The 72,089-nt window shown below is 37.4% G+C and overlaps 2 protein-coding genes, 1 long non-coding RNA gene and 1 pseudogene across 6 annotated transcripts; 2 read left to right on the plus strand and 2 right to left on the minus strand.

Moving 5' to 3' along the window:
* Positions 1–6,442: 6,442 nt before the first annotated feature.
* Positions 6,443–16,606, minus strand: LOC107819493 (inositol diphosphatase DSP3-like; annotated as a pseudogene).
* A 1,313-nt stretch (positions 16,607–17,919) lies between these two features.
* LOC107819498 (phosphoinositide phospholipase C 2-like) lies at positions 17,920–24,106 on the minus strand. Of its 2 annotated transcripts, none has more exons than XM_016645607.2 (9): positions 23,635–24,106; positions 22,422–22,618; positions 21,361–21,496; positions 21,057–21,287; positions 20,724–20,959; positions 20,122–20,239; positions 18,805–18,957; positions 18,622–18,708; positions 17,920–18,404 (listed from the first exon to the last, which is right to left on the minus strand). In XM_016645607.2, the coding sequence occupies exons 1-9, from the start codon at positions 23,950–23,952 to the stop codon at positions 18,111–18,113; spliced, it is 1,770 nt and encodes a 589-aa protein (XP_016501093.1). In that variant the 5' UTR covers positions 23,953–24,106; the 3' UTR covers positions 17,920–18,110. The 2 variants fall into 2 exon arrangements, with proteins under 2 accessions (XP_016501093.1, NP_001312978.1); NM_001326049.1 differs by having other exon boundaries at positions 20,724–20,956; positions 23,635–24,007.
* A 3,856-nt stretch (positions 24,107–27,962) lies between these two features.
* On the plus strand, positions 27,963–44,719 carry LOC107819497 (uncharacterized). 3 transcript variants are annotated; one of them, XR_012697893.1, is made up of 4 exons: positions 27,963–28,142; positions 28,540–28,700; positions 31,243–31,318; positions 42,511–44,719. It is a non-coding gene; the product is annotated as an uncharacterized LOC107819497 (long non-coding RNA). The 3 variants fall into 3 exon arrangements; XR_012697892.1 differs by lacking the exon at positions 42,511–44,719 and adding an exon at positions 32,128–34,885; XR_001655726.2 differs by lacking the exon at positions 42,511–44,719 and adding an exon at positions 32,199–34,885.
* A 20,825-nt stretch (positions 44,720–65,544) lies between these two features.
* LOC107819496 (uncharacterized) lies at positions 65,545–68,488 on the plus strand. The gene is made up of 4 exons (XM_016645606.2): positions 65,545–65,993; positions 66,466–66,743; positions 67,865–68,004; positions 68,244–68,488. The coding sequence occupies exons 1-3, from the start codon at positions 65,717–65,719 to the stop codon at positions 67,961–67,963; spliced, it is 654 nt and encodes a 217-aa protein (XP_016501092.1). The 5' UTR covers positions 65,545–65,716; the 3' UTR covers positions 67,964–68,004; positions 68,244–68,488.
* Positions 68,489–72,089: the final 3,601 nt, after the last annotated feature.

Raw genomic sequence — 72,089 nt, forward strand, 5'->3', positions numbered from 1 at the left:
GACCATGCCCCAGAGGTTATACTAGTGTAGCCAGTTGTCCCAGTTCGTCCTGAGATTAGGACAACAGTTTTAGAGGGGGAGCAGCTCAGGCTCGAGAGGTATAAGAAGTACCACCCTCCCACTTTAAACGATTTAGCTTCGGAGGATGCTCAAGGTTTTCTGGAGGAATGTCACCGTATCCTTCGTACTATGACTCAATTTTCAGATATGTTCTTAAGGGAGTATGTTCCTCAGAGTCTTAGAAATACATGGCGCGCAGAGTTTGAGCGGCTGCGCCAGGGTTCTATGACCGTGTCATAGTATGCGGTCTGATTCAATGATTTGGCTAGGCATGCACCAGCCTTAGTTTCTACTGTTCGAGAGCGGGTTCGCAGATTTATTAAGGGTCTCCACCCTAGTAGTATCAGATACAGTATGGTCCGAGAGTTAGAGATAGATATCACATACCAACAGGTGGTGTCAATTGCTAAGAGATTGGAAGGTATGCGAACTCGGGAGAGAGAAGCTAAGAGACCCCGGGATTCTGGCACATATAATAATTCTTGTGCCCCAGTTGCAGCCTGTCATGGTAGAGGTTATGTGAGCCATCCTATTCATTCAGCACTTCCAGCTTCTAGTGGTGTTCCGGCTACTCCCAGACCTCAGGTTCCATATTATGCACCGCCAGTGTCTACTGTACCTCCTGTAGAGGGTGCTTTCAGCGGACAGTCTAGTCGATCAGGCCCGAGCCATTCCCAGCAGCCACGTCCTCCGAGGGATTGTTTTGAGTGTGGTGACACTCGTCATATTATGAGAGATTGCCCCAGATTTAGGAGGGGTGCACCTCCACAGATTTCTCGGGCACCACCTATTCCACAGGGCCCTTAGGCTTCTCAGGCCATGATTACTACACCAGTTATCACTCCACCTGCACAGCCACCTAGAGGTAGATGTCGAACAGGTAGAGGTCGCCCTAGAGGGGGAGGCCAGGCCAGATATTATGCCCTTCCTGCTAGGACAGATGCCGTTGCATACAATTCTATTATCAAAGGTATTATTCTGGTCTGTCATAGAGGTGCATCAGTCTTATTTGATCCAAGCTCCACTTATTCTTATGTGTCATCTTATTTTGCCCCGTATTTGGGCGTATCACGTGATTCCTTGAGTTCTTCTGTTTATGTATCTACACCCGTGGGTGAATCTATTATTGTGGACTGCGTGTATCAGTCATGTTTAATTATTATTAGTGGTTTTTGAGACCAGAGCTAATTTATTATTGCTTAGTATGGTAGATTTCGATATTATTTTGGGCATGGACTGGTTATCTCCCTATCATGCCATTCTTGATTGTTACGCCAAGGCGGTGATATTGGCTATGCCAGGTCTACCACAGCTAAAGTAGAGAAGTACCTCAGATCATGTTCCTAGCAGGGTTGTTTCATTTCTTAAAGCTCAACGAATAGTTGAGAAGGGGTGTGATGCATATCTGGCCTATGTGAGAGATGTTAGTATTGATACTCCTACCGTGGAGTCAGTTCCTATAGTAAGGGATTTTCCTGATGTATTTCCAGCGAACCTCCCGGATATGTCACCCGACAGGGATATTGATTTTGGTATTGATCTGTTATCGGGCACTCAGCCCATTTCCATTCCACCATATCGTATGGCCCCAACAGAGTTGAAAGAATTAAAAGAACAATTACAGGAATTGCTGGATAAGGGCTTCATTCAGCCTAGTGTATCGCCTTGGGGTGCTCCTGTCTTATTTGTAAAGAAAAAGGATGATTCTATGCAGATGTGTATTGATTACCGCCAGCTGAACAAGGTTATAGTGAAGAACAGGTATCCATTGCCACGTATTGATGACCTATTTGATTAGCTTCAGGGTACCAGAGTGTTCTCTAAGATCGACTTGCATTCAGGCTATCATCAGTTGAAGATTCGGGAGCCAGATATCCCGAAGACTGCTTTCAGGACTCGGTACGGTCATTACGAGTTCCTTGTGATGTCTTTTGGGCTGACCAACGCCCCAGCAATATTTATGCACTTAATGAATAGTGTATTTCAGCCCTATCTTGATTCTTTCGTCATTGTGTTTATTGACGACATTCTAGTGTATTCCCGGAGTCGGGAAGATCATGAACAACACCTGAGGACTGTGCTTCAGACTTTGAGAGAAAAGAAGTTATATGCAAAATTTTCAAAGTGTGAATTCTAGCTTGATTCAGTGGGATTTTTGGGCCATATATGTCACGACCCAAAACTAACCCCTGTCGTGATGGTGCCTATCGTGGAACTAGGCAAGCCGACTCATTTCCAAAACAAACGATATTTTCATTTCAAAGATAATTTCAAGGTTATTTAACATAAAACCTCCATTTAAAGAGTTCAAATCAAAGAAAAACAGAAGTGCGGAAAAGAAAATCCCGACATCAGGGTGTCACTAGTCATGAGCATATACTATAATCTGTCTAACAATATGAAGGCTAACTCAGCCCAAAAAATAGCTAAATACAACTAGAGGAAGATAAGAGGGAAAAGAGCAGGGGCTGCGATCGCCAAACAGCTACCTTGCTATCTCCAAGAAAATCTACAACCAGAACACTCAGTAATCGCTACCGTGTCCAGCTATACCTGAATCTGCACACAAGGTGCAGGGAGTAACGTGAGTACGCCAACTCGGTAAGTAACAACAATAAATTAAGACTGAGCAGTAGTGACGAGCAATAAAGCATATAACGTTCATATCAGGAAATCTCAGTAAAATACCACATGCTTTTAAAATCAGGACTTGAATCAAACATCTCGTTTAAACCCAGTTCTAGTAAAAATCATTTAAAGATATTTTTCCAACAGTTTTTCTAACGAAGGATCAATGCAAAGGTGAGCAAAAATGATGAAATCATAAACAGCCCCTCGAGCAAAACATCACTCATATACAGCCCCTCGGGAAAACCTCACAGTCACTCGTGCCACTCGGGCATACCTCACAATCACTCTTGCCACTCGGGCATACCTCACAATCACTCTTGCTACTCGGGCATACCTCACAATCACTCTTGCCTCCCAGTCGCTCAGCACTCGGCACTCGGCACTCGCACTCAGTAGGTACCTGCGCTCACTGGGGGTGTGTACAGACTCCGGAGGGGCTCCTTCAGCCCAAGCGCTATAATCTGCACGGAAAACTCACGTGCGATAATAATAAAGTATGCTGCATGTGGGGAGCCCCGATCCACACTCATCCTCACAAATCAGGCCCTCGGCCTCACTCATTCATAAAGTATGCTGCAGGCGGGCAGCCCCGATCCACACTCATCCTCACAAATCAGGCCCTCGGGCATTTCAGTAAAATAGGGCATTCGGCCCAAAACATTTATATGCATCAAAATAGAGTCATAAAACTGAGTTATGCGATAAACAAATATAAACATGACTGAGTATAGATTTTCAATCAAAAACAGTGAGAGGATGGTAAGAAACAGCCCCTAAGGGTCCAAACAGCATTGGCGCAAGGCCCAAACATGGCATTCAACCCAATTTACAGAAATTCTTTCTAAAACATATAAGTATCAAATGGTTTCAACAAAGTATGCAACTTTACAGTTGCTACGGGACGGACCAAGTCACAAATCCCCAACAGTGCACGCCCACACGTCCGTCACCTAGCATGTGCGTCACTTCAAAATAATAGAATGATACAAAATCCGGGGTTTCATACCCTCAGGACTAGATTTACAATCGTTACTTACCTCAAACCGGTCAAATCTCTACCCCGAAATGCTCTTGCCTCTGGACTCTGCCTCCAAATGCTCCAAATCTATTCACAATCAGTTAATACCATCAATATATGCTAATGGAATGAATTCCACAAGAAAAGCTTCAAAATTAGACCAAAACCCGAAATTGGCTCAAAAATCGCCTATGGGGCCCACGTCTCGGAACCCGACAAAAGTTATAAAATCCGAAAGCCCATTCAACCACGAGTCTACCCATACCAATTTTACCAAAATCCGACCTCAACTCGACCCTCAAATATACAAATCTTAATTCCAAATTTCTAAGTTCCAATCTCTTATTTACACCTCAAAATCATGTAATCTAGTCGGATTATTCGATGATAATTCAATATTATGGAGTAGAAATGATCACAAGGGACTTACCTCAAGTTTTCCTTGAAAATATATCAAAAATGATTTTTACTGGAACTGGGTTTAAACGAGATGTTTGATTCAAATCCTGATTTTAAAAGCATGTGGTATTTTATTGAGAGTTCCTGATATGAACGTTATATGCTTTATTGCGCATCACTACTGCTCAATCTTTATTTATTGTTGTTACTTACTGAGTTAGCGTACTCACGTTACTCCCTGCACCTTGTGTGCAGATTCAGGTATAGCTGGACACGGTAGCGGTTGCCGAGTGTTCTGGTTGTAGATTTTCTTGGAGATAGCAAGGTAGCTGTTTGGCGATCGCAACCCGTGCTCTTCTCCCTCTTATCTTCCTCTAGTTGTATTTAGCTATTTTCCTGGCTCGGTTAGCCTTGATATTGTTTGATAGATTGTAGTATATGCTCATGACTAGTGACACCCCGATGTCGGGCCTTTCTTTTCTGCACTTCTATTTTTCTTTGATTTGAACTCTTTAAATGGAGGTTTTATGTTAAATAACCTTGAAATTATCTTTGAAATGAAAATATCGTTTTGTTTTGGAAATGAGTCGGCTTGCCTAGTTCCACGATAGGCGCCATCATGACAGGGGTTAGTTTTGGGTCGTGACAGATTGGTATCAGAGCCTAGGTTACATAGGTCTCACGAGTTATGAAAGGGTTTAGTAGAGTCTTGCGGATCGGTATGGAGACGCCTGTACTTATATTCAGGAGGCTGCAGAACCTTTAGGAAACTCCACATTCTTGAATTCTTGTCGTGCGAATCTGTTGTTTCTAGTAACTAAACATCTATTGTTTCATTCTCTCACAGATAGTGAGGACTCGTGCTACCGGTCAGGAGGGCCAGCTACCAGTACCACCAGCCAGGGCCGCGAGAGTCCGAGGCCGCGGTACAGGCCGTAGTAGGGGAAGAGGTACAACCCGTACAACAGTTGGGGCAGTACCTACAGATCCACCGGTTGTCTCAGATTAGGACCAAGTTCCAGTTGTTGATGCACCAGTTCAAGCACCACCTGTACCTATTGTGATTCCAGGCCTTCAGGAGGCCCTAGCTCAGATTCTGACAGTGTGTACTGGCCTTGCTCAGGCGGTCTCTATTTTGACGGTCGCAACCACTTCTCAGGCCAGGGGAGGTACTCAGACTCTCGTCGCTCGCATACCCGAGCAGGTTATTCAGGGACTTCAGACACCAGAGGCACCACCAGCCTATCCGGTTGCTGTTGCTCAGGATTATGTGTTTCCTGCTATGCCTAAGGATGATCAGCGTAGGTTGGAGAGGTTTGGGAGACTTCAGCCACCACATTTCAGTGGCACAGAGAGAGAGGACGCTCAGGATTTTTTGGACAAGTGTCAGAGGATACTCCGTACTGCTGGTATTTTGGAGACTTGTGGGGTCTCGTTCACTACCTTTCAGTTTTCTGGGGCTGCACTCAGATGGTGGGAGACTTAAGAGAGGCGTAGGCCTGTTGGTGCAGCACCCCTTACTTGGCAACAGTTCTCCGTGGTCTTTTTAGAGAAGTTCGTGCCTCGATCCCGCAGAGAGGAGCTGCGTAGACAGTTTGAGCGGCTACGCCAGGGTAATATGTCTGTGATGCAGTATGAGATTCGGTTCTCCGAGTTGGCCCGTCATGCTATCTAGTTGGTTCCTACGGACAGAGAGAGGATCATGAGGTTTATTGATGGCCTCACTTATCAGCTACAGTTGCTCATGACCAGGGAGCGAGTTTCAAGTGCTACCTTTGATGAGGTTGTCGACATTGCTTGGCAGATTGAGATGGTTCGCGGTCAGGAGAGGGTTGAGCAGGAGTCCAAGAGGCCTCGTGGTCAGGGTGGATTCAGCGGTGCTCCTTTTGGGGGTCTATTCCAGCACGGTAGAGGTCGTCATTTCAGACAGGCTCAGTCAGCTCGGCCATTTCATCGGAGTGCATCATCTGGCTATGGTTCTCACAGTTCTCATCAGGTCCATTCATCACTTAGTGCCCTTCCAGTTCAGAGTTCGTCCTGTGCTCCACTTGTTCAGGGCGCTTCCATGCCAGGTTCTTCTACTAGTCATCCCGGTGCTAGAGGTTCCCTTCAGTTTTTGCCGCCAGCACCAGGGAGTTATTTTGAGTGTGGGGAGCTTGGGCATATGTGGAGGCAGTGTCCTCGTCGTCATGGAGGTCTATCTCAGCAGAGGAGTCAGCCTCCGACTACAGCCCCAGCTACCTCACCATCCGCCCAGTCAGCTCGGGGTGGAGGTCAGTCAGCTAGGGGTCGCCCTAGAGGGGGAGGCAGATCAGGGGGTGGTCAGGCCTGTTTCTATTCTCTCCCTGCCAGACCAGATGCTATTGCTTCAGATGCTGTGATTACAGGTATTGTCTCAGTTTGCCATAGAGATGCCTCAGTATTATTTGACCCTGGTTCCACGTATTCATATGTTTTCTCGTATTTCACCCATCTTCTGGATATGCCCCATGAGTCCTTAGTTTCATCTGTACATGTATCTACTCCTGTGGGCGATACTATTATTATGGACCGCGTATATCGGTCATGTGTGGTGACTATTGGGGGTCTGGAGACCCGAGTAGATCTATTGTTGCTCAGTATGGTTGACTTTGATGTGATATTGGGTATGTATTGTTCATCTCCATGTCATGATGTTCTAGATTGCCACGCTAAGATGGTGACGTTGGCTATGCCGGGAATTCCGAGGGTTGAGTGGAGCGGTTCTATAGATTCTGTACCAAGTAGGGTGATTTCATATTTGAAGGCTCAGCGCATGGTTGAGAAGGGTTGCCTATCTTATTTGGCTTTTGTGAGGGATGTTAGTACAGAGACTCCTGTCATTTATTCTGTTCCAGTGGTACGTGATTTTCCAGATGTGTTTCCTGCAGACCTACCGGGCATGCCGCCTGACAGGGATATTGACTTTGGTATTGATTTGGTGCCGGGCACTCAGCCCATTTCTATTCCACCGTATCGTATGGCACCGGCGGAGTTGAAGGAATTGAAAGAACAGCTTTAGGAACTCCTTGATAAGGGGTTTATTCGGCCTAGTGTGTCACCTTAGGGTGCACCGGTTCTATTTGTGAAAGGGAAGGATGGTTCCATGAGAATGTGTATTGATTATAGGCAGTTGAACAAGGTCACAGTCAAGAACAAGTATCCTTTGCCTCGTATTGATGATTTATTCGACCAGCTTCAGGGAGCGAGGGTGTTCTCCAAGATTGATTTGAGGTCCGGTTATTACCAGTTGAAGATTCGAAATTCAGATATTCTCAAGACAACTTTCAGAACCCGATATGGCCATTATGAGTTCTTGGTGATGTCTTTAGGGCTGACCAATGCCCCAGCAGCATTCATGCATCTGATAAACAGTGTATTCCAGCCCTATTTAGACTCATTCGTCATTGTATTCATTGACGACATCCTGGTGTACTCTCGTAGCCAGGAAGAGCATGCTCAACATTTGAGGGTTGTATTGCAGAGATTGAGGGAGGAGAATCTTTATGCAAAGTTCTCTAAATGTGAGTTTTGGCTCAGTTCAGTATCATTCTTGGGGCACGTGGTGTCCAGTGAGGTTATTCAGGTGGATCCGAAGAAGATAGAGTCGGTGCAGAGTTGGCCCAGACCGTCCTCAGCCGCGGAGATTAGGAGCTTTCTTGGTTTGGTGGGTTACTACCGTCGCTTTGTGGAGGGATTTTAATCTATTGCATTGCCCTTGACCAAATTGACCCAAAAGGGTACTCCATTCAGGTGGTCGGATGAATGTGAGGAGAGCTTGCAGAAGCTCAAGACTGCTTTGACCACAGCTCCAGTATTAGTTTTGCCATCAGCTTCAGGTTCTTACACCGTGTATTGTGATGCCTCGAGGATAGGCATTGGTTGTATTTTGATGCAGGAGGGTAGGGTGATTACCTATGCCTCGCGCCAGTTGAAGACCCATGAGAAGAACTATCCTATCCATGATCTTGAGTTAGCAGCCATTGTTCACGCCTTGAAGATTTGGCGTCATTATTTGTATGGGGTTCATTGTGAGATCTATACTGATCACCGGAGTCTGCAGTATCTGTTAAAGCATAAGGATGTTAATTTACATCAGTGGAGATGGTTGGAGCTCCTTAAGGACTATGATATCACTATCTTGTACCATCCGGAGAAGGCCAATGTGGTGGCCGATGCTTTGAGTCGTCGGGCAGAGAGTTTGGGGAGTTTAGAATATCTTCCAGCAGCAGAGAGACCTTTGGCATTAGATGTTCAGACCTTGGCAGACCAGCTTGTCAGATTGGATATTTTGGAGCCTAGTCGGGTATTGGCTTGTGTGGTCTCCAGGTCTTCTCTTTATGACCGTATCAGGGAGCGTAAGTATGATGACCTTCACTTGCTCGTTCTTTAGGACAGGGTTCGGAGAGGTGATGCTAGGGATGTGACTATTGGTGATGACGGGGTGCTGAGAATGTAGGGCCGGATATGTGTGCCTAATGTAGGTGGGATTCGAGAACTGATTCTTGAAGAGGCCCACAGCTCGCGGTATTCCATCCATCCGGGTGCCGTGAAGATGTACCAGGATTTGAGGCAGCACTATTGGTGGAGGCGGATGAAGAAGGATATAGTTGGGTTTGTGGCTCAGTGTCTAAACTATCAGCAGGTTAAGTATGAGCATCAGAGACCGGGTGGCTTGCTTCAGAGGTTAGAGATCCCAGAGTGGAAGTGGGAGCGGATCACTATGGACTTTGTAGTTGGGCTCCCACAGACTTCGAGGAAGTTCGACGCTATTTGGGTTATTGTGGATCGGCTGACCAAGTCCGCGCACTTCATTCCATTTGGTACTACTTACTCTTCAGAGCGGTTGGCTGAAATTTACATCCGAGAGATCGTTCGCCTGCATGGTGTCCCAGTTTCCATCATTTCAGATAGGGGTACTCAGTTCACATCGCAGTTTTGGAGGGCCGTGCAGTGAGAGCTGGGTACTCAGGTTGAGTTAAGCACATCTTTTCACCCTCAGATGGACGGGCAATCCGAGCGCACTATTCAGATATTGGAGGACATGTTGCATGCTTGTGTCATTGACTTTGGGGGTTCATGGGACCAGTTTCTGCCACTCGCGGAGTTTGCATATAACAACAGTTATCAGTCGAGTATTCAGATGGCTCCATACGAGGCTTTGTATGGGAGGAGGTGTATATCTCCGGTTGGATGGTTTGAGCCGGGTGAGGCTAGGTTCCTAGGTACAGACTTGGTCCAGGACGCATTAGATAAGGTGAAATTGATTCAGGAGCGGCTTCGCACGACGCAGTCTAGGCAGAAGAGCTACACAGATAGGAAGGTCCGTGATGTGTCTTTTATGGTTGGGGAGAAGGTTTTGCTGAAGGTATCACCCATGAAGGGTGTTATGAGGTTTGGGAAGAGGGACAAGTTGAGCCCCCGGTTTATTGGGCCTTTTGAGGTGTTTCAGAGGATAGGAGAGGTGGCTTATAAGCTTGCCTTGCCACCCAACTTGTCGAGTGTGCATCCAGTATTTCATGTTTCCATGCTCCGGAAGTATATTGGAGATCCGTCCCATGTTTTGGATTTTAGCACGATTCAGTTAGAGGGTGATATGATTATGATGTGGAGCCGGTGGCTATTTTGGATCGGCAGGTTCGAAGGTTGAGGTCAAAGGATATAGCTTCAGTGAAGGTGCAATGGAGAGGTCAGCCTGTGGAGGAGGCCACCTGGGAGACCGAGCGGGAGATGCGGAGCAGATATCCACGCCTATTCGAGACTCCAGGTATGTTTCTAGACCCGTTCGAGGACGAACAGATGTTTACGATCTTGGCCCTCGACCCTGAGCTCGATCGAAGGCCAAGATCGAGGGCCAAGATCGAGGCAGAACCGAGGATGTTTGGGCAGAATTATAAAAATAGGGACTTCGTCCCATTTGCCATTTTTGACAAATTGGAGCTTGGGGAGAGGCGATTTTTGATATATTTTCAAGGAAAACTTGAGGTAAGTCCCTTGTGATCATTTCTACTCCATAATATTGAATTATCATCGAATAATCCGACTAGATTACATGATTTTGAGGTGAAAATCAGAGATTGGAACTTAGAAATTTGGAAATAAGATTTGTAGATTTGAGGGTCGAGTTGAGGTCAGATTTTGGTAAAATTGGTATAGGTAGACTCGTGGTTGAATGGGCTTTTGGATTTTGTAACTTTTGTTGGGTTCCGAGACATGGGCCCCATATGCAATTTTTGATCCGTTAACCATCCGAAACTCACCCGAGGCCCTCGGAACCTCAACCAATATACCAACAAATCCTAAAACATCATACGAACTTAGTCGAATCCTCAAATCACCTAAAAAAATGCTAAAACCATGAATTACACCCCAATTCAAGCCTAATGAACTTTGAAATTTCTAATTTCTACAAACAACTTTGGAACCTATCAAATCATGTCCGATTGACCTCAAATTTTGCACACAAGTCCTAAATGACATAACAGAGGTATTCAAATTTTTAGAATTGGATTCCGACCCCGATATCAAAAAGTCAACCCCCCGGTCAAACTTTTCAAAAATAAAACTTTTGGCATTTCAAGCTAATTCCTCTACGGACTTCCAAATAATATTCCGGACACGCTCCTAAGCCCAAAATCACCATACGGAGCTATTGAAATTATCAAAATTCAAATCTGAGGTGGTTTACATATAGGTCCATATCCGGTCCACTTTTCTAACTTAAAATTTTCAATTATGAGACTAAGTGTTCATTTCACTCCGAGTTCCTTCCGGACTCGAACCAACTAACCTGATATAACATAATATAGCTGAATAACACAAAAAGAAGTAGTAATGGGAAAAACAGGGTTATAACTCTCGAAATGACCGGCCGGGTCATTACAATATAGTTTCGTGCGAGGGGATCAAGGTAGATCCGAAGAAGATTGAAGCAGTGCAAAGTTGGTCCAGACCATCCTCAATTACGTAAATTCGGAGTTTCCTTAGTTTGGTAGGGTATTATCGCCGATTTGTAAAGGGTTTCTCTTCTATTGCTGCATCTATGACCAAATTGACCCAGAAGGGTGCTCCGTTCAGGTGGACCGAGGAATGTGGGGAGAGCTTCCAAAAGCTCAAGACAGCTTTGACTACAGCCCTAGTATTGGTATTACCTACAGGTTCAGGGTCTTATACTGTGTATTGTGACGCATCACGTATTGGTCTCGGCGCAGTGTTGATGCAAGGCGGTAGGGTGATTGCCTACGCGTCCAACCCTTGATGCAAGGTGCAGTGCTGATGCAGTTTGGGTGATTGTGGATAGGTTCACCAAGTCAGCTCATTTCATTCCTGTGATGACTACCCACTCTTCCGAGCAGTTGGCTCGAATCTATATTCGCGAGATTGTCAGACTTCACGGCATACCAGAATCTATCATCTCTGACCGAGGTACACAATTTACCTTACGGTTTTGGAGGCCTATACAGTGAGAGTTGGGTACTCGTGTGGAGTTGAGTACAGTATTTCACCCTCAGACAGACGGGCAGTCCGAATGCATTATTCAGATACTGGAGGATATGCTTCGTGCGTGTGTTATAGATTTTGGGGGTGCTTAGGATCTGTTCTTACCACTTGCGGAGTTTGCTTACAACAACAGTTACCAGTCAAGCATTCAGATGGCTCCGTATGAGGCCTTGTATGGTAGGCGGTGCCGATCTCCAGTGGGTTGGTTCGAACAGGGCGAGGCTAGGCTATTGGGTATAGACTTAGTTCAGGATGCCCTAGAAAAGGTTAAGCTGATTCAGGATCGACTTCGTACAGCCTAATCTAGACAGAAGAGTTATGCGGATCGAAAGGTTCGTGATGTTGCATTCATAGTTGGTGAGCGGGTACTGCTCCGGATTTCGCCTATGAAGTGGGTGATGAGGTTCGGAAAGAAGGGAAAGTTGAGCCCTAGGTATATTGGACCTTTTGACATTCTTGAGAGAGTTGGAGAGGTGGCTTACAGACTTGCACTACCACCTAGCCTCTCTGCAGTTCATCCGGTATTCCATATTTCTATGCTTCGAAAATATCACGGTGATCCGTCTCATGTGTTAGACTTCAGTTCGATTTGGTTGGACAAGGATCTATCTTATATTGAGGAACCAGTGGCTATTTTGGATAGGCAGGTTCGAAAGCTGAGGTCAAAGAACATTGCTTCCGTGAAGGTTCAGTGGAGGGGTCATCCGGTCGAGGAGGCGACTTGGGAGACCGAGCATGATATGCGCAACTTTTATCCACACTTATTCACCAGCTCAGGTACTTTTTCTAACTTCGTTCGAGGACGAATGTTTGTTTTAGAGGTGGAGAATGTGATGACCCAAAATATCATCTTTAAAGTTAATAATTAATTATGTGTTCTAAGATCTCGAAAAGCACTATCTATCATTACTCGACTTGCGTGCGCAGTCCGTAAGATTTTTCGAAAAGTTTTTATGTGAAAAATGGATTAAAATGTGAATTAGAGCTTTAAAACTCAACTAAGTTGACTTTGGTCAACATTTTGAGAAAACGGACTCGGATCAGTATTTTGACAGTTTTGGTAGGTCCGTATCGTGAATTGGGACTTGGGCGTATGTCCGGAATCAAATTCCGAGGTCCCTAGCCCGAGATATGGAACTTTGATGAAAAATTAAAGGTTTTAAAAAGCTTAAGTCAAATAGTGACCGGATGTCGAATTATGTGCATACCACCCCGAAATAGAATTTTGATGATTCCCCCAGCTCCGTATGGTGATTTTGGACTTAGGAGCGTGATCGAAATTTTATTTGGAAGTTCATAGTGAAATTAAGCTTGAATTGGAGCATGATTCGTAATTTTAGCATTGTTTTATGTGATTTGAGGTTTCAAATAAGTTCGTATGATGTTTTAGGACTTTTTGGTATATTTGGTTGAGGTCCCGAGGGCCTCGGGTGTGTTTCGAATGGTTAACGGATCAAAAGTTGGATTTAAAAAAGCTGTTGCAATTTTCTTCTACTGTGAGCCCAGAAATCGACAGCCAGGGTCGAAGCCAGGGATGAGGCTCAGCTCGAGGGCCATGATCGAAGGCAGGATCGAAGGCCCAGCTCGAGGGCCATGATCGAAGGCAGGATCGAAGCCATGATCGAAGGCAGAATCGAAGGCATGATCGAATGCCCAGCTCGAGGGCCTCGATCGAAGGCAAGGCTCGAGGGTTAGGGATCGAGGCCCAGGATCGAGGGCCATAAAGATCGAAGCCATGACCGATACCCAGGATCGATGGCTGCCTCGACAATTTATAAAACAGGGAATTTCGTCCCCAGTTGCCATTTTTGACGAACTTGAGCTTGAGCAGAAGCGATTTTTGGCAGATTTTCAAGGAGAAACATTTGGGTAAGTGATTCTAACTCAGATTTGGTCAATATACACGAATATATCATTGTTTTCACCATTTAATTAGTGTATTGAGATGAAAATTTGGGAAAATTTTAAAAATCTCATAAAAACGAATTTTTGAGATTTCGATGTCGATTCAGAGTCGGATTTGAGTGAAACTGGTATGGTTGGACTCATAATTGAATGGGTTGTCGGATTTTGTAAGTTTCGCCGGATTCCAAGAGGTGGGGCCCACGGGCAATTTTTAGCTACTTTCGGATTTTATTGAAAAATATAGTATTTTCTTATGAAATTGATTCCTATAATTTTTGTTGACTGTATCGAATTAATTATGACTAGATACGAGTCGATCGGAGTCGGAAAATCGAGGAAAAGGCATACTACTTGGTTAAATTGGAGCAAGTCGAGGTAAGTGACTTGTCTAACCTTTTGTGTGGGAAATTTCTCCTAGGATTGGTATTAATTGTAATGTGATGAAAGTCATGTACACGAGGTGACGAGTGTGTACATGGACTAAATGTGAAGGATTATATTTTTAAATTATGTAGATCATTATTGCATAATAATTAAATTATTAAATCTTGTTATATTCTCCATCATTGATTTGATTTATATACTTTAAATTTGCTTGACATTTTTCTGCTGATTGTTTTATCTCTTTAGTTGGAACTTTATTCCTTTTATTCTGTGTATTAATTGAAATTGATTTTATTTAAGTTAAATATTATTAATATAAAGTATTTTGATATTTTTAAATTTGGCATTGAAGCAACGTATTAAAGACTTTGAAATATTATTTTGCTGAATATTTTTGTAAGATTTTTGTACTCATTGTGATGGAGGCGTGAGCTCTTTATTGTGAAAAAATATTGTTGTTGAATTATTTTGGCAAGTTAAATTATTTGAGCACTTGATGTACAAATTGTGATATATTGTGATATTGATACGCATGTGATAGTATAAGGTTTGGGTATTGAAATGCATGCGGTGAGATAAGGGTGGCTTGATACGCGCGGCTAGTAGGGGGAACTACTAGAAGTCATGCGGTGTGATAAGGATGGCTAAAACGTAGGATGCTATTTCGGAAAAATATTTTCTTTAAAATAAATTGTGAAGGCTCCCGCGGTGAGATAAGGAAATGAAATATTGTGAATTTATTTATGATTTGGGACTATGAGGCGGTACCTCGGGAGTGCCCTTGTTGATATTGATTTATGGCCGCAGTTGTCTTTGATTATTTGTTGTGATTTTCTTAAAGTTGAAAGAAAATTCTGTTTTGATTCCACGAGATTTATTTGCCATTATTTTTTGTAATTAAATGGTGACATGATATTTGATTCATTTTCATTGTCATTTTATTTATTATATTGTGAAATATTTTACCATGCCATTTATTATTATTTTTCAGTAGGGCCTGACCTGACCTCGTCACTACTCTACCGAGGTTAGGCTTGGTACTTACTGGGTACCGCTGTGGTGTACTCATACTACGCTTCTGCATATCTTTTTGTGCAGATCCAGGTACTTCTTACCAGCCCAGATATCAGTGAGTACCTATGTACGGAGACTTCGAGGTATATTTGCCAGCGCCCGCAGACTCCGGAGTCCCCTTCTATCTTACTATGTTATCTTCTTTATTTTCTTAGGACTCTGATGTATAGAGACATAGAGAATAAATTCTTAGAAGCTTGTGACTTATTTCTACTGGGTTTTGGGAGTTGTAATTATTTGAATAGTAGTTTATTTATTTCAGATATTTATGATTATTCCGCATTGATAGACTTACCTAGTCTTAGAGACTAGGTGCCATAAATTACTAAGCTAATTATAAATTACAGTAATTATAAATTACTAAGCTAATTATCACTAATATATTTTTAAGTAGTATGATTACCAAGAATACAGTTTCACTTAGTGTAATTTTTAATAAATAGGCTAATCAACCACTAAGATAATTAAGTAAATACTTACCGAGGGACTAACCGACGGCCTCCCTCGCTATTGTGTAATAAAAAATACAAAATAATTATGTATAAGATTATATATTTAAATTACCGATGGAAGTCCATCGGTACTGTAAGAAGAAATATCAAAATATTATGTAAATGCAATAGCGATTGAGTCCGTCGATAACTTTATTTTTATTTTTATTTTTATTTTTAAAATGCACCGAGAGACACCGTCGATACCTAAAAAAATAATTCAAAAATATAAATACAAAATGTTGCGAGAGAGTCCGTCGGTAATTTTTAAAAAAATTAGAAATTAAAAAGTTCAAAAGTACTGAGGGACTCCAACGTAAAGTCCCTCGGATGTTGTCGGTAAGCAACTATTTTTTTAGTATTGATACGCCTCAATTTCAAACAAGTTGGGGTCGGCTATATGAATTCTCACTTCATCAAACCATAGTACAACAACAACTACGCCCCAATTTCAAACAAGTCATGATCGGCTATATGAATCCTCGCTTCATTGAGCCATAGTACCCGTAGATAATTACAATAATAACAATAACAATAATAACAATAAGAACAACAATAACAACAATAATAACAATAACAATAAGAATAATAATAACAATAATAATAATAATAATAATAATAATAATAATAATAATAAAGCCTTATGTGCAAGAAACATCAAAGCTCTCCAAAAATTTAACGTCAGTTTCCCTCCACTTAATGCCAGCAAAATGCTTGTATTCCTCCACCACATCACTCAAACACCACTCTGCAACTTCCTTAAACACCCAACAAGACAACCAGTTCGATGTTTTCCACGTTTGCAGTGAATTAAAACAGGATGATTTCTAACATCAATTATTACTCTTAAAGCCTCCGTTATAATATCACTGCTAATCAGCTCCTTAGTCCCGTCTATTCTGAACTGGAAAAGGTTTATATTGTTTATTCTAAGGAATTCAACATTTGCTTCTGGATATGGTTCTGGACATAAGTATATGATAGAGCGAAGATTGAGTGAATTGAGAAAAGGGAAGTTGATGGGATGAGGAAAACCAGACCTGTAAATGCAGTTATGTTCCACTGCATAAAAGTTTGTAGGTGGCACCAATACATCATCACCATCTTCTTCAAAAACCAAACTCATCTTTTTTTATCACACTAATTAGCGACGGACAAATTCTGTCGCGAAACAGACGCTAATCCTATTTAACAATTACCTGTTAGTTTCGAGCTTTATAAGCCAAGAGGCTATTAGAAACAACATTTCTATTTCCGCGAGGTAGGGTAAGGTACATACACCCCATTATGTGAGATTACACTGTTGTTTGTAGTGTTTATTTAAACTAAGAATACAAACAATTTGAAAGAACCATCACCACTATGTCAACATAATGGTCTTTAACCAGTTTTAAAGAGAGTAATTATAAGATGTTTAGGGTTTCTTTAACTTACTTTCAATCAGTGTGGCATGGAAGTTGCAAAGAGGGGCTAGGGGCAAGGGGGTGTTTGGATGATTTTTTTAAAAAAAAAGAGCAAATCAAGAAAAGAAAGGTATGAATGGTGAGAGTTTCTTTTAACTTCATTCAATAAGAAAGGCGTGGAAGTTGCAAGGAGGAATGTAGGGTATAAAGGGCTTGGGTGGGTTGTTTGGATTGATTGTAGAAAACAGCAATTTAAGAAAAAGTTATGAATTGATGAATAGACTGCTTTGAGAAAGCAATATATAAGTTTGATTTTGGAAAATAGAATTTAAGTTGGTTTATGATTTTGTTAACCAAGAAAGTATATACTAGTAATACTCATATTTATAGTAGTAAAAAACTACTTTAAATGGAAACCAAGGAAAAACCTATTTTCTTTTGATTTTGACAATAAAACCTAGTTAGGTATGAATTAAAAAACAAAACTGAGAACTATCAAATTCTAAACAATTTAGGATTACTAATCTTGGTTTAAATCCAACATATTTTGTCCCAACGAAACCTCTAGAGAATGTAAGTGCAACACAACGCATCATTTTAAATTAAAGGGTGTCGAATTATTCCGTAATAAAACTTAGTGAAGGAGAGAACAAAAGACAACTGAAATTAATAAATGAACATCGTGTATTTGATACCAACTTCGTTACTAGTCTAATACCTATTCTATGCACACATATAAACCAAACTATAGATTTCTAGCGAAAATTTAAATTATAGATTCACATAATAATTGAGCACGCGCAAAAAAGAAACGAAAAAGAGATAAAATCCGTATAATACCGAGTAGACAAAATGAGAAGAATACATATATAGTCAGATAACTTTGTCTAGAATTTAGATAAATGAGAAGAAATTACCTAATAATATTATTTTCTTTATACTGTAATTTGAACCTTGGTTTCCTTGTTTTCACCTATCTATGTTTTACTTGATTGCAGCAATACAAAGTTACAAACCACCACGGCAATGACAACGATTTCCAAAAATTAATTTCACACATATTACCATACATCTATTTACATCTCAGAGCATATGTTGTCAATTACAGAAGTTACAAAGAGACAGACGACTTTCCAAAAAATATTTGCACACATTTTACATATATTTATTTACATCTCACCCCATATATTGACAAAGATACAGAATTCGAAACTGCTCGACTCAGAGTTAGACATATTCGAAACGCATAAGAAGCTTCACAGAGTTGTATTTCTCTCCCTTTCGGTCGTGTAGTGAAACTGCTCGAATACCTTGTCTTAGTTCTGAAACAGGTAAACAAGTTTGGCCAGCAAAATCATCTTTTTCAGACATATCATACTCATGAACTTCGACGCGAAGTAGAGCCAACTCAGGAACTGTTAATGGGAACTCAAACTTTTCATCCCAAGTTGGTATCCAATTGTCCTCAAGAGTCCTTGTTTTCTTCATTACATTATCAGCTGGAACTCCGGCAATTCCTATCTGCATAGAGTTACACACTTATACCATTCAGATTCTCCTTTTCAACATAACTCAACGTTCAATTCATCAGAAAACGTGAAAGGAAACGGTTTCTTCAATCTTGTATACCTTAACTTCCAACTCGAAATGTAGTATTAAGAAAATTATTGCTAAATACCAAAAGATGACAGAATTTAAACAAGTAACAAAAAAATGGTGGTGAAGTATATTCGTCTACCTTTGCATAGAAATCTGGAGGCGAGTATGCATCAAAGTGCGTGTGATTGAAGTCATAATACCACCCTTCACCCATAAATACGGTCACCTGCTTAATTCAGGAAGTCTTGGATTATTTGCATCAACATGATCAAATCATATGTAATCCAACAAAGTCAACTATAAAACTAGATCCCTCAAGTACCTTCAATGTAGTTTTGACTGGCAAATTTGCTTCAGGATCGAAGATCTGATTGTTTGGACCTGCTTTCAATAATATATCTGGTTTCTTAACATATCCACAACCACCATTGGATCTGAACATACCATGCATTAACCAAAGTGATCTTCCATAGCCCTGCCACAAAACTTTTATTTATGCATTCTCCTGGGAAGACTATGATTAAGCAAATTGGAACATATGGTAAATGATAAGCCCAAACAAGTCACTATTCATATGTTGGGGACAGCTAATTGAATCCATCTATATTCCAGAAGATAACAACCCGATGGTTGCAGGAGAAATATAAAGGGGATCCACAGAAAACAATAGCGGAAAGAAGGATCCAGCAATATCAAAGTTTTACATTGAAAAGTTCCACTATTTAACTTGTCGCTATAAATGAGTTTAACTATATTTGCAGAAAAATTCTGTAGAAAGACTAATTTACTAGTAAGATGAAGTTACTGAACACACACTTATGCTGTCTATAAACTTAAGTTCATTACATGTTGAGATAAAAAGTACAACAATATGTTGATATAATTAGATATTGGAAGCATATAAAGCTTTATAGCGAAGATCAAGTGTGGCAGAGTGGAACTTAGTATACAAAACCCACCACTCAAGGAGGTGACTTTTTAGCTATTTCCCTTCTTATTAGTAGGGTGCTTAAAGGGTATCGTGGGACGGGGATTGAACATAGTTACACCAACCTTCTAGCCCTCCCTTAATTACTGCAAAGTTACTCCTCCTCCAAGTTCATTTTCCAGACAAATCATTTAAAATATAATAGATCAGAGGCTTCAATTCAAGCTGCTAAATTATCAGGTTTTGGATACTGGAATCATGGCACATATGCAAGTGACAGCTTCAATAAACTCTAATGTGATGTGTCAGACATCAAATCGATCACAAATCTATACAAGTCCGAGCAGTTATATGCATGCTTGGCGATAAGTAACTGGGTAGTCCTATAGGAATTTATAATTGCTAGGTCCTTCACCTTGAGGAAAAAGAAAAAAAGATTTAACAGTTCACTCATTTCTTCCCATAAATTGTTACATCATGAAAGGAAAGCCACATGTGAATCTTGTGACCTGTTATCAGCAGTAGTCTAACCGAGAAAAGGGTCATTGAGATCAAATTATATTCTTTTTATCTGACGCTGTGGTTTACCAAAATTTAGTCTTTCCTATGGACTTTTCTCAAATTCAGTTAAGGCACAGCTGAAAAGATTAACTTGCATTACGAAGAGCTACCACTTTTGCTTTTATCCCTTTTTTTTAGTTTTGTTCTAACCTGCATATTGAATGCCACCATTTGAGCTCCATGCGTCCATGCAACAAAAGGATTGTAATTGGATGAGTCAAAACGTATGCCCTTTGGGTATATTCTGAGCAAGTTCCGCTGAGTGAACCTGTAACAGACATAAAATAAGACAATTTTATTGAAAAGTTATGCATATATGGTAGACTACATGTGCATGGCATGAATGAATTGGTAGAAAAAGCATACACACTGGCTATTGTAGATCAACTACATGACACGTTATGACAGGTAATTCTGCTATAAGATTCCAGAAGGTTTAAGTATCATTGAACCTACACACCGGTGCATTTTAGGACTACATATCACGATGATCAAATCGTTTCAAGCAATCTTCTCTCGTTTGATCACATACGAAAAGTATAAATTTTTTATTCCGCATATCACAACAAAGAATACATCACTAAAATGATGTACCCCTGATTATGAGAATCCCCACCCCAACATCCACCAAAAAAACCACAAAGGAAACGACAGAAAATTGATGCATACATCCACCAGTCTAGGACATTGACAAAGAACAGGGTTACATAACTTACATTGTAGTTGATTTGATGGATGGAGCAAAATAATACCTGATAATTTCTTTTCCATGAGTAACTACAGCCTTTCCAAGTTCTTGTTCACTCAAGCTAAGTCGTCTTACTTTATCAGGATCAACCCTCAGCCAATCTGACAATCCACCTTTTCCCTTTCCAGCATGAATGGCAATTAAACACTTGTATTCTGGTGCGACATTTTGCTGCGAGTTGGGATCTCCTTCATCACTTTCATCATCTTCCACACCTGCTCCGTCATCAGAATCATCCTGCTTTAAAGAGCGTCAGAATGTGGCGAAAACAAAGTTCGATTTAAGAAGCTGACATACTCAAATAGGTCAAAATAATTAGTAAGGCATTTTATTACACCTTATCATTGTATCTGGCTTTAAGGTCTGAAACTTCCCTTCCCCAAGCTTCTGTATCAGGTGACTCCGTTCCTTTCTTCGAGTCTTTTTCCTTAACTTCCTTCGCCTGAAGGTACTCTTTGGGTGGCTTAGTTGATATCAGAACACGTCTTTTCAGAGATTCTGGGGAGGGAAAGTTTTTCAAACATGAATCGGGAGAAAACAGCATGTCTCCAAATGTTTGAGTGATCATCTAGGATTTTTCCACAAAAGCATCATTAGGATCCATAAAGGAGGTATCATATCCAGAATAGGAACATACACACCTCCGCAACTTTTGCCTGAAGATCTGGGGTTAAATGATCTTCAAGTGTTATCACAACAGGATACTCAGATACAGAAAAAGCATGTTCCTTGATAGACCTCAGACATTTGATGAGCGCAACCGGAGTGGTCAATGTTCTGTATGAAAAAGAGGTGCACTTACAAACTACAAGAAGAATGGAAAGTACAAGCACAATAGAGAGTTCTCAAAAATGAAAGATCATATGTTTTGGTGACTCAAGAATTCATGATAAGTATAGTCCAAGAAGTATGACATGCAATTCAAATTCCAATGCTAGTCCAACAAAAACATACACATAGCAAAGCTTAAGAGCTTTCTCCTTTTCCTTTTGTCCTTTTAAATCTTAAAAGATTGGTTCTTTATACAGGGGACTAATCCGGTTTGTTAAAAATAAGTTAGTAATCATTGACAATTTCCAATGAATTCCAAAGACAAAACTTATGTAATTTGATTACTGTCACAAAAGACAATGAATGTAATAATTTTCTAACAAACATGGAGTTCTCAAGAAAAAGAATACCACACTTCAAGATGTAGTAAGTTTATGGGAAAGTGTAGCAACATGGTAATACCATAATCTGGAATAATAGTGGTATATTTTATGAACCCAAATTGCAAGTTTATTTCAAGGATAGAAAAAGAATTCAGTAATAAACAGAAACAGGATTCCTAAAGCACAAGATTGTTATCACGGGTCATCCAAAGGCTTTAGCCTACTCAAGACATGGACTTCATTATTAGCATATTCATACCCACTAGAGTCAAGTACTTGGAACAGATCATGGTGTGGTAGTAGCAGCAGTCTTGGTTGGTACACGTAGACATGTATGCTAATGAGCAAATGGGTAAAGCTTGTTTTTGGTCTTCAGTTATATATAACAATTAGCAGTTAAAGAGAAATAGTAACTTAATTTGTCATTAAGCCATTTTCATGAAAATATCATAATTTGACAGAATATTTGGCAACTTTTTATTCAACTGGAAGTATGCATATTCTGAATCAACAAAGAAATTAGGATATTCCAGAATCAGGGGACATACCCTCCATGCAGAACTTCCACATCATCTTTGGCGGAATTTGGCCATATATCCAATTCAATTACTCGTACACCTCGGTGCAGGGCTTGTATTATGGGAACATCACTGCAATCACTACTTAGTTGATTCCCAGTTAGATAGGAATTATGTCCTGTGTATATGAAGTAATGAGACAAAGGCTCATTCATATCATGGTGAATCTGAAAAAAGAAAAGAGGAATTTATTACTGAAAAGAATACATCAAATATGCTGATTATGAGATGTAACAAAAAGATACTCCAACTGGATTAGCTGTCTTTTACATTCTGTTACTAAGAACATGTCCATACAAGTAGATTCATTTCCCTAGTAACCAAAAAATAATACAAGGGAGGCTCACTTTTAGTAACAACCTCCACAAGTAAATTAAAAAGCTTTTCATATAGGTCAACAATCAACAGGAGAAGCACCTGATCAAATCCAAATTTAAATACTTCCCATCTAGAATTACAGTAATGTGAGGATTCATCATGAAATTGGCTAGTTTTACCTTGGCTGCCATTGTACGGAAACCCTCCTCCTTTATCCGGGCTTAGGACCGGCAAAGTGAGCAGACTCACATTGGCGGATACCAAAATTAGAGTGCTTTAGTTAATTCTATATGCAAGAATCCTCTTTAGGACCTTATGACTTGCATCATCTAAAAATGTGTTGATAAAGGAAAATTAAAAGAAAAAGTAAAATAACACAGAACACTTGACATTAGGCGTATTCGGTATGATCAAAATGTTTTCTTCGGAAAATATTTTCCGTTAAAAATATTTTACCTTGAAAATTAGTTTTTAGATCAATTTCCAGTGTTTGGTAATAAAAACTAATGCATAAAGGGGGACGACTGGGTAAAAGAACAATATTGTTTTGATGACAATGTTCCGGTCCAGCTTGTGCGCACCTTGACCATCTCATTTGTACCTATTACCTCTCACTTAAGCAAATAGGAAGAAATCATCAGGTGTTTATTGTGTTAGCACTTTTAAATATTAAATGTTGAAAAAAATGTAAAATAAGTCGCAGTAAAATATTTTCCAGAAAAACATTTTCGGCCATATCTGAACACATTATGACGGACAAAATCACAATCACATAACTGAAAATTCCATATACAAGAGTATAATCAGCCGATAAAAACAAAACAAAAATTGAAGGAAATATTAAAATTCTGTAGCAGAATCTTACCCCACGTTTAGGATTAATAGGAGGATTAATATCAGCAAAAAGATACTTAAAAAATGCGTCAAGATGAAGACCTCTCCGATGAAAAATATTAAGGATCTTAAGGTCATGAAGATTATTCATAATACCCTGAGCATCCTCTATACTCGAATTTTCCTCCTTCTGAACCTCAATTAAGAATCGTTGAAGGTTCTCTGCATTCATCACTCCGTTATCGGAATATTTATTGAATAAATTCTTCACATCCGCCGGAGCCTCAGCGGCGACTACCCGGAACCGCCGCCGGAAACAGAAACAGACTCTGTACGTCTGTCTCGACATTGTTTGAAGGAGAAAACGGGAAACGGAAAACGGAGAGGAATGAGTTTTTGACGATAGGAGAAATGCTTTATGTGATTGTGAAGATAAACGGTTTTTTTGCTTAGGAAGATGGGAAGGTATAAAAGTTTTGGTGGTTATTACGCGTATTAAAAAAAAAAATGCATGTTTAAAGGATTAATCAAATATTTTTCGTTGATTTACAGGAGTAGGGTGGGGACCACCAGCAGAGTAGTTTTAATTTTATTGGGCCACGTTGATACTTTGGGATAATATTTTTTGGGGGGATATGATACACGTGTCTCCATGTGGTGAATGTGTAGCTAGCCTCCTTTGGAACCTCCAACTAGACGGAATTTTATGTGGGGGGGGGGTTTGGGGTGGTGATGGGGGTTTCATATTTTTAAACCCGTAATCGTTATAATCTCTGTCACAGTTTTTACTTTTCGGCTAAGCACTTTGTGTGTATTAGGTAAATGTCGGGAGGTTCTTATTTTGATGATATGAATTTGCTAGATTTTTTTGTTCATTCTTACTTTTATGTTGACAAATCATATCCAACATGAAATGAGTAGACTGCACCTGCCTATATATTTTGGAGGGGGGAAGGGTCCAAATTTAGAACACTTAACTATTGACTATGATCAAAATTACACTCAAGTTGGAACCTCATTAGAAGTCAAGGGTAAAATGAGACTTTCTCTTAAGCACGATAATATTAGATCAAATGTCAAATGAAGGGGTAAAGTTTCTCAATTTCGATTTGTACTGTTGAACAATAACAAATTTGACCATTTTTTAGAAAAATAATTATTTGGGATTTAGTGCATGTATCAAATCATGGTAGTATATCATGATTAAATGATAATAATAGTAAATACTTATTAATTAATTGATAAACTTTATGTAAAACCCTCATTATATCAGTTATTACTTCCTGCAACCAAAGATGAAGAAGTAGAGCCATCAGTTTCAAAACAACCCTTTGGGCATTAGTCTTCCAAAATTCCTTTCTTTCTGCTCCTCTTTCTTTTTTTATTTTGATTTTTTTCTTGCTTACTTAGAAAGTATAGTATTTGCAATAAATTTGTGCAGAAAAATAAAACTTCAATCACAAACAACTATAAAGAAAAAAGGATTTTATTGATAAACATTACGGGTTACAACTCTGTTTATCCCTTGATTTTTTCATCCGATTTGTTATCCGTAATTCGAGGCCATAGCAGCGTATTTCTCGAACGTAGGATAATATGCATTTCCTTTATGTATTTGATGATCAAGAAGCATGTAGCAACACTCCATTTGGATCTTGAATGTTGCTAGAACTTTGAGCAAGACATATTTGACATGTCTTTCTCTTAATGAATCTTCCAAGAGTTTTATAAAATTTCGGAGATCGTATATTTGATCTCTTTGTGCATATTCCGGGAGTTTATGGAATTGTTGAGACCGTCTTTAAAGAACATATGTAATCTTATTTATAGGCATGAATTAGGGTTTGAATAGAATAGTCATCAAGTAACCTTAATAAACTCCTAATATTTCAAGAGTCATCTTGAATTTAATATTTATCTTGATGTATTAAAATTTCAGTGTGTACATATAGTACTTAACTTTCCTAATTAGCTTCAAAGACCGAACTTTACATGTTTGAATTAATTAAAATTTAAATATATTTTGTCGAATAACAAAAGAAATAAAAACTGAAATAACATAATAACGCATGGATTCCTTCTCCCTTTCTTTGATTATCGGTTGAGTCAGTTTTATCAATACAAAGACTTGACAAAAAACTTTCATTGACAATCACACCCATTTCGTTCCCAAACTTATCTTCTTTTTAAGTCCCCAAACTGCCGCCTCTCTTCTTATTCTGAATTCTGGTTGAGTTTTGATTATGTTTATCGACTCTAACATAGTTGAAAAGAAACAATATTGGAAAGAGGTTAAAACAGTCATGGATCTAAATCTTTTTTAATCATTGATATTCTGTGGTTGCTTAGTTCAAATGTTTTTTTTTTTGGTGTGTAGTAAACTAGCTTTTTTGTTTTTATGCTTGTGATATTTGGATTACTGAATACCATAGAATTAACATATGAAGAACAACATATGATTTAATATCTTCATGGCTAATTAAAATGAATAGATCATATCGCACATATTATGAATTGAATGCATGCTTCTATATTGTTTTTTGTACGACTTCTTCGTGTTCTTATTTGATTTTTTTTGTGAGTGAATCTCCTACTTTTATTAGAACAGTTTTAGTCTGATTTTATTTACTGTATTAGCATTAAATTTAATTAAAAATCAATGCGACACACCTTTTCGATAATATAGTAGAATCAAAAATAAAAAAATTGTGAAAGGGTGTTGTATTTTGTTGTTTGTGGATTCTGAGTGTTTATGTGTAAATTCATTTTCATGTGCATGCAGGTAGTGGAGAGTATGTGTAAAGATGCCATGTAAAATCGGAATTGTAATGAAATTATCAGATGGTGCGATGTAAAAATAGTATTACTAATGTGTGAAAGTATCTGCGAGTATATAATAAACATGTAATTATATATGTGAATATATTTTGTGGAGAGTTAATTAATGGCATAAAAGTATGGATTTGTTATGTGCAGGTACAGCTTGTGTGAGCTGTTAGGGAAAGAAACAAACTCTCTAGCCAATTACAAACAAGGTACGCAAAGTTTGGTGTTTGTTTGTAAGAAACTTTCAAAGTTTGATGTTTGTTTAGAATGAATTTTCAAAAATTTATGCTGCACTTTAAAGAATATCAATGTGAACAGAAAGAGCGTTGATCATGACAGAGCAACCATAATGAATGAAAGGGATATACACCAAAAATATCGTATATGAGGAAGTATTAAATAAGCTACATTTAATTACATGTTTGTTTCTCGTAAAATAAAAATACTCAAAAGAATCACATGTATCTAATAAAACTTTGATTATTCATCTTTATAGGTTCACATGATATCCAATCTTCACTTTGACAAACAAGTACATGATCCATATTAATCAATCACATAAAATTATACTTTATATTTTCATATATTTTACTCAAAATAATAATATTGGTATTATTTTGCGAAACCATATATAATATGACTTAGTATACACGTGCGACGCACGTGCGAAAAAACTAGTAGGATAAAAAATCGGAGAAATATGATTCTCCTTAACTTTTGACCCATGTTTATCCCACGGGAAGAACTTCAAGATTAAAAGTTAAAAATATTGTTAATGGGACATATGCGAGGGCAGAATTCGTTAAACTTAAAGTTCTGTGATGCGGGGAAAAAAATTTAAGACTATCCACCTTATTGGCTATTTTTGTACTTCACCCTTAGTAGGAGCCCAGACCCCAGCTCTATATTTTAATAAAAACGTCGCCTAATTTTTCTATTACTGATTGTAAAAGCTGCATTGCTTCCACTTTTTATCATTACCTTTTGCACACCGAGCTAATAAAAGAACCATTCCTTGGAAATTCCTGGTAACAGGAAAACCGAGAATTTAGAGGAAAGAATCTGGTAATTTGGGTTAATGAAATACGCAAAGAACAGTTTTGCTTAGGAACAAGGGTAGGAATGATTATTTTGGTTGTTACACTTGGAAATATATTATAACATTTTTTCAGCTAAGTGGTAGTAGAATATTCTGTTGATTTCCAGGAATACATTGGGGCCTATCCCAAAGTATACAAACAACGGCTTTACTAAGTCCGGTATTTATTTTATTCTGAAAACTTAAACTAAAAATCTCAAATTTAAGATATTTTTGTCCTGGAAAATTTAATTTGAAAACTAAAATTTAGGACACATTGGCTAATTCTTAAATAGCAACCCTTTAAAGTGACTATCTAACGTCATTTCTAAGCTATTTTACTATGATTGAGCCAGGTATGTGTATAATACTAGTAATCCTACTTATTAGAAGAGGGAACACAGGCACCTCTCCGTCAATGTGTGTGTTCGCTTGAATTTTCTACTCAATTGGTGACTCTTTCTTGACCAACGCGTGGACTCTCAATTCCCCAAACCTAAAAACTCCATTCAACACTTGTTAGAAGCATCCACTTCCAAATTATTCCACATGAAGGAAAGAGGGCAGCATCAATTGCCCCAAAATCCAGCAGACCTCACATAATAATTCAACGAAACATCTACCACAAAGAGCAGGTTTATTCCAATCACTCCAGCATTTCATTTTATTTGTGCTTTCTGTTCTACTTTTTCTTCTTCCGCAAAAAAGATCAGGTCTTTGGGGTTTTGCCTTGATTATCAATCTTTTCTTCAGTTTAGTCTTAAGATTCATTTCAGAAAGGTGAAAACAAACTAAGGTTGGGTTCTGATTTGTTCTCTATTATTAATTTGTTTATTTTGAATTTCTTACGTGACTTCTAAGTTCTCTTCATTTTTTTTTCTTCTATTTTACTTTCTTTAAAAGATTGGTCATTAAAAGACTGAACCCCAACAGGTTATTGCATATCTATTATTTATACCAGTAGAATGAACAATAAAATTTGTTACTTAGGGTCTGCTGACTCCTTTTTTGGTTTGAATGTTATAAATGCAGTTATCTTGTGGTAATAAGCTTGTGAAAAAATGTATTCCGGACAAAGAAACAAACCAAATTTGCATATGCTTGTTAATCGATCTCTGTCCTTCAGAGTTAGATTATAAACTTCATGTATACCGGGAGATGAAGACAAGTAGTACTTGGAACAAAAAAAAGAGGTAAAAATTGCTACTCCTTATAGATAGCTATTTTGTATATGAATTATTTCCAGTAATGTTAGATTGAATGTTTAGTTACATGAAAATCTTAGTTTTGTCGTGCTGCTTCTTGAATTTATCCTCAAAAAGAGAAAAAAACGGAAGTTAATTGGTCAGCACAACTGAAGTCTAAGTAGTGTTCTCAGTTTGTTAAAGCATCTGTTATTTTTATTTTACTATTTTAAAAATATACGCTCTAGCGAAACCAATAACTATATAGATTCAAAATTGATGCAAAAAGGAGAAGTTCTCTACCTGAGAATATCAAGTGTAATTTTTTATATTTAAGGTTATGATTTTTATGCCAATTAAATGTACCTGTTGTATCCTGATATGTGTCTGTTTACCTCAGGGGCGGATCTACCTTATGAGGTAGGGGTACCACGGCACCCGCTCGCTTCAATAAAATCCTTACTACGTACATAATATCTCTGTGAAGAAACGTATATATGGATAGAGTGACACCTAGAAGTCACAAAGTGAAAGCGGGTGTCATTGGTTTAGCCTTCCCTTTGAAGGCTTTCTTTGGCCTCATGAATGCAAGTTTGATTCCCTGTTGGAGCAGCTCCTTTGATTTTTTATTTTTTCTACTTATTAAGATTTTCTTTATTTTCAATTGAGCCCTAGGGCCTCACCTCTTTTCCTTCTTTTTCGGCTCTTTCCCTCCTTATCTTACTTTTATTACTTGCTAAGTCTCTCTTCTTCATTTTTTTAACTTTCAGTCCTCATTTTTTTTTTCTATTATTATACCTTACTTTATGAACAATTATTTTCTATAGGTAATTTGAATTGATTTTAATTAGCATATAATTTTTTTTTATTTTTAATGAAACGATATTAATTTATATATTGAAATATAATTTGAGCAATATCTTCTATTGGGTTTTGAAAAAAAAATTAAATGGCTTGATTGATAGTCGTTTTGAGTCAAATATCATAGGTTGAATGTTGAAGGTTTTTCTTTGAAAATAATTGTCATATAACTCAACAATTAAGATAGAAAAATAAACAAAAAACAATACAAGTAAATTAATCTAGTCAAACAAAGAATATATAGTGTAGTTAAGCTACTCTTTAAGCAAATATTTATATTGGAGGCGCTCTTTCATGAAATATTATTTTTCTTTTGCATTTTTATTTAGAATGTGTTTAAATTAAGCGTTAAAAATTTGAACTAAAATAACTTATTTTTTGTGAATAAAATGCCTATTCAAATTAACCAAAAACTAAGGAACCGACCCATTATTCCTAATTTGTCTTTGTAGCTACTGATATGTATACTGTATGCATAACATGGTGGCACCCGCAACCTTCGAATCCTGGATCCGCCTCTGGTTTACCTTATTGTTCAACCTACCTGGGCTACTGTTTGTCGAATTTACAATAGAAATATAGTAAGTGATAATTTTGTTAATGTTTGAAAGTGAAGTTTTTGTAGCGACAATGCTTGGTGAACATGTTGATGAGATTTGAATTGTTGGGAGTATCTACCATAACTATGTATCAGCATAAATTTCAACAGTTTCTATCCCTGAATTTCTTTACAACGAGGCATTTGAAATCACCTTTTGTGGGTTCCAATCATAATTTCCTTAAAACGTTGATTAATTTATACTATACTATCAATGCATAGTATTGATAAGTCGAGTTAAGCATAATGTAGTGATGGCATAAAGTGGCTAATTTTCACCCCAAATTTTGGCCTTAAAAACTTTCAATCATGACCAAGTCGAATAGCTGCCCCGCCAGAACTTTCTTTTGCATAACTTTTAATCTTTTAATATCCTTAGTTATAGATGCAATTTTGGACTTTGGTTCGACTCCTACTCTGGATTTCTGTATATATAGTTAGGACTAACAGGTAAATATTCCTGATTTGGGAATTTTCCTGAAATATTAAAATGTACTGCACAATAAATTAAATATAAAGCACTCAGAATATTTAAAATATTTTTCTGATTATTTAGTCTTCCATTGTGGCAATTTGCAACAGATTGCTCTTCGAATTTTTGGTTTACATGATTAGAGGTGTAAACCCAGATGGTCCCTTATGACATTTTCTCTACACAGGCAAACTTACATGTCTGCACAACTGAGTATCATTTCATTTTTCTAATTTTCTTCGACATTTAATTGTTGCATTTCCTCGAAAGACCCGTGTCAGTATTAATTAAAATAATTTTCTTTAAAAATTAATTTAGCCAATCCTTATTCGTCAGCAAAATGTTTATGCTTGAATGAACCACAAATAGAACTACAGTACAAATTAGAAGAAATAATGACTATCACCAGCCCTACAATATTGATAATTGATAAATGATCATTAAAGGAACAAAAAAAATGATTCAAAAAGATCTTTAAGTCTAAGGAAGGACATTGTTCTGGATATGTAAATTTATAATAGTGTTGACCTACATGTTTACATCTTGTCCACGTTTCTATGTTTTTATTTTTTGATAAATTTAGTTGGAAATATAATGGCCACACTATTTTGATTTCACAGGTTCTTCAAAATGCTGGCCTGGGAAGCAGAAACAATGCTTCTACTAAAATAAAATACATGACTTCGACTAAAATAGGTGATTCTGCACTTCTTTAGTCTATTGTCATATGCTTATTCATAATGCTAAATAGTTATGCTTTATATTTCATGTTATTGTGTTAATATGTCTCTACTTTAGTAATAAATTTATATGCCTACAAATAACAGAAAGATGGACAACGCAACGTTCATATCTTGGTGGAAAAAATAGTGATAAATGCCTTAGACAACATATATCACATGGAGAGAAATGGTACATAATTAATTTTCCATAAGACTCTTAAACATCATAAGATTTGATGCTATAGAAAAACATTCATTAACTTCTAGCACTAGCAAATATTTTTATCTCAGCTATAATGGTTCCTTATACTTCGACATGGTACAAATATATAAATTTGATATTTTTAGGTTAAGACAATAATTCAACTTTACTTCAGTCTTTAAACAATTTTTTTTATGTTAAATCAAAAATTTATAAGCTCCTTGGGCCCGGGCTACCGCCAACTAGTATTTAAGAAGAGGGAAATGTGCTGCATGTGTCTCCACCTTTATCTATTGTACATTTCAACTCTAGGAACAATTCCTAGAGTTGTACCGATAAATATTCACATTCCATAAAATGCTCTTGGAATTTTTTCGTGATTTTTGTCCAAATTTATTAACAAATGGCCAAATATTAATAACTTTGAAAAGCTGGCTAAAACTTAATATCAGTCTAAAAATAGGTATTTTCCAATTTCTTGTAGAAATGACACTAGGTAGCCACTCTAAAGGGCTATTATTTAAAAATTAGCAAATACGTCCTGAATTTTAGTTTTAAAGTACTGACTAATCTCTAAACAGCTTCCTGAGAATGGTTATCTATGCCCTTGCCCCCAATTTCTTCCATTCATTAACCGCGGATTACGTCCAAGATCTTTTGCAGTCGGCCCATTGCCTAAATGCATTTAACCAGCAACGGAGTCACGGCCCACTTCGCTGCACTAAGAATTGCTGGTAAAAGTTGGAAGGCCCAAACAGAACTCATTTCCAGAAGAAAATTAACTGAAATAGTCATCCATCCAACCGCTTCAACTAAAAATAGCCGGTGAAAGTATAGTATAAGTATAATTTGTGTATAATTGTGTATAATTAATATATAAACTATGTATATGGTTAGAAAAAAATAAACAATGAATATGGAGGGCTATTTGTGTAAACATTTAGCAGCATATGATAGTGCCTAGATAGTCAGTGGCCCAAAAGCATATAGACAAATTTAGGATTTAATCAGAGTTAATAAATTCTGAATGAGTGTAATCTTATATGTATATGTTTAATTCACATTTTTATTTATACAAAATGTAAAATTCTTTGAATCGATGAAAATAATAAGTTCAATTGAACCTAAAGAATTAGCTCTAACTCTGTCTTTGCTAGATAAGAAGAGCAAGGGCGTATGTAGCATTAAGGTGATAGGTACAACTGAATCCATAACTTTTGATGAAGATCATAAATTTATATATAAAAATAGTAGATATGAACTCATAACTTTACAAATATAATAATTTCAATGTTAATCATCTTAAATTTTGAATCCATAAAATTTAATCCTAAAATCCTCTCTCAAAATAAATAAATAAAAAGGACAACTCGATGCAGTAAGTTAAGTTATACACGAGAAAACAATATGCATTTCTCAAATACTAGAAGAAGACAGGGTTGGTAGAATGGGGCTCACAATTATTCCACGTAGTAAAACATCTCTGTGTGTAATTCGTGTACGTGGATATCGTTCCTATTTTTTTAAGTGAAACTTTGGCTACTCCTCTTTAATTTCTTCCATTTGTATAACAAGAAAAAGAAATACTGATTGAGATGATAGATCAGTATCGCATTTAATTTGGATCGTAGTATCTGCTATTCAGTTTAGATTAATTAGTAGAGTATAAGATTCTTTTTGTATAATTACGTGTCTTAGTGCTGACGAATTTCCCAACAGTTCACTACACTCAAAAGTCTCATTCGGGGATTTTAATCAAATATTGAGATAAGGTTTCGACGGCGTCTCTATCATATTGTTGATATATTATGAGAAAACGACACTTACAAATTCCAATAAAATCTATAAGACTGTTACTCTCTATGATCCACTTTAATTGATTTTTTAATTTTTTTTTTATGATTCATAATATTTGATTTTTCATATATAAAGAAGGAGTTAACTTTTTTTAAAAAAAACAAAATTGCCCTTATTAGAGTAAAGAGCCTAGGAGTATTTTAATTAAGGTTTCAACATCAACAAACCTAGTATAATCCACATAATGGTGTCTGGGGAGGATATTGTGTACGCAGCCTTACCCCTACCTTGTTGAGATAGAGAGGTTATTTCCAATATTTTAATTAAGATTAATATGGTCAATTTCATTGTTAATTAATGCTAAAAAGTAAATTTTTTAATACGTGAAAATAATAAAAAAAAAAATCAATTAAAGTGAATTGGAAAAAGTATTATTTGTTATATTTCAGATCCATGAAAAAGATAAGAGACAGTCTTTAAGGCTTGTTACACAATTGAAAAGAGGATTTGTTATGGGAAATGTGTTTTTGTGTTTCGTATAACTTGAAGTTGAACAAAGATTGGAACTTTCAATTGGTTTTGTTTTTCCTAATATTCCTAGACCTGAAAGATGCTTATAACATTAGAGCTAGCTAATACAGTTGACATCTTTGCTCAATTTATTTATATGGACAAATGAAACAACATAAAACGATACCCTTACATTGAGGTCGAAAGTGAGACTATCAGGCCACTGACCCCTAATATCATTTAGGAATTTTTACCTAGCTATACTATATTAGAAACTATACCCAGAATCTCCATCTTCTCTCTTCCCACCATTGCCGACAGCTTTATATTATTAAAAAATCGTCAATTGCATCGTTCTTTTGTTGGGAGACTGGACAACAACACTGAAAATGAGGAAATATTCAGAAATTGTATGATAACTGTATCATAATTGTATTTGAACTGTATCAGATACAACAATGCCTAAAACATAATTGTATCATACTTGTATCACAATTGAATCTAACTTGTATGTGGTACATTAATACCCAAAATAATACCTGATACAATACTAATACATTAATATATAATTATCATATATTTATGATACAAACTGTAAAATATGTCACGAACTCACAACTGCTCATAACAATATACAATAAATATACAATTATCATACATTTGTTATACAATTCCTTCAACAATTATGATATATATATAGAATTATAATACAATCGCGATACATTTCTGAAAAATTGTGATACAACTATGATCTTCATCTTCTTCAAGTTTCAATCACAACTCTACATTAAAAATCTAATATAATCGTATTAGTATTGTATCAAGCATTGTTTTGGGTATTGATGTATCATATACAAGTTATTTTAGAAAGAAAGAAAATAAGATTCAAAACTTACCCACATGATTGTAGAGCAATATTCTGAATTTCGTCTACATTGTATCAATAAGAAATAGAGATTTTGGGTGATTAGTAAGAAAGAGAGAAATTTGGTTTGGAAATCTTTGGAAAAGGAAAAGAATTAGAAATTCGGGGGGAGGGGTTTGAGGGGGAGGGGGTATAAAAATAAAAGAGAGATTTTAGGTGATTATTAAGAAAGAGAGAAAATATTTTTGACATCCTTTGGAAGAGAAACATAATCTTAAATATGTGGGGGCTTATTGAAAATTGGGTGGGTGTCGTGTAACTAACACGCTAAAATTGAGGGATCTTGATTTTTTTTTCTTTTTTATGGTTTTGTATATAACTTATAATTATAGATATACAAAGTAATTAATAAGGAATCTAAATAAGGGTGGTAAATAGGTTTATTATAGTATAGCTAGGTAAACATTTGTCAGTTTTAATTTTGTTGGGCTTTCGGAATACACAGCCTCAGGCCCAAAGCAGAAAACATGTGTGAGGCCCAATTATTTATTCTGTATATAGTTAGTCGTAGCTACTCTTTGTAACACTTAGCCAATTTATTTTGTAGCCATTGTTTATAATGTGTACTCAATTTGTAAGACATCTAGACCGGGTTATTAGGTTGATATAAATACATAAGGGCCCAGCTGTACTAGGCAGGCCGTGCACTATTCAGTTATTTTTTTCGTGTTCTCTCTGTTACTATCTGATGAGAAAGATCTAGAATCCCTAAGCGACCATTAACAAATCCCTCCATTTTACTCGATTCTTCTACTATTAACATGGTATCAGAGTGGTGAACCCGTTAGTCCTCGTCTTTTTCTATCGAGCCGTGTTACCTCTATCAGTTTCTGTTAAGTTTGATTTTCATCGTGGCTTTGAGATATCTCTTATTTTCGATCGAAGATTCATTTTTGTGGCTTTGCCTTCTCCTATATGTCATCGGTAAAGCAGTGGTGCTGGTTTAAATTGAGATTTTCTGGTATTCATCGGAGTTTTATATGTTCTGCTCCGACCTAGGGTTTATCTGCAGTTAATCAGAGTTTCGTCGGAGATATTGCTCACGTATCCAGGCCTTTACCTCTTCAGGTCGTGAAGAAGGCTGGTATTCCTATTCCTTATCCGTGTTATTGTACCTGAATTGTTCATCATATTCTGTGGTTCTAGGTGTTGAGAATTATTGTCAATTATTTGTTGGGTTAAAACTTCTCACTTGAATTGTTGTTCAACTACATTTGCTACCATGACTGGTCCTATTGATTCTTCTACTGGTGCTAGTGGATCCTCTAAGTATACTCCAGATCCTTCATCCCCTTTATTTCTCATCTCTTCTGATGTTCCCGGAGTGTCTCTAGTATCTGTTCCATTTTCAGGAACTGGTTTGGAGGTTGGAGACGTAGTATGACAATATCCTTGTCTGTTAGAAATAAAATAGGGTTTATTGATGGGTCTTGTGTTAAGCCTGATATAACTTCACCTGAGTATAAACAGTGGGATAGATGCAATAATATAGTTATATCGTTGCTGACTAGTTCATTATCTCCGGACATAGCTGAAAGTGTCCAATATTCTAAGACAACTGAAAGTATTTGGAAACAAGTAAATAGTAGATATGGTAGTGTGAATGGGACTAAAGTATTTGAATTAAATAAAGAGATTAATTCTACTTATCAAGGCTCGCTGGACATTACTTCATACTTTAACAAACTTAAGAAAATATGGGATGAACTGGGGGTAATGTGTAGTGGTCATGCAAATTTATGCATTTGTGCTGCTAAAGAGGGTCTTCAAAAGGAGAAAGAAGAGGACACAATTCATTTATTTATTATGGGACTTAATGAAGTATACGTGGGTGTTAGAAGCAATCTGTTGATGATGCAACCATTACCATCTCTAGATAATGTTTACAACATTCTTCTCCAAAATGAAAATAGAGGCAAATTAGTCCAACACTTCCATTTGCTTCTGAGTCAGCTTCTTTAATGTCAATTCTGGTACAAATAAGTTTGTTCAGCCTCAACCTAACATTCAATTTCAGGGACATCAAAGACAATTCAATCAGAGAGTAAATTTTGAATAATCTAAAGCTAGTACCTTTTGCAAATATTATAAAAAATCTGGGCACTCAATTGATAAGTGCTACAAGCTTAATGGGTTCCCTCTTAACTTCAAGTTTTCCAAAGGAAGAAAAACAGCTTCAAATGAGGTTATAGATTCTCATTCTTCTGCTCTTGAGCATCTTACTCCCAATCAGACACCTCTTCATGATGCGGCTACTACTGATCATGATTCTATAATACCTAGTCTTACTAAACAACAATATTCTCAGCTGATCTCACTGCTCCAGCAAACTAACGTCTCTGATATTGGGCCTCAACTCAACGTCATGAGTTCTGCCAATTTTGCTGGTACAGTACTGCCTAAGAATGTAGTTTATAGTTTCAAATCTACTTTGCTGAGTAAATCAGATTCTCTGACTTGGATAGTTAATTCTGGTGCATCCCACCATATGACTTTTAATAAAGACTTTCTTATTAACATTACTCCACTACCTATTCCTTTTCTTGTCTCTCTTCCAAATGGTTCTAAAGTTAAGTTTACCTGCACAGTTCCTTTGTCTTGGCTGAATCTATCATTCTTCAAAATGTTCTTTATCTTCCCTTTTTTGAGCATGATCTAATCTCAGTACATAAGCTTACATAATAATTTGATTGCATAGTTCAGTTTATTAGACTTTCATGCATCATGCATGGCCCTTCTCTGAAGAAGCCTCTGGATCTTGGTAAATTGGACACTGGATTGTACAAGTTTGTATGGGAGAAACCTTCCCAAAATCAGGCTACCCTGTCAAATGTATGCAGCGGCTTGTCATCCATGTGTGATTCTAGTTCTTTTCCTTATTCTGTACATAGTGTCTCTTCCACCTGTAATAAAGCTGCTATGAATAAAACTGATATTATTTGAAATCATAGGCTTCCTCATGTTTCTTTTGCTAAGATGAAAATTATCCCTAAAATATCTTCTGTTATTTTATCTACACAGTCTTTTCCATGCACTATTTGCTCAATGGCTAGGAATACCAGGCTACCATTTCCCAATCGTTCTATTCATAGTTCTAAACCTTTTAAACTTATCCATGTTGACACTTGGGGGCCATACCACACTCTTACCTAGTCTGGTTCTAAATACTTTCTTACCATTATGGATGATTTTTCTAGAAGTACATGGACCCATTTAATGGGGTCTAAGAGTAATATTTTTTCCCTTTTGAAAACTTTTGTTACAATGGTTAAGACTCAGTTTCATGTTACCATCCAGAAAGTAAGATCTGGCAATGCTTTAGAACTGGGAGCTAGTAATGCTGCTATTGCTTTTTTCTGACCAAGGAATTATTCATCAAACTAGTTATCCCACACACCTCAACAAAATGGTGTGGTGGAACGAAAACATAGAATCCTGCTTGAAGCATCTAGAGCCTTACTTTTTCAATTAAAGGTTTCAATAAGGTTCTGGGGTGACTGTTTACTTACAACTACTTATATTATAAACAGACTTCCCTCTCCATTACTTCACAACAAATCCCCCTATGAGTTGTTGTTTGGCAAGGCACCAAGTTACTTTCATTTGAGGACTTTTGGATGTCTTTGTTATGCCATTGTCCTAATTCCACATAGAGATAAACTAAAGCCTAGATCTATGCCTTGTGTCTTCCTTGGCTATCCTTTTCCAAAGAATGGTTATAAATTGTACAATTTGCAGTCTTACCAATGCTTTGTTTCTAGAGATGGTCTCTTCCATGAACATCATTTTTCTTTTTCCCTTGACTTTCCTTTTCTAAAATCATGGCACCAACAACTTCCAAGCTTCCAGTTACTCCTGATCCCCCTTTCTCGCTTGATGATTCTCTTTTTGTTCCTTTATTTGTCACTTCTACTGATAACTTCCCTATCTCCAGTCAAGCTGTGTCTCCTTCTTCTCCTCTTCCTGTTTCATCTTCTCCTACTACACCTGTTAATTCCTTCCCTGAGCGTTCCTCTCCTTCCCTTTCTTCTTCTTTTAGTCTTAAAACTGTTACTTCTTCTTCATCAACTCATATCCCTCCTATAACTCTCAGAAATCTTGCAGGCCTCATACCCAACCTTCTTATTTGAAGGATTACATATGTCAACTTCCTACTTCCTTTTCTGGTTCTACTACTCAGCAAGTAGACTTTGAACGTTATACTTATTCTCAATCAATCCCTATTCCAGCATGGCAAGATGCCATGACTAGAGAGTTTAAAGCTCTAAAAGCCAATAATACTTGGGACATTATTGAACTCACTAAGGGCAAGAAACCTATTGGTTGCAAGTGGGTCTATAAAATCAAATATAAGGCTAATGGTGAAGTAGAAAAATATAAGGCTAGGCTCGTGATTAGGGGGGGTACACAAGTTGAAGGGGTAGATTTCAATAAGATATTTTCTCCTGTGGTAAAGCTTTCCACTATTAAGTGCCTAATTACAGTTGTTGTTAGGAAGAATTGGCCCTTGTTTCAACTTGATGTTAACAATGCTTTTCTCCATGGTGATCTAGATGAAGAAGTTTATATGAAGTTACCTCCTGGTTTATCTGTTTCTTCTTCCTTTTCTATTCCTTTTGGTTTTCAAGTTGAAGAAATCTATTTATGGGTTGAGACATGCTTCTAGGCAATGGTATGCCAAGTTGTCTCAAGCCCTTTATTTTAAGGGATATCATCATTCCCTTAATGATTACTCCTTGTTCATCAAGGGGTCTCCTAGTCATTTAGTGATCTTGGCAGTCTATGTTGATGATATAAATCTTACAGGTGATGATTTGAATGAAATATCAGACTTGAAGCAATTTCTGGACAATGAGTTTAAAATCAAAGATTTAGGTTTTTTGCATTATTTTTTAGGCATTGAAGTTTCTACTTTGCCTACTGGTCTTCTCTTGAATCAAAAGAAGTTTGTCACTGATCTTCTAAAGGAATATGACTGTTTGGAAGCTAGTTCTATTGTCAGTCCTTTGGAGTTAAACCAAAAACTGAAGGCTGATGTTGGTGATCCTTTGCCAAATCCTGAAAGGTATAGAATTCTTGTTGGGAAGTTACTGTTTCTCATCCATACTCGTCCAGACATTTGTTTTGGGGTTCAACATCTGAGCCAATTCTTACAAACCCCAAGGATTCCTTATATGCTTGCTACTCTCCACCTTCTTAGGTATGTAAGGGGCATTGTTGATATTGGTCTCTTTTATTTTAACTCTGTTGATTTGTCTGTGAAGGCTTACTCTGACAGTGATTGGGCTGCATGTTCCGACACTTGCAAGTCTGTTACTGGTTTCTACATTTTCCTGGGTGACAGTCTTATTGCATGGAAGTCTAAGAAGCAACCTGTGGTTTCCTTATCTTTAGCTGAATATCGGGCACTCAGTAAGGTCGTGGCAGAGTTAGCATGGGTATCCAAATTATTGGCTGATCTTAGTGTCTCTATTTCTTATCCCATTTCTGTGTTTTGTGACAATATGACAGTGATTCATATTGCTAGAAATACGGTATTCCATGAGCGTACTAAACACATCGAGGTTGACTGTCATTTTATCCGCATCAAGTTGAGTGAAGGGTTGATCCAGTTATTTCATGTCTCCACTACCAATCAACTTCCAGATTTGTTTACTAAATCCTTTCCTGGGGTCCTTCATTAGTCCTTTTTGGGCAAGTTGAAGGTGGTCTCCCCTCTAACTTGAGGGGGGGGGGGTGGGGGTGTTGGGCTTTCGGAATACACAGCCTCAGACCTAAAGCAGAAAACATGAGTCATGCCCAGTTATTTATTCTGTACATAGTTAGCAGTAGTTACTCTTTGTAACACTTAGACAATTTATTTTGTAGCCTTTGCTTGTAATGTATACTCAATTTGTAAGACATCTAGATCGGGTTATCGGGTTCATATAAATACATAAGGGCCGAGCTGTATTAGGCAGGTCGTGCACTATTCAGTCATTTTTCTTGTGTTCTCTCTGTTACTATCTGATCAGAAAGATCTAGAAGCCCTAAGCGACCATTAACAAATCCCTCCATTTTACTCGATTCTTCTACTATTGGCAAATTTATACGAACCTATCTAACTGAGCATATAATTTAGAAAAGAAACGAACTTTTAAAATATATATATATATATAATCTTAAATATGTCATAACGTTTATTTATGTGGTTATAAGACTTTTGAAATTTGAACCTTATGATTTTAAACTTGCCATAACATTTGTGTGATTATAAAAAAAAAATAAGAAAAAATAAAAAATGAAGTTAATTCAAATTTAGAAAAGGATCCTTTTCTTTGAAATAGATAACTTTTTGTAGCAAGTGTAGATTAGTAACCTATATAACATGGAGTATAAATGACCTTAGTATAGGTGGCAAAATTGCAACAATATAATGCAAAAGCTAAAAATAATAATGTATAATGCTATGGTGAATGTTAATTTAAATCCGAAAATGAAATAAGTTTATCCAAAGCTTCTGTATAGCAGCATCATATCCTCATTACTATTTCTTGATCTTTTATCCAAACCTCCACTTGTTATAATTTATGATATTTCTTGCTTTTTTAATTATCTTCAGTCCAATAGAAAACTGCAAAATATCCTCTTTGTCTTTATGTTAAAGTAATTGCCGTCATAAACAACTTTTTACATAAAAGTACTATATATTGGATAAACTCTGGATATTTGTTATATATAATAATAGGACTTAAAATAAAAGACCAAACACAAAATGTCATGCCAAATTAAAGCCCAATACGATCTCTTTATCCTTTCCTTTAAGGTTGAATAGCGTCATTGCTTTTGTCATTAACACATATTAAATATACTAATTAAATGGATCATGGATTAGTTGACAAAAGTGAACTTTGATTTGTTGCATGCCGATAAAAAGTAAACAAGAAGGAAATATAAAGGAAAGATCTCATTTATCATGGGGTTGAACTGCATATAGCAGCCTTTGGCTCAAAATATTCGTGATTTTTGGTCAACGAGTTGAAAGACAGATTCATGTTTAAAAATATACGAATTCATAAACATTATTCTAGTTAAATGGCATGTTCCAATATGATTTTTAGACTCTTAAAGGCAATGCAAGAAAGAACTATAGTATATTAGAGGCAGAGCTCAAATTTTAAGTTTATTGATTTTGATATCAGAATAAGTAGTTTATTGAGTCATAAATAAATTATTTATATAAATATAATATTTGAGCAAAACTACAGACACCAAGTGAGAAACTCAATCCTAAATATTTTCGGCTCAAATTCGAGTTTAACGGAACCCCAGTCCGAATATCGAACGTGAAGTGAGAAATCTAAAAAGTATCTTTTAGAATCTCAACTAGGTGTTTTTTTTGCTTATGTAAGGTCGTTTGACAATTTGAAATGTTTGAGTTTGCTACTCAGTTTACCAATTTTTTTTAAGTACTTATTTGATGGGTATTTATTTTTGTAAAAACAACAAATTTTTTTTTTTGAAGATTTTTAATTAAACTCACTTTTTCAATTTCCTCTTTAAAATAATTGGCTGTGTTTGCTTCAAAAATATGTGAAAGTTTTGTATTTTCTTAAAAGTTTTTGGAAAGGTTACAGAGTAGCTTTTTTCGCTCAATTTCCTTTTCTTTTTTTTTTTGTTTTCCACTCGATATTTAGTACCATTTTGTGGTCCGACTAAATTTTGATTCGCGTCAAAAAATGCTCCTTGACAGAGTCACAGAGACGACTTCATACTGAGACTCGAAATTATGACTTCAATAAGGAAATACTTACTGCTCCGCCACAATATGGTTTGTTGCTCAGATTTCTCAGTCAACGAGTCTGAAAGAGAGAATCATATTATTCAAAGATAAAATTCATAAGCTTCATTCTGGGAAGCCAACATGTAACATGTGGCTATTCTTACTTGAAGCCGTCGACACTGTTGGCCAAAGGGCTGCTATGTGTCAAATATTTCGAATATATAAAAAGGGCAGACTCTGAAATCATTATTGGAATATAAATTTGTTTTATATCCATGTAATATTCAGTAAAATCGTGTTTAATAGTTTATCGTATAATTATATTGGCCACAAATGTGAAAGAATCATTATACAGAATATCTTACTACGAATTGTATTGAGGAAGCGCCAACCAACACAGTATGCCTATAGTTTGCGGATCACGTAGATTTATAATTTAAAATTAATTGGTTCGATCATTAAATTTCTTAGCATTATGCTAATCGTACTTTTAAATTATAGGTTTAGATGTAATGTTTATTAAAATTGTAACGAGCTTTTATGTATGGATTTATGCTCCTGATTAAAAATATTAAGTTGAGATAGAAAAGTCATTTTTGTTCTCTCCCCCTCCCTTTCTCTCTTCAATCAGTTGGGGACTTTAGTTTTCTTCCTCCCTTTTCCTCGTAAATTTTACTAAAAAATAAGAACTTCCACTTGAGGGATTAATAATTTCTCTTTTGAGGTAAATGAGCAACATATACAACTGGTTTTTATTTTTCCTCTGGAGATATGAATTCTTTCTATAATATATACGCCCAAGAGATCAGAGTTCTCGTTTCTTGATCGAAAATATAAAAATTATAAACTCGTTAGAATCTTATATTTAATGTGTTAGCTATTTGTTTGAATTTTGTATACTTTATATGTTGACTATTAACATATTTTTATTGCACTATTAAAGAAAAAAATGTTGGATTTGCGATACGCAAATGTCAATGATTCTCCCTCATGTGGGGTAGAATTATAGCCCTTATTATATACTATATTCGAATGATTGCTTCTTTATTGCATTAATGCACCTGGGACAACTTCAAAATTATAAGTTAGATCGGATTTTCATTATTCCTTGTTTGTATCTTCATTTATATGGCCATATTTGAATGAACGTATAAGAAATTAGCTTAATTATTATATTAGACATGATGGAAAACAATATTTTCTTTAATAATTTAAAAGTAAATTTTATATAGAACATATCACATTCTAATTTAATGAAATTGCATTTCTGAAAGTTGAACAAAACTAATGCCTCTTATTAGTGGTATGGCGTCGGACTATCTTAAAATCACTAAAAGTATATAAATTAGGACGAGGTCCTTCAATAGTTGAGAAAAGTTAATACAGTGTGCGTATTTTCCACAGCCAAATTTAGTGCATTAAGACTTAAGAGTAATCAAATGACCTTTTCATTTGGGTGAAGGAAAATTATTTTATTGTAAACTGTTGAATGCTCTCTACGGTTCTTACAAATTTTCACACTTCTTCACACATAAAATAAGTTAGTAATACCTCTATTTATAATAGGCTAAAAACTATTTTAACTAAAAATAGGAAAACCTATTCTTATATAATTATGACTATAAATCCTATTAGACATTGTGGGTAAAATTGGGGGCAAATTTTTTTCCAATTCCCCGATGAGAAAACGAAGGGGAAGCACGGATCGACGAGGTTATAATCGAGGCCAGGAACTCCTCATATCGAGACCCGAAAAGAATGAACGATGTATCTAAGATCGAATACGGTAAAGCGACGCACTCCGGACCAAGTATAGCTTCTGGACCTCGGGAGACACGGTGAACGGTTATACACGACGGATAGGGGACCGTAATATTCGCCCTCAACCGGATATTACAGTCTGAATCCCGTTCAGTATCAATTACAAATCAACAATTACTGGAAGAATAAGTTTTTTTACCTTTTTTTGATTTGCACTAGGACTAAAATTCTCCTACTATATAAAGGGGAAGTTTTTCTTTAGTCTGACACATTGTAGCACGCAATTCAAAGCAATAAAAGTTTATTTTTGTCTTCTAGCTACTGTTCAAGGCATTACTCACTAGTTCTTTTATCCACTCATGACCGAGCTTGTACCAAGAGCCCAATCGAGAACGAGTTCCACTGTTCAATATGAGATCAGGCCTGGTCATTACATTGTAATTGGTTTGATTGTTTATTTTGTATTTAATTCATCTATATGTTATTCTTAATTATTCGTATTGAATTAAGCTAGGTATCTTTTAAACTACATACAAATTTAATTGTTACTCATTTTTGGGGTAAACAGTTTGGCGCCCACCGTGAGGCTACGGATAATAGTGGTGATTTGATACAAATCTTCATAACACACCCTATTTTACGCTTGTTCTTTGAAATCTTAATTCCAGGCCAGCCTAAAAAATGTCAAACTCTCAGTATGCTCACTTGAACGTTGACGTTGAGTCAGGCCATCACGACGAAAATAATAATGCGGTGCCCAGTAATGATGTACTTCCTGCCATTCCTAATAGTGTCCCAGTCGCCAACCCGATCGATGCTAACTCGCAGGTGGCCATCAAAATCAATTTGCCTACTAATCCCAAAAATAATGTTAGCAGAAGACCCCAACCAACAGCTTGAGAAGCGCCCGAATGTGAAGGTGATGGGGTGAGCCTACGACTAATTTTCGAAATGTTGCAGGCTTAACAAGCGGCGATATCACAACTGTAGAATCAAAGTCATGCCCCTAACAGGATCGAGCCCAAACAATATCGGGAAAGTACTCGGAGAGACAAATAAATTACCGAGAGACCAGGTGAAGCCGAGCCCGGGGAAACTTCAGAGGTAATGAAGATGCTCGAAGCATTAACGAAACGGGTGGAGTCAAGCGAGAAGAAAATTGAGGCTAACGACAAGAAGGTAGAAACATACAACTCTAGGGTCGATCAGATCCCGGGAGCACCTCCAATGTTGAAGGGACCAGACTCAAAAATATTTATCCAGAAGACCTCCCTCCCCCCCCCCCCCCGAGTGCAGCACCGAAGCCGATCTCGAAGAGGTTTCGAGTGCCCAAAGTTCCCAAGTATAATGGTACCACAAATCAAAATGAGCACGTAACCTCCTATACATGCGCGATCAAAGGGAACAACTTGGAAGATGACGAAATCGAGTCGGTGTTGGTGAAGAAGTTTGGAAACACCTTGTCCAAGGGAGCAATGATATGGTATCACAACTTGCTTCAAAATTCCATTGACTCGTTTGCTATGCTTGCAGATGCTTTCATAAAGGCCCATGACAGATCCATCAAGGTCGACACTAGAAAGTCAGATCTCTTCAAGGTCAAACAAAGGGATAACAAGATGCTCAGGGAGTTCGTGTCAAGATTACAGATAGAACGGATGGATCTGCCACCAGTTGCGGATGACTGGTCCATTGAGGCGTTCACTCAAGGGGCTCAACCCCCGAAGTTCTGTGGCCTCTCAACAACTAAAACAAAATTTGGTGGAGTATCCGATGGTAACCTGGGCCGACGTCTACAACAGGTACCAATCAGAGATCAGGGTCGAAGACGACCAACTAGGCCCCCCTTCTAGATCTGTTTACCCCATCAGAAGCGATGATAGATCCAAGAGAGCCATCGATCAAGAGCCAAGGCCGGTCCGAGATCGATATCAGCCATACAACATGGATCGAAGGGGGAAATGGATCCGTGCGTTACCCAGCTAGGAATGAGAGAGAAGTGATCGAGGTCCAAGCAGCCAGGGCCTAATGAGTAATAGTAGGTTCGACAGGTTGCTCGGGAGTAGGGAAGCACCAAGATTATTGGAGTATAATTTCAACGTTGATGCTGCAAGCATCGTGTCGGCCATATGGCGCATCAAAGAGACCAAGTGGCCCCAACCATTGCAGTCTGACCCTGCAAAGAGAGATCCTAATTTGATGTGTAATTATCATAACCCTCACGGTCATAGGACCGAAGATTGCCGACAGTTAAGAAAAGAAGTTGCTCGACTGTTCAACAATGGGCACCTCCGAGAATGCCTAAGCGAGCGAGCCAAAAACCACTTTAGAAACAGAGATGCCAACAAACAGGACGAACAAGAGGAGTCTCGGTACGTGATCAACATGATCATTAAGGGAGTCAGTGTCCCCCAAGGGCCCATGATAAAACGCACCAAAGTGTCTATTATGAGAGAAAAATGCACTCGGGATTACGTTTCAGAGGGAGCTATATCGTTCAACGACGATGCCATATTGTACCGGCAGTCCGGGCATTGAATGGGTTCAATATGGAATGTGAGACCACGAAAGAAGAGATAACTTTGCCGATAAACATTGTTGGGACAACACAAGAAATGAAGTTCTACGTGATCGAAGGGGATATGAGGTACAACGCTATATTCAGAAGGCGATGGGTCCACAACATGAGGGCGGTACCCTCGACCTTACACCAGGCGCTAAAATTTCCCACATCGGGGGGAGTCAAAATTGTCTACGGAGAACAGCTGACCGTAAGGGAAATGTTTGTTGTCGATGAAGTGATCACTGTGCCCTCGATCTCAACATCGAGAAGCGTGGAACCAACCAAAAAATAAGAGACTAAATAGCAATCAATGATACTGGCCTCAGCCGAACAGGAGAAATGGGAAGAACAGGGAGTGGACGATGGTGACGATTACAATGTCCCGAGATCATTCATAGCTTCCGATGACACTGACGCCACCAAATCAATGGTCGAGGAGTTATAGCAAGTTATATTAATCGAGCACCTACCTGATTGAATGGTATACCTGGGAACGAGGTTTACCCTCGAGCTCAGGAAAAAAACTTATTATTTTCTTAAAGTTAACGTCGACTGTTTTTCTTGGTCCCATCTAGACATGATAGGGATCCCACTAGAGGTAACCACTCACAAGATTTGAAGTTCCATCCGATCAAGCAGAAGTGAAGGCCATAATCCGAGATCAAACACGTATTCGTCAAGGATGAGGTATCCAAACTTCTAAAAATATGTTCCATCCGGGAAGTTAAATACACCGATTGGTTAGCTAATGTAGTGGTCGTACCTAAAAAAGAAAATAAACCTAGGATGTGTGTAGATTATAAGGACCTAAACAAAGCATATCCAAAGGATTCTTTCCCTTTGACTAATATCAATCGAATGATCGACGCGACGGCCGGGAATGAGATACTTAGTTTTCTCGATGCCTACTCCGGGTACAACCAACTTTGGATGGACCCGGAAGATCAAGAAAAAACTTATTTCATAACAAAGTCCGGCACCTACTTCTATAACGTAATGTCGTTCGGATTAAAGAACGACGGTGCCACCTACCAACGCCTAGTAAATCAGATGTTCGAAGAACAAATAGAAAAATCAATGAAAGTTTATATTGACGATATGTTGGTCAAATCCTTGCGAGCATAGGACCATTTGAAATATTTGCAGGAAACCTTCAATATATTAAGGAAGTGCACGATGAAGCTAAACCTAGGGAAGTGTGCATTCGGGGTCGGTTGGGGCAAGTTTCTCAGGTTCATGGTATTTAATCGAGGGATAAAGATCAACCCCGATAAAATAAAGGCCATAGAGGACATCACCGTAGTCGATAACGTCAAGGCAGTTCAAAGAGTGACCAAGCGGATTGCCGCATTGGGCCGGTTCAAATCGAGATCGTCAGATAAGAGCCATCGGTTCTTCTCACAATTGAAAAAGAAGAACAGTTTTTCTTGGACTCCGGAATGCGAGCAAGCTTTGGAGGAACTCAAGCGATACCTGTCGATTCCCCCTATTGCTACACATTCCGAAGGCAAACGAACAACTATACCTTTACTTGGAGATTTTTGAGGTGGTTGTAAGTGTTGTCCTAGTCCGTAAGGAAGAAGGTAGAAAATTTCCTATTTATTATGTTAGTAGAACCATAGGCGATACAGAAACAAGGTATCCTCACGTAGAAAAGTTAGCGCTCGCCTTATTAAGCGCTTTCAGGAAACTAAAATCATACTTTCAATGCCACCCCATATGTGTTGTGACCTCTTACCCGCTGAGGAATGTCATGCATAAGCCCGAGCTCTCAGGTCATCTTGCCAAATGGGTCGTAGAGATCATCGGGTATGATATCGAGTACAAGCCCCGGACTGCCATAAAGTATCACGTTTTGGTGGACTTTGTGACCGAGTTTACGCGGCCTTGATACCCGAAGTCGAAAGGGAATTGGATCTGGACCCTATTCACAGACAGAGCCTCCAACACGAAGGGGTCCAGGCTCGATATCGTGTTAAAATTGCCTACGGGTAGCGTAATTAGAAAGTCTATTAGAACTGCAAAATTTACTAACAATAAAGCCGAGTATGAAGCTATGATTGCAGGTCTAGAACTGGCTAAGAGCCTCGAGGCCGAAGTGATCGAAGACAAATGTGACTCGCTCATTGTTGTAAATCAAGTCAACGGAATGTTCGAAGTAAAAGAGGAACATATGCGGAGGTACTTGGACAAATTGTAGGTAACCTTACACCAATTCAAGGAATGGACTCTACAACATGTACCTCGTGATCAAAACAGTGAGGCCGACGCACTGGCCAACTCGGGGTCATCCGAAGACTCCGATGAATCCAACTTGAGGGGCAGTGGTGCAGCTGATGAACTCGGTGGTAGAAAAAGGTCACGCCGAAGTAAACTCGACGAGTTTAACTTGGGATCAGAGAAACAAATACATAGACTACCTGAAGACAGGAAAATTGCCATTGGATCCTAAGGAATCGAAAGCCCTGCGCACCAAAGCTGTCACGTTTAGTTTGGTCGAAGAGAAATTGTTCAAAAGGTCCTTCTTCGGCCCACTAGCTAGATGCTTAGGTCCGGGAGAGACCGAATACGCAATGAGAGAAGTCCACGAGGCACTTGCGGGAACTATTCGGGGGCAAAATCCTTGGTTCGGAAGATAATTAGAGCAATCTACTGGTGGAATAAAATGGAGAAGGATTCGAAAGACTTCGTACGAAAATACAACGAATGTCAAATACACGCCCCGATGATTCATCAACCGGGAGAAATGCTTCACCCGGTCCTGTCGCCATGGCCATTTATGAAGTGGGAAATGGATATCGTCGGTTCTCTATAATGGGCGCCGGGTAAGGCCCAATACATACTACTCATGACCGATTATTTTTCCAAATGGGTCAAGGCTCAGGCGTTCGAGAAGGTCCGGGAGAAGGAAGCCGATCGTGATTGTTTGCGACAACGAAAAACAATTCGTCGGCAACAAAGTAAGTAAGTGTTTCGAAGACCACAAGATTAAGAAGATATTATCAACACCTTACCATGCTAGAGGAACGGGCAAGCAGAATCGACAAACAAAACTATACTCCAAAACCTGAAAAAGAGATTTACCGATTCAAAGGGAAAGTGGAAGGAAATCTTGCCCGAAGTCTTGTAGGCATACCGTACGACTTCGAAGTCGAGTACCAGGGCGACCCTATTCTCTCTAGTCTATGGAGCGGAAGCCTTAATACCAGTCGAGGTAGGGGAACCGAGCCTCAGGTTCCAGTATGCTACAGAAGAGTCAAAAGGCGAGGCTATGACCATGAGCCTGGAATTATTGGACGAAAGGCGGGAAACTGCCCTGGCCGCCCAAAAGTAGTGAGTAGGGAGGTACTACAACTGAAGAGACAACCTTCGACATTTTCAAGTCGGAGACTTGGTGTTAAGAAAGGTAACTCTACACACCAGGAACCCAAACGATAGGAAACTTGGCCCGAATTGGGAAGGACCGTATAGAGTTACCAGAATAATCGGCAAAGGATTGTATAAACTCGAATCGATAAATGGTGTACAACTACCAAACAAATGGAATGTGGCACACTTAAAGTGGTACTACTGCTAAGGTACGAACTCAATTTCCTTTTTAAATTTGGTTATATTATGGACTAACTAATGCATGTACTTGGACAAGGGCAAACGTGACTATTAGGTCTGAAAGCACGTGTTGTACTCTTTTTCCCTTGAGCCGATTTTGTCCCAAAGTGGGGTTTTCAGCAAGGTTTTTAACAAAAAATAGTAAAACGTCCTACCTTAGTTTTGAAGACCGGCCTTAAACTAGGATTGATGATCATTTGCACCAAACCAATAGTATCCGAGCCCTCATAAGTTCGGCCTCAAATACTGGGGAGCATTACCCCTAGATCAAGGTCTTTAGAAAGAGAAAAGTTTATATGTCAAAAGCCAAGGCTTGGTGGTTAGGATTCATTGTAGGGGTCAAAAACGGTCAAACGAATTTTGCCCAGGTAGCCCACTCTAGCCACGGCACAAGGCTTATTGTTACGACCCGAAATTCCTACCTTCGGGACCGTGATGGCACCTAATATTTCACTTGCTAGGCAAGCCAACGTTAGAGGATTCTTTAAACCAATTTTTAGTCAATTTCAATAGTAGAATCAATTAAGCTAAATAGATGCTAAAACTGAAATGCGGAATAACATAAAGCCCATCATATTTAATAAAATACGGATCGGGAGTCACAACTCACGAGCTTCTAAAATTTACTACAAACAGAGTCTGAAAGAAAATACAACTGTTCAGAATGAAAAGAAACAATAAAATAAGGAAGCTAGGAAGGGACTCCAAGGTCTGCCGACACCAACAGATCTACCTTGAGTCTCCGATAAGCAAGTCCGGACTTTCGAGTCTCACGATCAGCTAGGGTCGGTACCAAAATCTGCACAAGAAATGTAGAGTGTAGTATGAGTACAACCGACCCCATGTACTCGTAAGTGTCGAGCCTAATCTCGACGAAGTAGTGACGAGGCTATGACAAGACACCCACATAATAAACTTGTGCAGATAACAGTATATGTACAATAAAACAACAACAACAACAACAACTAAACATGTACTATTGGGAGCGGGACATGCTAAAGGGGATGCAAGATACGAAAAATACAGCGGATATGATAAACAGAACAATCAATATGCCTTTAACCAGTGAAAAAAATTAAACCTAATAAAGAAAATTTGCACGGCATCACCCTTCGTGCTTTTACTCTCAACCTCACAATGAAACAATGATACTGCACGGCATCACCCTTCGTGCTTTCACTATCAGTCTCACAATATAAATCAATAGATACAGTACGGCAATACCCTTCGTGCATTAACTCTCATAATATGGCACGTCATCACCCTTAGTGCATTAACACTCACAATATGACATGGTATCACCCTTCGCGCATTAACACTCACAATATGACACGACATCACCCTTCATGCATTAACACTCTCCCTTACCACATAACAATGAACAAATAATAGCAGGGAGATAGAATCAACAACAACAAGCCTTACTTCAACAATGGTTCCACAATACCACTCTCAACTTTGGAATCAATACTCAATTATCACAAAAGCCCATAAACATGATAAGAACGATCAATTTAGTAAGTAAAAGTCTAAGCATGGATAACAAGATCAAAGTAAGCTATAAACTACAAGGAACAAGTCCCACTCGCATGTTTTAACCCGATAACAACGCATAAGTACTCGTCATCTCACATATACGTTGTACCCAAGATCTAAACATGTAGAAAATAGACAATCAAGTCCTAATCCTTTAAGTCAAGGTTAACCATGACACTTACCTCGCTCCAAAAGTCCACTCAAAGCTCGATCATAGATTTGCCTTTCAAACAAGCCTCCGAACTAATATAATCTAGCAAATTATCAACCAAATGATTCAAATTAAGACTTAGGAACTAACCACGATTGTAAAGAATTCAATTTAGGTCATTATTAAAAAAGTCAACAAAAGTCAACCCCCGGGTCAGCTTGGTCCAATCCCAAAATTCAGACCAAAACCCGATTACCCATTCACCCCCGATCCCGGTTATGTAATTTGTTTTGGAATTCGACCTCAATTTGAGATCTAAATCTCCATTTTACAAAAATACCTAATTCTACCCAAAACCCCCAATTTCCACCATGAAAACAGAAGATTTTTGGTTGAAATCTTAGGAAATGTAGTGAAAGATTGAAAGAAACTATATTAGAATCACTTACCAATGATTTGGGGAAGAAAGGTTCTTTGAAAAATCGCCTCTAGGGTTTCTTATTTTGAATATTTGAGAGAATGAACCAAAATCTTGTCTAAGTCCCATTTTGATCAGAGCGACCCGGGTTCGCAAATGCGAGCCCCGCAAATGCGAAGAAACAGTCACAAAAGCGAAGTTCTCCCATCTCTGCTTTCATCGCATTTGCGATGACTTGTTCGCAAATGCAAACATTGATCTTCCGCATTTGCGACCAAATTGATCGCAAATGCGACCAAGCCAGCCCCAGCCCCCCCTCGCAAATGCGAAGTATTGTTCGCAAATGCGAACTCTGGCCTCCCCACAATTGCGACCTCTTGATCGCAAATGCAAGCTCATGCTCACCAAGGTACTGTTCGCAAATACAAAGAATTTGCTTGCAAATGTGAGCCTGTCAGGATTGGGGAATGTTCGCAAATGCGAACACTGATCAAACACCATTTACCAGAAATTGTAGAACCAGCTAAGTTTTCTAAGTCCAAACCACTCTGTAGCCTTTTCGTAGCTCACCCGAGCCCCCGGGGCTCCAAATCAAACATGTAAATAAGTATAAAAACATCATACGAACTTGATCGCGCGATCAAATCGCCAAAATATCACCTAGAACTATGAATCGAACACCAAAATCAAATGAAATTTTCAAGAAAGTTTTGAAACTTCTATTTTCACAACCGGAGTCATAAATATAGTATTGGACCGTCCGAATCACGTCAAACCAACTCCGTTTCTCACCAAATTTGACAGACAAGTCATAAATATAGTATTGGACCTATACCGGATTTCGGAACCAAAATACGAACTCGATATCCAAAAAGTCAAACATTGGTCAAACATTTGAAAGTCATTAAGCCTTTAACTTTCAAATTTCAATAAAATGTGATAACTCGAGTTAGGGACTTCTGAATTCGATTCTGGGCATACGCCCAAGTCCCAAATCATATTACGGACCCACCGGGACCGTTAAAACACGAATCCGAGTCCATTTGCTCAAAACATTGACCGAATTCAACTCAAATGGATTTTAAGGCAAACTTTTCATATTTTCTCAGTTTTAACATAAAAGCTTTCCCGAAAAAATACCCGGACTGCGTTCGCTAATCGAGGAATGCTAAATGAGGTATTTAAGGCTTCATAGCGCAGAATTAGATTCTAAAACATAAGACGACCTATCAGGAAATCACACTTATGCGCCTCCAATTATGTACCCTACATATAAAACAATGAAAGAAATCTTTGCTTTCCTCATACTTTATTACTACGCATATCACATCGTCGATGCCTCACAACGGATCCGAGATCCTAAAGCCCACGGGCTACCCCGACTCGGGGACTGTCGTCCGATAATGAAATCGGATGGCCCGGGCTATCGAATCACGGAGGCACCAAACTTATTAGGTAGTGCCCGAATATGAAAGGCTATGTCCATCCCAAAATGGCTCGGAGACGTCCGAAGTACGTACTCAGAATGTAAGGCCTTTACGTATAATTAAAACTTATTAAAGGGTTACCCTCGGTAAAAATATCGCCATATATGACTAAAATGCTTAATCATCTTAAAGGCTTACGATTTTATCGGATGATTCAAAGCCATGAGTAATCCTGAGTTGACCTAGAAATCGGGCCCCATTCAGATCTACGAAAGAACGGATGCTCTAGAATACGTTTAATTCTATGCTAAGGTATTAAGAAATAAAAAAAAATGAAAGATTGCAAGTAGATCCTAAAAAGTAAAAACATCGTATTGCCGAAGGAAAATTTTCATATATATTTCAATTTTTTTTTTACAAAGGCACGATAAAACGGCCTAAAAATAAACAAGAAAGAAAAAATACAAAAGGAAAACAAAAAAGAACTAAGGCATCTACGCATGATCTTTATCGGAGCTCGACTCAGCACCGGAACCGTCGGAACCTTCAAAGCCTTTGGGACCTTTAGGCTCTTAGAGTTCCTTTGCCTCGGCCTCGAGCTGCTTGGCTTCTTCGATCTCGGCCGACAAGTCAAAACCTCGGGCGTAAAATTTCTCGAGGGTCTTCAACCGGGATAGCCACGTTACATACTCAGTCTTCTTCTTTAAGCGGAACTCGGCTATCTCCACATATGCCTTATACTGGGCCAACATTTCCTCGACTTCGGAGGAATAATTTTCTCAATTTTTGGACTTCATCTTAGTATATTCTTGGCCAAGGGCATCCTGTTCCGTGACGGTTGAATTCAGTTCTGTCCAAAGTTCGTCATTTAGCTATGACCAATTGTCGGCCTTGTCTTTTGCCTCCTGGAGCTGGTCTTTGATTGATGCTAGCTTCTCTTTTGTAGCCTCTTTTTCTGAAGCTGGAAGGTCCATTATGCCCTTCAGCGCCCCAGCCGTGGTCTTGACCTCATCCATCTCGGCCCAAAGCTGGTCGATCAAGTATATCTTCTCTTGGACCTATGAAGTTTTGTCGTTACTCATCATAAGTAGCTTCTCGTTTCTAGACTCAAAGATCCTTACCTTCTCGACCAGATCGGCATGCTCCCATTTCACGGATGAGGCCTCATTCTGTACCTTTTTCAGCTCGGCTCGAAGAATTGGAAGGTTCTTGAGAGCCTCGTCTTGTTGTTTGTTGAGAGTCGTGTACATGTCCTTCTTCCAGACCTACTCTGTGAGCTCGAACTCGAGCTGGCTAATTTCCTTTCGGGACCCAACGAAGCCTTCGTGGTGGAGCACAGAAGCTTGAAAAGCAATAATGTCGTTAGAACATGATAAAACTAAGCAAAATTCGCAAAGAATATGAGGGGTAGACACCTTACCCAATTCAATTCCTATTTCGCCTCGTCGAAGTGGCTCAATGAGCCTACTTCGTTCATCTGCACCTGGTCCTCCTCGGTCACAGGCACCGAAGATAGTTGTCCAAACCCACCGAGGCGGATAACGCTCGGGCATCCACTGGGATAGTAAGGACAATCATTTTGTTACGATCGGGATACACACTCGGGGTAGGGTACTGCCTCACTAGCTTCGGACTCGAGCTCGGCTCGCCCGCCCCCGATGGCACGTCCTTTTTTGGGACCTCCAGGTGATCAAGCCTGGAATAGTCTTCCAATGCCTTATGTCCATGCCGTCGAAGAACAAGTTGAGAGCATCATTTGTGCCCCGTGTCGTCTTGTTTGATTTTTATTTATTGGCTTGAACCTCTTCGAGTATGGAATCTGTGTGGGATGGCGTTTTCGCGATGTCGATAACACTGACTACTTCCTTCAGGGCGGCAACGGCTTCTCGGGAGGCCGTGGCTACCGATTCTCCTTCTGGTTCCTGAGCTAGAGGTGGCTCGACCTGTTGTCCACCTTCTCCAGTTGCCTCCCGGTCTCCCCCGTCGATGGTCGACCCATGAGCAATGAACTCAAGATCGTCATCCTCGTCATCCTCGGGGTAATCCGTGAGTCGGAAGAGGGAATCAGGGTCCGGTGCCCTGCTTTTATCAAAAATGAAATTACATGATTTGATAAGAACTGAAATGTCCTATATTGTTTTAAAATATTTTCCTACGAGTATATACGGAATATAGAGACAAACATAAATGGGAGTAGACTTTGAAGGATCTCGTAGCTAACGGGGGGTTCGTTAGACCTGGTGTACCTTGTATTTATAGATTACCGAGTACAGTTATAGCCCTCGCTAGTGGGAAGGTAGAACTAGCATACAGTTACAGTTTTCCCTCGAGTAGGAACCTACAGTTATATTTGACTCCTTTTTACGAAGGGGTCCACACAATGATACAGATTACATGATCCTTTCTTTGAAACCTCCCAAACATAATGACTTTCTATGAGAAAGTGTTTACTAAGTTTATTATCAATTTGTTAAATTGATTTCTGTTACAGGAAATACATGAAAAGACTGATTATATTTACCGTTTTAGAAAGAGCATTCTTATGATATTTTCTGTTTGATATACTAGCATGTTTTATGACTTGTCCCCAATTAAAAACAGTTGTGGTTAAGTATTATTACTGACTGAGCTAGCGACTCACTCCCCGCTATTATTTTTACAGAGACAACAGTAGACGCATGCGAGAATTCCGTTAGTTAGAGTACACGAGTTGACAATTCCTGGTGAGCCTCACATTTATTCGCGTGGGCAATGATTGTTATTTATTTGTTATAGTCTCTTTCTTAAAACTCTTAGAGTCGCTGCATAGTCATTTTTATGAGTCATAAATATTCTTTTATTGTTATAGACTTGTGACTCATATTAGACTTTTCTATCGTATACTTGGAGATGAAGTTAGTATTATTGTGTTGGAAATACTTCGCGAATGAGGATTATAACTTGTTTTGTCGATAAAAGTTGGTTGTGTTGTTGATTTCTGATACAAGTTTGCTTTTGGATAGTCCTAAAACAGGAAAAACTCAGTTCGATTTTCTGTAAATTACCGATGAGGCTTACTTGGGAGCACTTGCTCCTAAGCGTCGGTCATGATCCTAAATTGGGTCGTGACACCTGCCAACCTTGATCTCGATCTTCATCGATACTCAAGAATGGGACTTTACTTACTCGACGAATGAGCTTGATCAGCCCTCCTCGGAATATTTGGGGACTGTAGAGACGAAAGAGGTGGTCGAGGGTGAACCGAGGTGCTTCAGTGTTGTTTACGAAGTGGTGGAAGAGGATTACGATCCTCCAAAAGGACAGGTGAATCTGCCCAAGGCAGACCTCATACCTTTTGCAGAAGTCGAGGATTATAGGATCCACCTAGCGAGCGTGAAAGGGTAAGTGTAAAAACTCAGATACCTCTCCACTTGAGTGGTGATGTCTTCGTTAGGCCCGAGAGCGACCACCTCCTTGCCCTCCCAGTTGCAGTCCACCCAAACTGTGGGGAGAGTGTCTTCTGTAACGGAGCATATGTACCTCCATACTCCCTCGCCTCGGTTTGTTGACTGGAGGCCTTCTCGACTTTGAAATCATTTTCAATGGAGTAGCCCCCGGAAACAAAACCCTTCACGGGAGGCTCTGGTACCACCTTGGGAATGGCTACCTCGGCATACGTGGCCGGGTTGGAAGTTTAAGGGACGGTTTGCTTAGGCACATATTTGGAAGGTTTTGCCATCGGATTTTGGAAAATATGAAAGTTTGAAGATGAGGATGAAGATTTGAAGATGGGGTTGAAGGTATGAAGGTCTGGTTTGAAGATTTAAAGAAGAAGTATGAAGATATGAAGATCTAAGAAGCAATATATGAAGATTTGAAGAGGATAGAGTTAAGTGGAGAATTCGAGAGTAAATCAAATAGCTCTAGAATCAGAAAGTGAAAAAAAGGTGAAAAGGGGGTCGGAGCTTTTATAGAAGAAGGATAATCAATGTGTGACATTTCGCATTCGGGGACAGTCAACCTGCGGATGACACATATTCGAAGTCAGAACGACGCGACTGATGGGACATTTCGCTGACTCGTCGGCTCGGTTGTAACATATGAAGGAAAGAACCGTGGGTTAATTTTTCGCTTCAATAAATCTACTATCCGAAAAACGAGGGGACTATCTATGTACGCTTAAAATCGGGGGCAAAGTTTTCCTCGATTCTTCGATGAGAAAACGAAGGGGAAGCACGGATCGACGTGGTTACAATCGAGGCCAAGAACCTCTCATATCGAGACTCAGGAAGAATGAACGATGTATTTGAGATCGGACACAGTAAAGCGACGCTCCCCGGATCAAGTATAGCTTCTGGACCTCGGGAGCGATGAACAGTTATGCAGGATGGATAGGGAGCCGTAGTATTCGCGTTCAACCAGATATTACGGCGCAAATCCCGTTCAGTATCAATTACAGATCAATAATTACCGGAAGAATAAGTTTTTTACCTTTTTTAGATTTGTACTAGGACTAAAATTCTCCTACTATATAAAGAGAAAGTTTTTCTTTAGTCTATCACATTATAACACGTAATTCAAAGCAATAAAAGTTTATTTTTGTCTTCTAGCTAATGTTCAAGGCATTACTCATTAGTTCTTTTCTCCATTCACAACCGAGCTTGTACTGATGGCCCAATCGAGGACGAGTTCCATTGTTCAATCCGGGATCAGGCTTGTTCATTGCATTCCAATTGGTTTGATCATTTATTTTGTCTTTAATTCATATATCTATTATTCTTAATTATTCGTATTGAATTACGTCGCGTATCCTTTAAACCGCGTATAAATTTAGTTGTTACTCATTTTTTGGGTAAACAGACATGAATTAAATAAACTAACAAATACTGAATCCTAAACAATTAAAGTTTCATACTACAACTTTGAATTAGTTTTTCAACATGAATCAATATAATTAAGGGCTATAAGTTATAAGTTATGAGTTCACGTGAATCCAATAATTTTTGCTTATATCTTGTATTTATAATAAGAATATTTGACTGCAAACTTAGTTATTATTATATACACCCCTCAATTTTGCTTTAAAAATCAAACTCCCCCAATCAACATTGAACAATAGTCATTCTCCTCCCTTTTATACCGTTGACTTTTTTAAATACCTATTTTACCCTAAGATATCAACATTTGTTTTTTTTTTTTTACTTTTTAAAATCAGGATATTTTTCTTTTATTTTTAAAAATTTATATAATAAAAGTACTTGGTAGAAAGAAGAAAAACTATTTCTCAGACTAAAAAAGAAGAGTGAGAAATAGTAGTTAAGTAATATGCTATATAGTAAAATAAAGGGAAAAAGGTCCAAAATTGCCCCTCTACTATGGTATATTATTTACGTCTGCCACCCGTCATACTTTTCGTCCAAATCTATCCCTACCGTTAACAAAGTTTGCAAAATTGCCCCTAACCCTAACGTCTCTCCAGTGTGGCACCCAACCCCTCTAATATTTTGTCCATGTCAGCAGCCAAATCAGCAAGTCCCACTAATTAACTCACCCTTTTTCTTATTAAAATATTCTCATCTTCTTCTCCCTCTCTTAAGTCTTAACTCAAGAAACATGTGCCTACGAAAACATATCTCAGAGAATGATTTTCCGGCGAAATCGGCCTCGGACGACTTCTGGCCAGAATGACCAACGCCAAAAAATGTCTCAAGTATCACAATGCCAAAAAAAATGTGTCAAGTACCACAACCATATTTAATAAAGAAATAAACCAGCAAAACATTGGCAAATAAAATGTCAAGACGCTGCTACCTACGACGACAAACGCCGAAGTAACTTCCGGCAAGATATTGGTGGTGGAGCTGCTTCTACTCCTTTTTCTTATTTTTGTACAGATCTATGTATGTGTGTGCGTGTTTTCCCGACTGCCTTTTTTAGGCCAGTGCTGCTCACCGGCATTTCAATTTTTTTAATTAGGATATAAATTTGGGTAGGAAAGAAAGGTGAATCATGTTCTTCGAAGAGTTTTTGGGTCTAGGTGCTTTCAATGATGTTCGGACAGATCTAGTTTCTGGTGGTGGTGGGTGTTTTTCGGTAGGTTGCAGGCGGATACAATAGGAGAGAAATGATGGCGGAGAAAGAGGGAGAGAGTTATATACACAGATCTGATCTGGAGGTTAGCTTGCCGGTTGATCTCGCCATCGCCGACAATTGCTAAAGGAGAGAGGAAGTACGTGAGTTAAAAACCAAAACTAGGTTAAATGTGAGAATTTATTTTTAAAATTTTCTAATTTAATAAATGCAATAACTAAGATATTATTAAAAATAGTGATATGAACTCCACCTTGACATTTTATTTGGCTGGGTTGAGTGACTTGGCAGCTGGCATGGAGAAAATTGAGGGGGTCAGCTGCCACAGTGGAGGGACGTTAGGGTTAGGGGCAATTTTACAAACTTTGTTAACTGTAGGGATAGATTTGGACGAAAAGTATAACGGGTGACATAAGTAAATAATATACCATAGTAGACGGGCAATTTTGGACCTTTTCTCTAAAATAAATAAACAGAATAAAAATAATTTTATTTTATTTATATCGATAGAAATATATATTTATAAAGTGACAATAAAAGCGAGTAAAATTTTTATAAATATATTTCAATGCAAGTAATACAAAATAATTAATAAAAATAGAGATAAATTTATAACAGAATTCTATATAGATAGATGAGTTTTAATCGTCATTAATAAAATAAAAATTGAGATAAATTTTATAACAGAATTCTAAAAGATTATCTATTTATATTGTAAATACATTCTAAATTATAATTTAAAAATTATTTCATTAATAACGATCAAAACTCATTTATCTATATAGATGATAGAGAATAAGAGAGAGCAAAATTTAAATATACGCACACGTTCACACTCACATACATACATACATACATAATGCACGTAATATTTTAAATAACAATCATAAAAATTAGCGTTAGATTTTATAATTATAAAAAGTTTATTTTACTTATAATGTTAATGAACTTAAGTAAAAATCTATACTAAGATAGAAATTATTTAAATTATAGGTAGAATGTCTAGGTTAAAAAATAAAATATTATTCTATATAATATAAAAAGGTATTATGTAGATGAATTATTAAAAATGTCAAGGGCAAAATTGATATTGCATAGGATAGGATAAGAGGGGGAGAATGACTATTGTTTACGGTTAAGGGGGGAGTTTGATTTTTAGAGTAAAGTTGGAGGGTGTAATTAATTTTCACCCTCATAAAAACTCATAAACTTCAAATCGTGATGTGACTCTCAATATAATTATGCTCTCTTGTTAGAAATTTATTTGATATGATAAAATGCATTCGTAGTGTTAATCTGATTTGCAACCTAATTTGCTCAAGGAGTAATTGCAAGTTGCGTTCTATTAAAATAATTAAAAATGAGATTAATAAAGTTCTCTCTCTCCCCCCCCCCCCCAAATGAAGAATTACCTTCTAGAAGCCTAGTCTGTCCTTATTTAACTTACGCTTCAACCTTCAGCAGCTAATGAAATTTCTTTGTTGTTTCTCTTAGTAAGGCGGAAAAGTTTTGTTTTGCTTTCTATCTTTGCTTGGTTATCTGGTTTTCGTTTTGCACTATACCAATATCTTTTAAAATATTTTTTTTTGTGTAGATAGAATAGTTTGAAGTTCGAATATGATTCTTCAATTATTTCCTTTTTAAATATGATTCCTTTCAACGTTAATAAACGAGTGAGAGCTTACTTAATTCAACAGCAATTTCTCGTGCAATGTGAACAGTATAGTAACGTTTTTTGGGCACTTAACTAACCACGCAGAAACATAAGCATGGCCAAATAAACCTCCAAATAGCTAGCCTGACAACAATATTTTTCAGTACCAAACATCTTTCTTCTTGCAAAATTCAAATGTACTAGATTAAACAATGGGAGAGGAGTTTTAGAGCAACGGTCAAATGGTTTTCTTGTGATTTATAGGTTATGGGTTGAAGCCGTGAAATCAGTCGTTGGTGTTTGTATTATGGTAGGCTGCCTACATTATACCCCCTTGAGATACGGTCCTTCCCCTAACCCTGCATGAACGGGGAATACTTTTCCAGACTACCCTTTTTAGTAGATTAAACAGTGATTTTAATCTTCACGATATACATATTTAATCCTCAACTGATTCAAAAGTGCAGCTTTTTTCTTCTTTTTTTTTTGTCGTAAATCTTCACAAATTAAAAAAACTATTGTCTGTTAATCTATTTCTATCCATGTATTATATATTTACTCCATATTTAAAAGTAATATAGTTCTAAAAATAATTTAAATATAATATATTTGCTATGTAAAGGGACTAAACATATATATTTTAATTAATCTAAGGTTAAAGATGATTAATTTGCATGTGACCACATGGTGATATCAAATTCCAAGACGATAACCATTATTGTAATTTGTAATCAATCTAGTTAAGAGAGAATAATTAAACAATTCGGCATTCATCATAAGATTTGAATGAAGACAATTTTCTGTTTAAATTTTAGCCATCATTTCCATTGGCGGCTGGCCATGCCTGCAAGATTCATAGAACTAGATCAGGTGCACTGCCTAAATGACTCAACACTTGTGAGAAACACATAAGTTTCCCCAATCAAAGGCACATATTATGTTATAATTTTGCATATATAGAATTTCTTGTGTCATTAAACAAGAATATTGCAATGCAATTTTATTTGAGTTGTCCCACATAAATAAATAAATAAATATATATATATATATAGAGAGAGAGACTTGTACTCCCCAACTTTGGAAACTCAGCTTGTAGGCTGTAGCGAAGGGAAAAAGCTGTTTTTATGAGACACTACTATGGTGAAAGGTGTACCGAAACTCTTTTTGTTGAGATTTCTGCTTCATTCACGTCTTAATTCAAGGACGGATAAGTCCTTATCATCCCCATCGCGATAGACGGCCCTGCCTTGCTGCGGGTCAGCACCTCGGACCGCCCAACGACCTATAACGTTAGTCACTATTCCCACTAGAGCTAGGAAGTAAGCCCCACAATCCAAAGCAGCGAAGAACGCATAGAATTTGCCATAAAAGCTAGCTAATGCGACTATTCCTGCATATGAGAACATAGTAATGAAGAAGGTAATAGCCAAAATACGATTCGTTTTGGCTATAGCACCCGACTAAATTCGACTCGCACTAAGAAGTTTCACATAGGGAAAACGGGATAAAACGCTTCCTAACGAATACAACTCTTTCTTGAAGATTTAATTTCTCTTCCTTTCTCCCCATAAATACTTTTTGAAATCTTGACAAGCACAAATTGACACTCTAATATTGGCAAGAATATTTTTTAAGTTGATTAGTCAAATACAAATTATTACTCTCAAAAAATATTCTTTCGAAAAACGTATTTGATAATTAATTTTTCCCCTTCAAAATAAGCAAATTTTGGAAATTAAACCAAACATGCTAGAACTAAGTAGCGGTTAAGATCTTATTCACATAACTATGACTTTATATCTTAGTCAACCATCATTAAGTTTGATTTTGACCTAAAGAAAGTTAAAATTGGTGCTAATTCACAAAGCATCTATTAAAATGTTGAAAGTTAGAAAAGGCAACGTTAAAGCATGTGATTACACAGATTTCCTATCTTCAATGATTTTCTTTTCAACTAATTTCAGATTCACGAGTGGTGGGTTTAGACCTGATATTCTGAGGGTAATTATTAATTGCTAGGGAATAATGAAACTTATGTAGGGTTAATATATGGTAAGAAAAACAAATAGGATTCAAACTTGTGATGCTACAATTAAAATTATGATTTCTTTTGTCCATTGAGTTTTTCCCAAAGTCAGAATCTGAAGTTTCAAGAAAGAATTGTATCAAATTTTGCTTAGAATTTCAAGAGATTAATATGGAAAAAATCAGAAGTCATCTTGGCAAAGCGATTTAATAATGTCTTTATATTTATTTAAGATTTTGTGATGTGGTGTGATTCTGTTTTTCTCCAATTTTGTAATTCTAAATTGATTTCACATGGAATAAAAAAATAAATTCATTTCACAAAACCTGTAGCAGTTCTCATCTCAATATCACCTGACCCCACTCATGATTTTTTTATTTTAAAAAAATCTCCTGAACAGAATTGACTAATATTTTTAGAAAAATATGTACACTAATACTTTTCTATATCAAGTTATATGTATTTCTCTTGTTTTAGTTGATCTCAAAATGTTTAATGTTACTCTATTTTTCAGACAATTTTTATCATTTTAAAGATTCAAAAACATTTACTACAAAATTTCAACTTTAACGCAACTTTTTAATTCAACTAACATTTCAACTATTATTTACTCCCTAGGTCTATCTTAAGATTTTTTGCACATTCCTTAAGATACATGTAGTAATATTAATGTAGATTTATTTGTCTAGATTATGCTTTATTAATTACTCTTTAATCATCTTATTTATTTAATATTTCATTAATTGAATGATTAAGTAAATCTGAAAAAACGTACTCGATAAATAACCTTTTGTTGTTTAAATATTAAATATTTTGAAATGAATTTTATCTGACAAAAACAACTAGCAATACTTGAGATTTCTGTTTAAAACAAAACTAAATTTAATCTATTATACTCGTGATACAAAGAGGAGTATTAAATTATTGAGACAGTTGATTGTAGGTAAGAAAGTTAATTCGGTAATTGCCGTTAGTCCACGTAAGAAAGCCAAACTTTTTGCGCAGACAATGACACAATAAGGGCCCGTTTGGCATAAGAAATTTTTCATTTTTTCCCGAAAAAATCTTTCTTTCTTTTTTCGGAATCAGTGTTTGTCCATAAAAATTTTAAATTTCACTTAAAGTTGAATTTCAAAAATTTAAAAAACTTCAAAAAGCTATTTTTTAAAATTTTCTTTTCAAAATCACTTTATTCAAAAACAGGTCCAAATTGTATTCATGTCCAAACACAACTCTAATTTTCAAATATCATTTTCACTTAATAATTTTTTCACTTTTTTTCAAAATTTTACAATTCCTATGTTCAAACGCCCACTAAGACACAATCTCTTAAGAAAAGATAGAATTCTTTCACTTTAACTTGAGATTTCAAGTTCAAGCTCTAAAATTGAAAAGCAATCCTAATAAGTAGACGTGGAGCCAGAATTTTAAGTTTATGAGTTTGCGATTCTAATCTTTTTAAGTTGTTAATTTTTAAATTAATAATTCGTACATAATCAATAATTTTTCAAATAAATATAATATTTGAACCAATTCTATTGGGTTAGGCCGAACCAGTTCCGGCACTCTAGCTCTGATAAGAATCGATTTCCTCTAGCTCTGCCACTGCTAATAAGAATCACTTTCCATTTTAATAAATCTTATTCATCACAAATTTGGATTAGTCGAGCTCCAAAATAGATATGGAATAGGATGAGAAACCTAAAACAAAAAGAAAAAGGAAACAACCTCAAATACCAAGAAGCAGAGGGCAGCTTCCTATATTTGACCGATACCTTCTGCCTCTGAAATTTCAACTCATCTTCTCAAGTCAAATAATCAAACACTTGGCCCCTCTTTCCCTGTAAATTTATTCTCCTCTTTTAAGCCCTTTTCCCACCATTTCTCAACACCAAAAAACACAACAAAACAAGTCCAAAATCTCCCATTAGAATTCAAAGCAAACCAGAAGAAAATACAGAGATGGGGTTTTTAAAAGAAGATAGAAAAATCAGAGTTTTAAGATGGGTCAAAACTCTTTTTTTCTTGATTTCTATGATCATATCACTTCTCCTTTTTTCTGCCCCTATTGTTCTTGTTATAGCAGATACACTTCTCCCTTCAGCCTTATTGTCTGCTTCTCTTTCCCCATCTTCTTTTTCTATTCAAACTCTTTCTTCCCATCTGAGTAACTATGATTTTAGATATTCACTCATTGATATTCCTCTTATCTCCATCATTAGGTCTGTCATCATCTTATGTAAGTATATACTTATAAAGCAACACTTGATATTTTGATAATTTGTATTTTTTGAGCAATTCCCACATAGTTCAGTTAATGATACAAAGAATAATTTTGTAGTTTTATTAGTGTTATAGTGATCGGTGCATGGGAGCCTTGCAGTAACGGTAAAGTTGTGTCTTTGTGACGTATAGGTCACGGGTTCGAACCCAGCTACCGATGCTTGCATTAGAGTAGGATGCCTACATAATACCCCTTTGTAGTGCGTTTCTTCCCGGACCTTGCGTAAACGCGGAATACTTTGTGCACCGGGCTACTCTTTCACTGATAATAAAAAATCACCTAGTGTTTTAACCCTTTGACCTGATGTCTTAAATACTTTGAATTGGTAGCTCATATTGGACAATTTTCTTGGAAATTCAAATATTTTGTAAAAAGTGTTATGAATTGATAACTGAAAAGATTGTTATTTTTGTGAATTTGAATGTAGGTGTTTATAGCTTATGTGATGGTCCAAGGCTATCAAGAGGACCATACTTGGGAATTGCAACAATATGTTCAATGTCATCTTTGGTATTTGTCTCCTTAAAAGCTTCTTATGTATTTGCAAACACTTCAAGTTTGGATAAAGGAGGCTATGTTAAAGCAATGGAAATGGCACTTTTTATATGCTCGTTAGCATTGGCAGTTGCACATATAGTGGTGGCGTATAGAATTAGCTGCAGGGAAAGAAGAAAGCTACTTGTTTACAAAATTGATATTGAAGCTGTAAGTCAATCTTTATCTCATTCCTTTAATTTCAAGATTTGGTTACATGCTAAGAGTCACATGGCCAGTTCAGCAAGCTTTTAAAAAAGTCACCAATTTTGATTTTTTATTTGAGATATTACAACCAATTTGAATGATGGGGCCTAGGAAAATCATATATTAGAGCAAGTTGCTTGGGTCCATAGGCTGAGAAAGGAAGACAACAAGTGGAGTGTCTTGAATTTTTGTTCCTGATTGTCCTGTACTAGAACTTCAAGCTTAACAAATGTTGTTTCTCGCTTGTCATATGGGCAAAACTTTTAACTTTTGACCTTAAAATTCTGATTATTTGACAAACATGGGGTCAAAAGTTAAAACCATCCCAAAAAGTGATATTTCTGCAAATTTTTGACTTGTTCCTGGTTGACATAAAGTTCAGGAGCATGGCTTCGAGTTCTACTCCTAGAAATGCTACAAAACCATAGTTTAACTTCTGCACAACAATAAAAGGCAATTGTTTATAATAACTGAAATTTTTTAATTAAGGAAAAAAAATATGAAATGCATATTACAACATTTTGAATTATACAGTTAGTATTTTTTACATCGTCAATATATATAAATTAAATCCTACTTAAAACCTCTGCTTAGTATACTTGTTTACTCGATCAGGACACTTCATGTAAAATTTGAGTTGTTATATTTGAAAAATAGAACTGAACTCCTTGGCTTTTGAGAGACTCGAGGGAAAACTTTCCTCTTGCCAATTGCAACTTCTATGTGCCTTTTGACTTGGTCACATTTGATTTGAAAAGTTCTTACTGCTAATATATGAATTTACTATTCTTAAATGATAAATTAAGATAAGAATACAACGACGACAAATCCAGTGTAATTTTATAAGTGGGATCTGGAGACAATATTGTATATGCAAGACTTACACTGCCTTGAAGGTAGCGATACTGTTTCCGATAGACCCTCGGCTCACGAGCGATAAAAAAATAATATAAGATAAGAATACATACTTATTAATTATGATTAAGAGCTAAAAGTTTATACCCGAAAACACATGTTATTCACATATGTATTAGGCCTTGTTTTATTTTTTGGTTTTTAACTAACATATTATTACATGAATGCAGGTCTCAGCATGCAAGATGGGATCATTTTATAGATATATTAAAGTACTCCCACAAGAAAGACTAAAGTTAAATACAAATCTACCGTCCATATGCACATGAAATTGTTTGGACCAAATAGTTTCCACAGAACAGGGTTTCAGGTAAACTGTTGCCATATCATCTTTGCTTTTGAAAATATTTTATTTTATTTGCTAGTGCTCAAAATTTTGTATCATAAGCCATGTGCTGGTCACCAGATTCATACTTAGATTACCACTTACTTTTATCTATTTACAAGGACGGCTCAATAAAATTAGCGATCTCAAAATTTTGTGGCCTAAATCTTATCTATTTACTCTTTTATAAACTAACTGCTTTTACAACTGTTATGTTTTTGCAGGTATATCCAAAGGGATCTAAATCCTGATTGGCCAGAGTATTGGATTATATACAATATACAAGATGATTTTAGTGATATACACAGTGTAAAGATATATAATACAATTATGTATATGTGCAAATGTGGTGTTTTCTGTAGAGTAGTGATACAGGAAAAGAACATGATTCAGCACCCATTGCTCTGCTTACGCAACTTGTACAGATATTTGTTTTGTTTAATGCCATTTGTTCTTTTCTTTTCACAAATTAGCAGTAGCTTTCTTCTTTTTTAAGTGATACGCACAGTGAAGGAATAATAACTTTATGTCTCACTACCGCTCCCTAAAAGAGTTATGGAAATATATTCTAAAGACACTTCCTCATTTAAACTTTGAAGAAATCAAATATTAGTCTATTCAATTGGGAGAATCTACTAACCACCTTTTGCTGTATTATTCCTTTGGGAAACTTTTTGCAGACAATTAAAAAATTAAGAAGGGCAAAGCTGTATAGGGCCTAAAGAATGAACAAAGTATCGATCCACCATTGATAAATGATTGCAACTTGCACACCAGCTATGGGTATGCTACTCTAGAAAAGAGAGGAGAAAAGAAAAACAAGACATGCCGACAACCAACTTTTGTGGTCCGGCCCTTCTTCATATCTCGCGCATAGCGAAAGCTTAGTGCACTGATTTTTTTTTTATAAAGTTACAGATCACAAAGATAAAAAGGATAGCCCATCGAAAAGACATTGTATCGTTGCTTCAACGCATCCCTTCTTCAGAAAGATAAAATAATTTTTTTAATTTTATAAATTATACTTAGTCAGCAAAGGAAAAGATCACGACCTTCTAAGTTAGAGCTACTACCCAATACCCTCCCTCCTCCGGTGCAGTTGCAGTTGACTCCCGAGAAGCGAAATGTGACAAGTAAATGAGAACGGAGAAAGTAGCTAGATAAGCTATTACCTACAAGATATCCAAGTATTATTAGGCCCCCTTTCAAAAGGAATAGTCATCCACACCGGCCATGTGCTATAGACGAACTCATAACACATGGGATTAGTTTGGGGTTAGAGGTGCAATAATAGCAAATTTTACACCTTGTTGTCACACAAAGAAAGGAAACGCACAAAAAGGGAACCGGCCCAAATAAAGAAGGTTGGGCTGGATTGTCCCAAGGTGAGCCTAGCCCAACAATCTTGATGTTTTCACTAAGAGTCACTTTAAAAAAGAAGAATTAACCCAAGTAGACGTGCACTATCACGGCCCGAAAATTCCACCATCGTGATCGTGATGATGCCTAATATTTCACTTGCTAGGCAAGCCAACGTTAGAATATTTTATCCATTTTTAACAGTTCAAATTAAATAATAATAAAGAAACCGAAATAACTTAAATAAATTCTAAAGCAAAGTGCGAAAAAAACATAACAACTGAAATATCTATACAGCCCCGAATCTGGCATCACAAGTGCACGAGCTACTATAATACTACAGATAAAGGTCTGAATAAAAGTAAAGTTGTCCGAAAGAAAAATACACAGCTAAGATAAAGGAGGAGGAGACTTCAGGGCTACGAACGCCGAGCAATTGTACCTCAACGTCTCCACACCGATAGCCAACCCGAGCAATCTACTGACCACCGTTGGGGCCGATTCCAAAATTTGCACAAGAAGTGCAGAGTATAGTATGAGTACAACCGACCACATGTACTCTGTAAGTGCAGAGCCTAACCCCGACGAAATAGTGACGAGGCTAAGGCGGTTCACTTACAATATATTCCTGTATGTAGTATAAATAATGACAGAAACGAAAAATACGGAAACGAAATAAAGAAGTTAACTCATGAAAATAACTCAATCTTCGAAGAAAAATCAGTAAATGCGAGAAATACCAATCCTTAGATTCTCGTATGAAAGTACCGAACCCAACATAACACACTAAGGAATAGAAACACATAAACTGTTGCGGCGCGCAACCCGATCCCACCGTACAACACTATCCTCATATATATATATATATATATATATATATATATATATATATATATATATATATATATATATATATATATATATATAATGAGTAAATATATGTTACGGCGCGCAACCCGATCCCACCATATAGTCAGAATCAATATCTTAATCACCCTTATTTCACCATATCAATCCACACTTATTTCACTTGTTGCGGTACGCAACCCGATCACGCCATATCAATATAAATTCACCCTTATTTTACCATCTCAATCCACCCTTATTACACCTGTTGTGGCGTGCACAACCCGATCCCACCCATATCAATATAAATAAATTAATGAGTGCAAGTAATTTAACAACTCGAATCACAAAAATCTCTACGATTAACGGATATGGAGCAGAACCAGAAAGGAAGTCTCGTCCTAAATTGAGAATTCACCATAATTAACATTAAGAAGTAAGACAAGTCAAGTAAATGACAATTAAAGGGCGCAAGTAAGTCAATTAAGACAAGTAATAGTCAATCATGGAAGCATGGGAGAATCTAACATTTTTAACACTAGAATAATATTGACAAGTAGCAAGTAAAGGTAGGGAAGCATTTAAAGCTTATAACAAATAACACATGGAATGAAACAATTAATGAAATATGGAAAACAGGGAAACAAATATTTTGGCGGCGTATATACACTCGTCACCTCGCATATACGCCACTACACATGAATCCCACATAGCAAATATCTCAAGGGTTCTTAATTCCCTCAAATCAAGGTTAAACCCAACACTTACCTCACTCCATAATTCACTCAAAATTCAATCACGACCTTGTCTTTCAAACAAGCCTCTAAACTAACCAAATCTAGCCAATTATTAATCAAACGATTCAAATTAAGCTTTAAAAATTACTCACGAATGAAAGAGGTTTAAATTAGATCATTATTGAAAAAGTCAACCCTGGGTCCACTTGGTCAAAATCGGAGGTTCGGAACAAAATTCGATCACCCATTCACCCCCGAGCCCAGTTATGCAGTTCAATTCGAAATCCGACCTCAATTCGATGTCTAAATCCCAAATTTACAAAAATCTTTAATTCTACCCAAATTCCTAATTTTTACCATGGACATCCTAGATTTAAGGTTGAAATCTTATAAAATGTAATGGGTAATTGAAAGAAAGTAGGTTAGAGTCACTTACCAATAAATTTAGTAAGAAAAGCCCTTGGAAAAATCGCCTCTAAGGTTTTTAGGGTTGAGAATTTGAAAAAATGAGCTAAAATCCTGTTTTCTCCTCTTTTACCAGTTGCAGATGTCGCAATTGCGATATGGGGTTCGCAAATGTGAAAAATTCTTCGCAAATGCGAAGGTTTCACACCTTTGTTTCCATCGCAAATGCGAGCAATATGTTCGCAAATGCGAACCTGAGTGTCACGACCCAAACCGATGGGCCGCGACGGGCACCCAGTACCTTACTCAACCGAGTACCAACGTAACGTATATTTATTATTACATCATCATAGGTAAGTGGGACAGAAGGGGAGTCATGATATAACCAGAGTAAACATGAAGGAATACCCGACATAGAACGACCCAACCTCATATAGAAACTCATACCTGTGACATACAGGCCAATAAGGCCAATGTGATCCATTATATACTTAAAATATAGGCCGACAAGGCCATACAAATATCCTTATACATGACATATGTCTACAAATCTCTAAGAGTACATATTTATCATAAAGGTCGGGACAAGTCCCCGCCATACTAAACAATACACATCTAAATTGTACTGACCAAACAAGCAACTCCGGAGCAAATGGAGCGCACCAACATCTTTCGTTGAGCTGATAGCCTACTTGGAGTACTCTCGACCTGTCTATCGGGACC

This window comes from Nicotiana tabacum, chromosome 13 (assembly GCF_000715075.1).
Source record: "Nicotiana tabacum cultivar K326 chromosome 13, ASM71507v2, whole genome shotgun sequence".
Taxonomy (NCBI): Eukaryota; Viridiplantae; Streptophyta; class Magnoliopsida; order Solanales; family Solanaceae; genus Nicotiana; species Nicotiana tabacum.

Coding starts and splice junctions, on each gene's coding strand:
- LOC107819498 (XM_016645607.2), bottom strand. CDS start 23,952: ATGTCGAGACAGACGTACAGAGTCTGTTTCTGTTTCCGGCGGCGGTTC. Junction 22,619..23,634: donor CTATTAATCCTAAACGTGGG/GTAAGATTCTGC, acceptor TTCTTTTTTCAG/ATTCACCATGATATGAATGA. Junction 18,405..18,621: donor CTCCAGATTTCTATGCAAAG/GTAGACGAATAT, acceptor AACTCTATGCAG/ATAGGAATTGCCGGAGTTCC.
- LOC107819496 (XM_016645606.2), top strand. CDS start 65,717: ATGGGGTTTTTAAAAGAAGATAGAAAAATCAGAGTTTTAAGATGGGTC. Junction 65,994..66,465: donor TAGGTCTGTCATCATCTTAT/GTAAGTATATAC, acceptor ATTTGAATGTAG/GTGTTTATAGCTTATGTGAT. Junction 66,744..67,864: donor ACAAAATTGATATTGAAGCT/GTAAGTCAATCT, acceptor ACATGAATGCAG/GTCTCAGCATGCAAGATGGG.